At 46.4% G+C, this 71,237-nt stretch overlaps 4 protein-coding genes across 5 annotated transcripts; 3 read left to right on the top strand and 1 right to left on the bottom strand.

The window, feature by feature from the left end:
* The first annotated feature begins 30,017 nt into the window (after window positions 1-30,017).
* Window positions 30,018-33,840, top strand: LOC307091998 (uncharacterized protein). Its single transcript, XM_079758855.1, has 2 exons — window positions 30,018-30,060; window positions 31,505-33,840. Coding segments are annotated over exons 1-2 (993 nt in total). The 5' UTR covers window positions 30,018-30,059; the 3' UTR covers window positions 32,497-33,840.
* An 8,302-nt stretch (window positions 33,841-42,142) lies between these two features.
* On the top strand, window positions 42,143-49,121 carry LOC307071385 (uncharacterized protein; the record flags this gene model as incomplete). The annotated part of the gene is made up of 10 exons (XM_079730367.1): window positions 42,143-42,349; window positions 44,386-44,469; window positions 44,783-44,833; window positions 45,807-45,949; window positions 46,089-46,189; window positions 46,290-46,453; window positions 47,946-48,248; window positions 48,471-48,610; window positions 48,767-48,870; window positions 48,971-49,121. The coding sequence occupies exons 1-10, from the start codon at window positions 42,259-42,261 to the stop codon at window positions 49,119-49,121; spliced, it is 1,332 nt and encodes a 443-aa protein (XP_079586493.1). The 5' UTR covers window positions 42,143-42,258.
* A 1,434-nt stretch (window positions 49,122-50,555) lies between these two features.
* Window positions 50,556-52,219, top strand: tmem109 (transmembrane protein 109). The gene is made up of 3 exons (XM_079728948.1): window positions 50,556-50,995; window positions 51,227-51,329; window positions 51,597-52,219. Exons 1-3 carry the CDS (start codon window positions 50,816-50,818, stop codon window positions 51,962-51,964), a joined length of 651 nt encoding a protein of 216 aa, XP_079585074.1. The 5' UTR covers window positions 50,556-50,815; the 3' UTR covers window positions 51,965-52,219.
* A 3,716-nt stretch (window positions 52,220-55,935) lies between these two features.
* On the bottom strand, window positions 55,936-70,108 carry LOC307071266 (E3 ubiquitin-protein ligase DTX4-like). 2 transcript variants are annotated; one of them, XM_079730246.1, is made up of 12 exons: window positions 69,754-70,108; window positions 68,598-68,821; window positions 65,962-66,176; window positions 65,084-65,811; window positions 63,189-63,250; window positions 62,386-62,538; window positions 61,348-61,409; window positions 61,092-61,258; window positions 60,342-60,495; window positions 59,512-59,601; window positions 58,990-59,088; window positions 55,936-58,463 (listed from the first exon to the last, which is right to left on the bottom strand). In XM_079730246.1, the coding sequence occupies exons 2-12, from the start codon at window positions 68,806-68,808 to the stop codon at window positions 58,341-58,343; spliced, it is 2,064 nt and encodes a 687-aa protein (XP_079586372.1). In that variant the 5' UTR covers window positions 68,809-68,821; window positions 69,754-70,108; the 3' UTR covers window positions 55,936-58,340. The 2 variants fall into 2 exon arrangements, with proteins under 2 accessions (XP_079586372.1, XP_079586371.1); XM_079730245.1 differs by lacking the exon at window positions 69,754-70,108 and adding an exon at window positions 69,032-69,432.
* Between the last annotated feature and the right edge of the window lie 1,129 nt (window positions 70,109-71,237).

The raw sequence follows: 71,237 nt of genomic DNA, 5'->3' as shown, positions 1-71,237 counted from the left end.
CAGAAGGTCCATCCGACTGGCCACCACCACACCAGATTCATTTAGGCAGTGTATAGTTGAGAATGGCCAACATACATGTCCTGATGGGCAATATCCAAAATCAGACAAGAGTAAAAGGTGTTTTTACAAAGCATACTGCTTTCGTCCAATGTTCGTTATTGAACTCAATCTTAACTCGCTAGGCGTATGACTTACAGGCTTTATTGGTCACAACCGCAGTCAGCCCAAATATTTGTGCCTCCTACTCATCCTCTCTCCTTTCATTAAAACAAGATCTGTTTGTTCCCACGCTGCTCTGTTCCAGAGCCAGAGGGAAGGAGGAGGGGCTTGCAGGATACATTATTAGAAAGAAGTATACATATATATTCATAGTGCGATTCTGCTGTTATTACCGACCCAGAGTTTTACCTTTTTCCTTATAGTGTTTAGTGTGATGAAAAACTATTTTAGATCCTTTGTGGTATGGTCATCTTGGGCTAGGTATGACTCGGAGAGTGGTAAATGTTCAGCACGTGGTTTATTCTAACAGAGACACAAACGAACAGTTATGAAACTACTCATTACTGTTGTTAGCTTGAAATATGTCATCAGAAATAACATAGACTAAAATAATTTACATCAACTGTTTCTAGTAATCTAGTGAGGTTTTAATAACCAGAAAGTCACTCCTATATCACGGTTGCTGCGTGAAGCCAGTGGCTTTCAGATCCACTCATGGGTCCGGGACCGCCTTTTATACGGAAGTGGTTCAATGTTCCGAAGACAGACCGCTGCCATATACTGGAGCAGTCCTTCTTCTAAATATAATAAAGCAAATGGCTGGTGTGAGCATGGTGCAAAGTGGTGGTGAAGCTGCACGGCAGGACAGGGCTCTCCACCCGGAGAGGATAGCGCTCTGCTCTCTACCCGGAGAGGACAGAGCTCTGCTCTCCAACCTGAGAGGACAGCGCTCTGCCCTCCAACCTGAGAGGATAGCGCTCTGCTCTCCAACCTGAGAGGACAGCGCTCTGCTCTCCAACCGGAGAGGACAGTGCTCTGCCCTCCAACCTGAGAGGATAGCGCTCTGCTCTCCAACCTGAGAGGATAGTGCTCTGCCCTCCAACCTGAGAGGATAGCGCTCTGCTCTCCAACCTGAGAGGATAGTGCTCTGCCCTCCAACCTGAGAGGATAGCGCTCTGCTCTCCAACCTGAGAGGATAGTGCTCTCCCCTCCAACCTGAGAGGATAGCGCTCTGCTCTCCAACCTGAGAGGATAGCGCTCTGCTCTCCAACCTGAGAGGACAGCGCTCTGCTCTCCAACCTGAGAGGATAGTGCTCTGCTCTCCAACCTGAGAGGATAGCGCTCTGCTCTCCAACCTGAGAGGACAGCGCTCTGCTCTCCAACCGGAGAGGACAGCACATCCCTGCCAGTTCTATAAAAGTTTATTCACTGAAGAACCCATTATTAGTAGTAGGGCCTTATGGTGTATTTTACCCACTTGTAAACGCAGAAATAGTTAGTTTCCGCATTTACAAGTTTAAACCAACCGGTTTAAACCCGCTTTTAATGCTTGAATAATAGCAAACGTTTACACAATTATTGCACCATGATACATTCCAACTATAAAAGAAATATATTATCAAGCATAACGTAGACTAGGCCTACTGCTACAGATACAGACACAGAGAAACAAACAAACACACACACCGCCGTTCTATTGCTGAATATAGTCAGGTAAAATGAAGAAAATAAATACCAGACCAATACCAAAATACAACTCATCAATAAGAGGGGAAAAGTTTACCTAAAATGAGCAGAAGTCCTACAGAGATCATTTCCATAAAACAGAACAAAGAATGAGACCGTTTCTCTGACTCTCCACAGCCACGTGTCGGCGCTTCCGTATGATGAAAGGATTTATTTAATATATTTTTCTCTATCATTGCTACAACTTACACTTAATTTACTCAAATACCATCTACTCTATTTATATTATATATTATATTGCATAGATGATATCGATCTGACTAGTGCCAGCAGCACTTTATTTATTTATTTTAGAAAGAAAGAAAGGGGCTGCCAGCAGCAATTCACAAGGGTTATAAGGGTTAGTGATATCTGGCACCATCTGGCTGAAATAAACACATCCATAAAGGGATGGGCCATTCTTCCTGTACAGTACCCCTGGAGAGAACAGCTGAGGCTAGCCTTAGTTTGGTGTTTGATTTCTTTACAAAAAGAGATTCCAGTCACCTGCATGTCTTTAACTGGGGGACAGTGTTCAAGTCCAGTAAGTTTTTAAACAAAGACAAGAGGAGCCAACCACTGTTTTTCCCAGATATCTTAGGTTTCAATGAATGAATTGAACAGGCCTTTTTCAATGTTATTTTCTTGTGGGGCTTTCTGCTGGAGGCTCTAAGATGAGGCAGAGTCTAGAGTAGGCATCTTGTATCGGTGTTTTAGCGAATGGTTTGAGTCACCCTAGCTTGCCTTGAGTAGCTTCATTAGGGTTCTGTAGAACCATTTTCCTTTGGTTTGAGTTAGTTTGTGAAGTGGTGTTTTACTCATAATTTGACTAAATATTTGGTGACCGTATCTCTTCTGCTAGAGTCTAACCTTCCTGAAGACAGTCTAGCCCCACATTTACTTCCTTTGTTTGTCCATGTCTCATTGATTTGACTAATGTATTCATTCAGTCAATAAAGTTCAATTTTTTTGTGTAGCAGTCTCTGGTTCCAGTTTATTTTGTTTTTTTGTATTGATAGTAGCTTGGTCATATATATATAATAAATATATAAACATGGAAAAAACATTTATTATTTAGAAGCTGCACGGTAGGCCTGAATGAATCATTAGTCATTATTATTAAAATAAATACATTCATATCTTTTAACAAATTTAGACATATTATTTTGAATCTGCCCCACATAAACTGTGGCTGTTTTGTCTAAGCAATGTTCTTCTTCTCCATCTTCGGAATGTTTTAATTGTTTTTGTCTCTTTGTAGTGTGGCAACCCGTCCCCAACCCCTCAGGTTGGATGGCCCAGGGGAGAGTTTGTGGAGGGCGTGTACCGCCCATATCCAGCAGACAGAGCCAGAGGACGTCCATTTCGTCACCCTAATGGGCGAGATAGAGAACACTTGCGGCGGGGGAAGAGGAGGAAGAGGTACCCTTTAGAAGGCGCTGTCACCTGTCCCTCTGATTTCTCCCCCAGTTGGAGACGGGAGAAACCCGAGTACCCCAGAACCCCGTATGGACGAGAGGATGGAAGGAGTTAACCGAGCCGTTCCCGGCACCCCGCAAGGAGGACGCACCCCGGCCAAGGACCGACCGCCGTGGATCGGATCGCCGACGGGATCGACCTCCCTCTCCCGGAGAGAATAGAACATTGACCCCCTTTTTCCAAGGCTCACGGAGTCATAGCAGGATTTTCGTTTTCCCTGCGTTGGATCCTCATCCACGCGTCTTTTGAGTTACTTTGAATAAATGCCCTTCCGGGCTTTGTACCAGCCATGACTTGTGGTGATTCCTGTATGACCGAGACATACATGGGCCCGGGTTGCCACATATGGTGGACAATGCAGGCACTTTGACCCCAATACGGACTACGGAGAATTACCAGCCCACCCACCGATGCAGAACCCGGAAGGAGGCGAAGCCGCGGCCGCCGCCCAGTGTCAGCAACGGGACCAAGCCCTGGCCACCGCCACCCAGAGAGATACCGCCGAGAGTCTCGTTCTTCTCCGGGAGGCGGTATTAAGACTCACCCAGCAAGCGGTGTGCGAGACCCCGACTGCAGCGCGGACCAGCCGCCTCACCAAACTCGGGCCAGAAGACGACGTGGGGGCCTACTTAGAGGTGTTCGAGAGGACGGCCCGACGGGAGAGTTGTCCGATTGGTCAATACCCAACCCTGAAACAGGCAAGACTGGCCAAGACAAAGCCTCGCCGCCAGAGCCCAGCGCTTCCATGACTGGCGATTCGACATTCAAGGCGCCGTACGGACTCAGGTTTCCCAGCACGGATGGCCGATCCGAAGATGGCTCACGACAGGGGAAGGACCAAGCATTCTGGATCGTGTCCTGATAGATAACACCATCCGTCAGCTCCCGCCAGATGCCCGGAGAACCCTCGCTCACAACCACTCCGACACGGTGGATGAGCTGGTCCGGCAGCTCGAGAACTGGCAGGTGGCTCAACAGCTGAGTGTCAGCACCTGGAACCCGTCGCGGCCCGCCGAGCTGCGTAGGGACCTACGAGACCCGAAAGCCGGACAACAGTCGCCTCCACCGAGGCTGCCGACCTTCTCCTCGGAACCCCTGGAGGATCGACGGTGCTACAACTGTGGACGAACTGGGCACCTAGCCCGACAGTGCACCGGAAGCAGTGATGTGTCCAGGCTGTCGGCCTCCGCCGACGGGGGACGGTCCGGACCGTGTCTCCTGGCCACCTGTCGGTCACACCAGAAACCCGGAGCCCCAACTATCCCGGTACGGGTAGGGAATAAGGACACTGAGGCCCTCCTGGATACCGGCAGTGTAGTGACCCTCCTACGCCCAGACCTAGAGGGGGGACGGCGGGGCGAGCCGATAGAGGTCGCTTGTGTACATGGGGACACCCGCACATACGATACTTGTCACGTGGTCGTGCGGACCCCCCGAGGGGTGTATGTGACACGGGCCAGGATCGTGCCCAACCTTCCTGTACCCCTACTCATAGGCAGGGACTGCCCCATATTCAACCGCCTGTGGAACCCCGTCCCGGGCTCCCGATCCCTGCGAGAACAACCACGACGGCCCGGGCGAACGGGCCGACCCGCTTACGGGGCTCGAATGGCCCCCTCAACCCCAGCGGAATCATCAGCGGAGGACGGCGGGACCGAAGGGGACGGACCCACCCCGCCGGGCACCCCAGCCCACACAACGGGGGGACCCCACCAAGCGGAGTCGGCGGGACCACTCCTGGACACGCCGGATACCCTGACGGCGACCGAGCAGACCGGCCCACAGGGAGGATCAGAGAGCTCCCCTCTCACAGAGTGTTCGCCAGTGCCCAACTACAGGACGATGCCCTGAAGCACGCCTGGAGCCACGTCCTCGCCCATGAAGGCCAAGCAAGGGAATCTGTGAGTTGCCTACCACACCCTCACTTCAGCACCAAGGGGGGCCTGCTGTATCGGTTAGTAGAGAAGGGGGGGAAGGTGATCGAACAACTGGTAGTACCCCGGCCCTATGTTAGTAAGTTGCTGTTCATGGCCCACTCCCACCTGCTAGGGGCCCATTTAGGCATGGATAAAACCAGGGAAAGGATTCTAGCTAGGTTTTATTGGCCCGGGGTGAAAGGAGACGTGGTCCACTATTGTCAGACCTGCCTTGATTGGCAGCGTACAGCCCCGAGACCCTCGGTCCGAAACCCTCTGATCCCCATGCCGATCATTGAAATCCCGTTTGACCGGATAGCTCTGGACATGGTCGGCCCTCTCCCGAAGACCAGCAGGGGACATAGATATATCCTAGTCATCGTTGATTATGCCACCAGGTACCCCAAAGCCCTTCCCCTCCGCGCCGCCACCACCAAGCCGGTAGCTAAGGAGCTAATGCTGCTGTTCAGTAGGGTAGGAATAGCCAGCAAAGTTCTAACCGACCAGGGGTCCTGCTTTATGTCCCGAGTTATGAAAGAACTGCTCAGTCTCCTCCAGGTGACACGGCTCCGGACCTCAGTGTACCACCCCCAGACCGACGGGCTTGTGGAACGCTTCAACAAAACCCTAAAACAAATGTTGAAGAAGGTCATGGACGCAGACAGGAAGAACTGGGACCAGCTCCTGCCCCACGTACTCTTCGCCGTCCGCGAAGTACCCCAAGCCTTGGCAGGTTTTTCTCCCTTCGAGCTGCTGTGCGGAAGAAGACCAAGGGGGCTCCTCGACCTCGCCAAGGAGGCGTGGGAGAGTCGACCGTCCCCCCATTGCACCATGGTCGACCATGTGGAGCAGGTGAGGGACCGCATGGCCCAGGTCTAGCCCATCGTCCGGAACCACCTCCAGCATGCCAAGCAGGCCCAGGCCCGGGTCTACAACCGGGGGGCCCAGCTACGCGTATTTCGGCCTGGAGACCTGGTCATGGTACTCATTCCGACGGCTGAGTGCAAAATCTTGGCCAAGTGGCAGGGGCCTTAAGAGGCCGTCGACAAGGTGGGGGATGTGAACTACCAGGTAAGGCAGCCCGGGAGATGCAAACACACCCAGCTCTACCACATCAATCTGCTGAAGCAGTGGAGGTCTGGACCCTCCCCGCCGGCGCTGGCTCCCCTCGTTCTGGCCGCCCGGCGCGACATACCAGTGGTCCCCATGGGGGACGACCTCAGTCCCGCCCAGAAGCAGGACCTTAAAGAGGTTCTGCAACACCAGGATGTCTTTTCAGAAATACCAGGGAGGACCACGGTAACACAGCATGACATAAAGACGGTGCCCGGCATCACGGTGCGTGTCCCCCCCTATCGGGTCCCTGGACAAGCTGAGATATTATCTCCTGGGCCGAGAGTTCACGCTTGTTACCGACCATGCACCACTGAAGTGGATGGCCGGGGCGAAGGACACCAACGCATGGGTGACGAGGTGGTTCCTGGCACTCCAGGATTATAGGTTCCAGGTGGACCACACGCCGGGCAGGGAACATGCCAACGCCGGCGGTCGGAGACAACCCGGGGCGTAAACCAGTGGTGGAGGAGTGTGGAAACCCATCCCCAACCCCTCGGGTTGGATGGCCCAGGGGAGAGGTTGTGGAGGGAGCGAGTACCGCCCATATCCAGCAGACGGAGCCAGAGGACGTCCATTTCGTCACCCTAGTTTGCGAGATAGAGAACACCTGCGGCGGGGAAAGAGGAGAAAGAGGTACCCTTTAAAAGGCGCTGTCACCTGTCCCTAAACAGAGTTGGAGACGGGAGAAACCCGAGTCCCCCTGAACCCCGTACGGATGAGAGGACGGAAGGAGTTAACCCATTTGTGCCGGCTGCTGCGCGGCGCCCCGCTCGTAATTAAAAAACGATCATTGAAAAAACCAGCTCCCTGGTTTAATGCAGAAACGCGCACTATGAAGCGAAGCTGCAGAATCCTTGAACGCAAATGGCGCTCGACTAAACTTGAGGTCTTTCATCTTGAATGGCACAACAGTCTGCTCACCTATAAGGGTGCGCTGACTACTGCCAGGAACGCCTACTTTTCCCGTATCATCAACTTGAATAGAAACAATCCCAAGTTTCTTTTTGACACGGTGAAGAGTCTGACTCAGAATCAGACTGAGACAGTAAGTTCTTCCATCATGGCAGGTGAATTCATGGATTTCTTTGTGAATAAGATTCAATCGATAAGAGAGGAAATTGATGCTTGCCGTACAGCTTGTCCTACACATCCTGTGGGGCAGGATGGGGTCCTGCCTAGTAGGATGGGGAATTCTGACGCAACTTTCTTGGAGTTCAAGGCAATTCCTCTGGTGGAACTTGAAAAGGTGATAAAGGCATCGAAACCAACAACTTGTATGTTGGATCCTCTCCCTTCCAAGGTTCTTAAAGAACTTCTTCCAACTGTGGGGCCTACTATCCTCTCGCTTATGAATCTTTCGCTTTCAACAGGAATTGTTCCCTCCAATTTCAAGGCTGCGGTGATAAAACCGCTACTCAAAAAGCCTGGCCTAGACCCTGACTTAGTCAGGAACTATCGGCCTATATCGAACCTGACCTTCCTGTCCAAGGTACAGGAAAGGATTGTAGCAAAGCAAATCGTCGATTATCTGACGAGGAATAATCTCTTCGAACCTTTCCAGTCAGGGTTCAGGAATTTCCACTCAACTGAAACTGCTGTTACAAGAGTTGTAAATGACATCCTTCTTGCCTTGGATAAAAATACAAGCTCAATGCTTGTGCTGCTGGACCTGAGTGCTGCGTTCGACACGATCGACCATAGCATTCTTCTTCACCGTCTTGAGCACTATGTTGGTTTCGGGGGTACGGCTCTTGGTTGGCTTGAATCGTACCTCACAGATAGAACCCAATTTGTGCTCCATGAGGGTTCAGAATCAAAACACTGCAAACTACGCTTTGGCTTACCACAAGGGTCGGTCCTTGGCCCATTACTTTTTGCAATTTATATGCTTCCCTTGGGCGACGTTATCCGCAGCTTCGGAATTAGTTTCCACTGCTACGCGGATGACACCCAGCTCTTCATTCCAGTGGATTCAGGGAACTCGCCCCAGATCCAGAGGGTTGAGTCCTGTCTAGCTGCGGTGAGGGGCTGGATGTCACAAAACTTCCTCCAGCTTAACACTGGGAAGACAGAGCTGATAATTATCGGCTCGAAGCGGGACCGGAGAGAGTTTGAGGATGTCTCACTGTGGTTGGATGGACTCGCCATCCTACAGAGTGCATCAGTCAAGAATCTTGGGGTCCTGTTCGACCCTCAACTGTGCTTCAACCAACATGTTAGAAGCATAACTAGAATTGCCTTCTTTCATCTGAGAAACATTGCAAGAATCAGACCAATGTTATCTGCAGCGGATGCAGAGACACTGATTCATGCATTTGTTTCATCAAGACTGTTCTCGGGACTACCAAAATCGACCACAAAAAGTCTACAGCTTGTACAGAATGCTGCAGCTAGACTGCTGACCAGAACGAGAAGGTTTGATCATATCACACCTATTCTCGCCTCTCTGCACTGGCTACCAATAACTTTCAGATCGGACTTTAAGGTGCTACTGCTAACCTATAAAGCCGTGCATGGATCTTCTCCATCCTACCTGAAGGACCTGATCATTCCTTATAGTCCTTCTCGGTCCCTCCGGTCTTCGGGAGCTGGCCTTCTTTCACTGCCGAAGGTTAAAAAGAAATCGGCCGGACAGAGAGCGTTTGCCTATCGAGCCCCCTTCCTATGGAATAGGCTGCCACAAGTGATCAGGGAAGCTGACTCTGTGGAGCTATTCAAAGGAAAGCTCAAAACGCACCTCTACGATCTTGCATTTGGAACATAGGATTGTGAAAACGATTGTGAAAATGCGAAGTGAAGACCACTCTGGTTGTTTGTGTTGTTAATGCAGTATACATTCCCGCTATGTACTGTTCCGTTCTAATTCACTATTCTGTCTGTTCTAGCATGTTGCGGTGACTGGACTGGATGCCTGGACTCTCCTCATGGTCAACCGGCCAGCACCACATCACCATTTTTGTGCATGTATTTACCTGTATGTCAATTATTGCACCCATTGCACTCCTGACCATCCCTGGAAGAAGGATCCCCCACTATGCGTTTCTTCTCAAGATTTCTTCCTTGCTAATTTCAAGGGAGTTTTTTCTTGCCCTTGTGGGGGCTTGGGTAAAGGGGGGTGTCATAAATATTTGACTTGTTAAGCCCTTTGAGACTGTAATGGTGATTAAGGGCTATACAAATAAAATTGAATTGAATTGAATTGAATTGAATTGAATTGAATTGAATTGAACATTGTATCTAGTAGATACAATGTTGTATCTACTAGATACAATGTTGCGTCGCGCACACGGCTAAACGCTGTGTGCGCCTCGCCATACACCACTGTAAACAGAGCGCTTGGTACTGTGGCTGCAAGCTGCTCAGGGCCACACCCCCACCCTCCTCCTTGACCCGCCTCGCTCCTCCTCATTTGCATTATAGCTACAGACACCAAAACAGCGCATTTGGGGGAAGCTCAATGTGCGACTGGCTCGGCGTGGCTGAAACTCTGCACCACGGCTGAATTTCGGGAACGTCTTTGAATACTGTGTTAGTGGCCCACTAATACCTATATCAAAGCATCCATAAAATAGCATGTCATGGGACCTTTAATAAAACACATCCAATACACGAAATGTCCGCTGGTGACGCCACTGAGGCTATAGTAGGCTAACGATGCTCTTAGCATCCTAAGAGTACCCCTGGAGTCCTCGTTAGCTACGAGCGTTTTCACGACGTTCGTTACCAACAATGCTTTCGGGAAACGATGTGAAAACTGTACGATGCTCGTACGACGCACTTCACGATCCACTTAGGCTAACGATGCTTTCGGGAAACGCGGCCCAGATCTAGGTAGACACGCCCAGTAGTGATGTCATATGGGGCAGATTTTCGAAACGGCTTGTAAGGCTAATCACACTCACACCTGGTGGTATAATATGTCTCCTTTAAATGTTGGCACTGCTTCTAAGAGTCATTTGTGGTGAACGAATGTTATAACGTTGTAACATTATAGGGAAAATGTTATTATATTATGCGCTCAGAAATTTGTAACATTATCGATTGGGGTTTCAACATTATTGCTATGGGTTTAATTATACCTAGAGGCTGATTGTGCGCAACGCGTGCGCGAGAACTCTTGTTTGTATGAAAACAACACACAAGTAAATTTCGGGTTTAAAATGCATTGAAACTTACGTTACTGAGATTTGTACCGAGTAAAATATTACCTTCATTTTTTTTAATGCCTTACATTACCGCGTTACAGCAAAAAGTAATGCATTACAGTATGCATTACTTATGTAACGCGTTACTCCCAACACTACTGTTAGCAAACTATGTGCAAAATACCACTAACCACTTAGTTAACTCCTGCAAATCACTTTGTGAAGAACTACTAATCACTTAGTGGACTAATACCACAGACTCCAACTACATTCTGCTTGTACACCAGCCTTAAAAAAATCTTCCCAAATATCTGCCAGGTCAAGCCAGCAATGGAAAGCATTTGTAAAATAAGTGCACAGTTTCTGCTTAAATGTACTGTATCTCTGGGACCTGGGATAGAAAGGCTTGCATGACATGTTAATCAATGAAGTTTATCACAGAGGCAGATGGTTCCTTGTTTGCTCAGCTGTCGTGTTCAGTCACAGCTGCACGATAGGCTTCAGCAGTTATGGTGAAGGTTAGAGGTGCTCAGACAGGTTGCAGCTGGTCTGTGAAGCCCTTTGGGGATGTAGATTGAGATAGAGCTTTTAGCATCAAACCAGTGGATTTTCTTTGATGAGTCATGGCTATAGCTCAGGGGTCACCAACACAGTGCCCGCGGGCACCAGGGCGCCCGCAAGGACCATATGAGGTGCCCGAAGGCCTGTTCTAAACATAGCACAACTCATTCTTGAACAACTCTCTCACCTTTTTTAAGTCATTGTCGATAATTATTGTGAGAAATCATTATTCACATAGATGAGTATCATTAATAATAATATATAACTAAAGGCAAACTGAGCAAATTTGTTATTTCAGAAGAGTGTACCAAGATGGGTGCCCTTCGTATGACTCAGTACCCATGAAGTAGCTCTCAGGTTCAAAATGGTTGGTGACCCCTGCTAATGTTAGTTTATGTTAGTTCTTGTCACACACTCCAGTGCTCTGAATACACAAACTCCAGCAGGAGTTTCTGATTCTGAGTATGATCCAATAGCATCTGGTCAGCTCTGGTCCCAATATATATTTCCGATCTCTCAACAGGAGGCGGCTTAATTTTATTTATTTTTTACTAGCTGCAGATGTTGTGTAAAGGGTCCTCTAAAGTGTCAGATTGAAAACACTGTGTAAAGTGTGGTCTACATTGTCTGATATAGAAGACTGTGTAAAGTGTCCTCTAGTCTACAGTGTCTGATATAGAACACTGTGTAAAGTGTTTTCTACAGTGTCCGATATAGAATACTGTGTAAAGTGTCCTCTAGTCTACAGTGTCTGATATAGAACACTGTGTAAAGTGTTTTCTACAGTGTCCAATATAGAACAGTGTGTAAAGTGACACACACACACACACACACACACACACACACACACACAGCCTTGAATGTTTATACCACCAATATAGTTGGATTCTTATTGCAGGATCTAAATAATTATAACGCTGGTGCAAACAGGTGTTCGACTCAAAGGCATGACTCATAAGACAAGCAGGTAGAATCAGAGAGTGGCCTTTACTGGAGGCAATGGTTCGGTACACGGGAATACAGTAGCAATCAGGGCAGAGGTACAAAACGAACGACAAACAAAGGGGTACGGAATCAAAAGAGAGGTTTTCAGGAGATCACAAAGAAGTTAATGCTGGGATCCTAGACACAAAGGTACTAAGAGGAACAGTCCCAGATTGAGGGAAACACACTGACTAAATACACTAGCAGCACGATAATGAGGGAAAGGTAAAGACAATCAAGGTGAGGGAGGACAGTCACAGCCAACAGGAAACACAGGAACAGGAAACACAGGGCAGGAGAGACACATCTGAAACAAGAGGAGATGAGAGTAATATAAAGTAACAGCAAACAATACCATGATGCCTATGATAGTTCTACTATCTATAATAGTCCAACTATTGATAATAGCAGTGGCGGGCTGTGCATTTCACACCTAGGCCTTCACTGGTGTCCTACATGAACTAATCCACCTCTTAATGCCATCATTATGACTCCACGGCTTTAGAAACCATCAATATTAGACAGAAATGCAGTATAACAGGGCGTTGCATCACAGACAGGTATCTCATGTAGCAAGAAAGAATGCCATTACCAAAGCAAGAAACCCAATTAGGACAATTCAACAAGTATATTTTCACTGTAGCCACAGCTGCCATACATACATCATCTTTAGCAGAAACATCAAATTAACCTAATTAAATGACAAAAATATTAAAACGTTTAAATAAAATGTATTGCTCACCAAATACTACTGATTATTTGTACGCAAAGTCCATCCTCCTTTATTTCCTCAAGAAGAGTTTGATTACTCTGTTGTACAGTTTATCTGTGCAATTCAGTTCCAAGAATAGGTTCCTTTCTATCGCCATGGAGGCTAATGCTGAAAGTCGAGTCTGTCCAGTCGTGTTTATGGAGTTAGTTTTAATTCGCTTCAGGGAATCGCTTTATTTATTTATTATTCGCTATATTTTAGTTTGTGCCGGTAGCTATCGATGCTTTGCTGGCTCTGACAAGTACCTCTCTGACCATCCAATCAAAGGACGTGAAAATGCCGACGTCACTGGACACCTGTAGATGGCCTCTGTGTTGCCAACTCGAAATCTGATTGGTTAAAGCAACAGCATCATTGCCACTCACTTTAAGCTACAGACGCCAGCACTATCGATTCTGAAGGCGTCAAGGCAGATTTCTTTGACCCTGGCAACACGTGATGGCTGAAATATGATTGGATAAAGCTCTAACATAAACATACACTAGTGGAAGCAGCGCAACCAAGAGAAAAGCTATGAAATGAAGAGAATAGACTATTGGAAATAATTTAATACATATTCATGGAAAAAAAAATTAAAACATGGGTCAGTGATTCTGATAGTGTTTAGGCCAGCAGAGAAGGCCTTGCTGGCCCTGACAGCCCACCACTGGATAATAGTTTTACAACCTCAACTGTGCACACATCTCCTTGTTCGAGAGCCATAAAGCTCCCGATGTCCTACTTTAACAAAGCTCTCAACAGTATAAGAAACTCTAAACTTGTGTTCAGGGCTCATCCTACAGGAGAAGAGACTTAATGTAAGCATACATTAAATAATCCTGTATTCTCCACAACATGCTTTGGGCAAGGGATTGTAGGAAGTCTTGCGTGCGGGCGAGGTATTAGTTTGCGTTGATGGGGCGGGGAAAAAGTTGAACTTCAGTTAACTTTATGCAAATGAGCCCTTCCATCAACAGAGTGGTAAACTTCCACAAGCAGCCACTAAAGGGAGGGAGAGTCGAGCCAAGCGATGTAGATTGCGAGAAATTTGCTTGGCCCTATGTTTGGCCTGGAGTTCCTTTAAGGCATTTTTACACTACCAAGCAGCAAGCAGGTGCGGTCGCTGCTTGGCAGGTGTTACGATTACACTGTCTTGCCTGTGTTAAACCGAGGGGGGTATATTCCTCGTCGTCAAGGAGCCGGCTTTCTTGGTTTACTGGGGTTGGCTGGACTACACACATAGACCTCTTTAGAGTAATTTGCATACGCTGAACATTTTTCACCTTCTCTCCTATGATGGTCAGCAGCTCCATCTCTCCAGTAAGAACTTCTCATGTTGCTACATCAACACCTCTACCCAAGTCCTGCCCCTGGTACTGCAATGCCGTCCAATCACATTTACATGAAAATGGAACCCCTAATATGTGTAGGGTTCGAGAGGGGACATTGGGGTGCAAAATCAAGATGGTATACCTTGGTCATTGTAAATGCGCCGAACATGCTGGGAAAAAGTTTCAAATATGACCGGCATATTTGGAAGGGTAAAAAAATTTTACCCACCCTTTTTACCCTCAAGCATTTTTACTAAAAATGCTTTTAGATTGATAATGCAGAGAAAGGGTGGATTTGTTTCCTAACTCAAATTGTCAAAGCAACGCAGGAGCTCACCAGCTCCGGTAGTCTCAGTCATTCAGTGTGCTGAAACTGCTCCATTCCAGTCTGAGATGCAGTCAGGACATCTAAACTTTAAAAGCGATTGCGCGTCTACATTGCTCTTCATGCATGGAGAGATGTAGACTCGCAATCGTTTTTCTAAGTGACTGCAGTTGGCTGAGGGGCACAATGGGACACAGGATTAGGGAGGAACTTGCATAAATTTGCCCCCGCTCAAGTTGTTTTTTTAAATTATTTCAGTGGCGATTTTAGCCTGAAATTTCTGGTGGGGCAAATTTATATGACGTCATATTACGTCACAAAAATAGAGGTAGCTGATTATTATAACAGTAGGCCTATGTATATAGACCAGTCAGGTATACTATGGGCTGCATTTTGAGTGCCAGCAGGGAGCCGACATCCTATTTCAAATACATTTCACATGCTTTAGCGCTCAGTACGACACAAAGATGTTGCCTATAATAATAATAATAATAATATTGCATTATATTTTAAACGCACTATTCGTTCCAAAGAATCTCAGAGCGCCAACATGGTACGCACTATAATATAGCATTAAAGTAAAACAATTAGACAGACACATAGCTTCAATAACTTCCATAATTTATTAAACAAAAAAGACGATCTCCTTCAGCTCAAAAAAAAAAAAAAAAAGGTTTTGACTCACCAATGCCGATCACTTAAAAAGGAAGTTGGCTCGACGGTTCTTTGCTTGAGCAAACCTCTCGATTACTTTGTCGTTAAAATCCAGCACTCCATTAATGAAGGTGTTTTCAATAGAAAGCATGGAGAGGGCGTTCAGTCTCTTCTGTCCCATCGTGTTCCTAGTGAAAGTCTTTATCCTTTTCAGCGTTGAAAAGTTCCTCTCAGACTCCGCAGACGTCATGGGGGTTGTGATGATGATGCTGAGTAGAGTGCAGGTTTCAGACAAGGCCTCTTGCAGGTTGTTGTCGTCGTGAATGGCCTTGAACAGCAACAGTGCAGATTTCCCTGTGTGCAGCTCAGTGTGTCCGTAAAAAAGAGTCAGCTCAGTTTGCAGCTTCTCCTCGTTCATCAGAGCTGTGGGCCAGAGCTTGATAGCACAAGCGAGTTGGGCCTCCGGGAATGACTTAACAAACTTTGGGAACAGTGTGCAGTCCACCAGTTGTGCGGCAATAAGATGGTCACTCTGTGAGAACCGGTCCTCCACTTGCGCAATCATCGTATCACAGGCCTCCTTCATCACGGCAGGCGTATTTGTTTTCCAGCGCTTTGATGTGCCCGGCTCCTCACTGGCTTGGTTACCAATCTCATCTGCTTTCTCTCTGATTTCTTTCACGTGCACTTTGAAATTCTCCACTGCACGATTCACCCCAGATGCGTCAATCTCTCTTTTCTGTAGTATGCCATACAAAACATCCACTTCTGGCATAACTCTGGCAAAGAACTCCAGCAGCTGGAGAAACGTACGGTCCCGCAGGTGAATGGAGAGGCCGAATGCCTCGCTGATGGACACCTTGTCCCATCCTGGTTTAGTGCGAATGTTATCCAGACACTCCAGTATATCTTCGCGAGTTTCCCATACCACATTCACGGTCCTGCTTTTAAAATTCCATCGGGTGCCGGGTGGCCGCGGGATCCGCCTGTCCGATGTCTCTGCCAGAGCAGCCGTTCTTTTCGGTGAGGTGGAGAAGAACGTGGCAAATCCAGACAGATCAGCAAAGAACACCTTCAGCTCACTGATCCTGGATGCACATACTTGCTGCAGAGTTAGGTTCAGCTGGTGTGCGTAGCAATGTACAAATATTGCGTTTTTGTAGCTTTCCTTAATAAGTACTTGCACGCCGCCTAAACTGCTACGCATAACCGCTGCCCCGTCATAGGTTTGGGCTATGAGCTTGTCAGTCAGTCCCAGTGGGTCGAGGACATGTTTCATAGCAGTAGAAAGGCCAATGGCAGTTTTGTCCTTCACTTCAATGAACTCAAGAAACCGCTCTGTGACGCTGCTGTCCACCATGTATCTCAGGACTATGACCATTTGCGATTTGCATGAGGCATCAGTGGTCTCATCCGCCTGGACAGCTACAAACTGGGTGTCCCGCAATTGCTTGGCCACCTCACACCTGTAGACCTCAAACATGGAATCCAGGAGTTCCTTCTGAATGGTACTTGATGTCCCCTTGAACGTAGGCTCCGAATCGTAGTGACGTCTCGATCTTGAAATTTCGGTTCGTTTTCTCACCAGGCTGGTTCAGAATGAAGTCGTCTGGTCTGTGTGGTCCCAAACGTTTTATTTCTAATTTTTCTTCCTGCGGCAATGTGCTGAATTGCACCCTCAGCAAATAATCTACGTTATTCATTGTTATTCATTAATTAAAAAACTCTTTCAAAATTGTGTAAAATCTACCGATAGCGAACTCTTCTGTAAGTCTCCTGTAACTCCTGATCTCACTCTCACAGTATGTTTTTTTTGCTTAGTCTCGGGGTAGAGTTCTCGTGGGTTTCGCATTATCCCAGTCTACATTACGTAGAATACGTAGATTACGCAGTTAACGTCTAGGGGCAAATTTGAAATTGCCCCTAGCCTCAATGTTAACTTTGGCCGGTGTGGTTCGCGCTCATTGGTGTTTCTATGGTAACGGTGGGGCAGCGTGGGTCTTTGCCCCTCCGGAAACAGGAAGCACACAGGCAGTAGAACACACGAATCAAATTACTCCAAAACAAGGCAATAATGCTTGTGAGTCAAGTTTATTCACACAAATATCTACGCTACTTTGCATATAAAAATATATATATAGTTTGCCACGAAGTAGGAATGGATTGAGCCTTCTGATCAACAGCGCCATCTCGTGAGTCTGGTGGGGCACTGCCCCACCTGCCCCTAATGTAGAAACGCCACTGAATTATTTAGTTATTTATTTTTGTTATTTAAAAAGTTTGTCAAAGTGACATACATTCCAGTAGGTTTTGAGCTCCTCTCCTCTCGTAACAGTGCATGAATACAGCAGGTCAGTGCTACAGACTGCGTTTCCATCGTTGCCAGGTAACTTCAATTACAATTTGCAGGGCTTGTCACAATGTAAAAGCCGTCACCACAGCGCTGTTTTTCCGGCATTTCAAATAACGAAAAGAAAAAAAATCGCCTTGTTATCGGCAACGTGAGACGGACTACGATGTATGCCATTCATGGCTGATAGTCGATACGATTGACAATCGGCCAATCCCTAGCGGGCAGCTGCTGAAGGATAAGCTCCTTGAATTAAAACAACTGCTATGGTTGCCCAACAGTGCCAACATGTGGTCTGTTAATTCCGACGGCTTTGACTCACTGAGTTCTGGCAGTGACGACACATTTGGATTCAGCCAATAGAACATTTTTGATGTTCCATATTTGTTATCCTCAGGTGGATCCTCCAATAAACGTGTGATCTGAACCGCGGTGGACCTGCCCAGGGAAGCGAGGAGGTCGTAGTCAGAGATGGGACAAAGTCACTGCAAGTCCCAAGTAAGTCCCAAGTCTTAGCAGTCAAGTCCGAGTCGAGTCCCAAAGTCCAGACAGGGAAAGGCAAGTCGAGTCCAAGTCCAACAACAAGTCACCATGTATTTTTACTCAATAATGTCATTATTCGGCTATTGATCATAATTTCAACATATCACTCTAATGTAGTCATTTCTTATCAATACAGTTATAATGTGTTCATTGTTTCTGTCTTCAAATGTGTTATGATATGCGCATGATATGCGCACGCCCGAAATCTTATGTTGTTAAAAGTAGCCCAATAGGGTGGGAAAACCGCCCAATCTGGAAACACTGCCTGAACGTCCTCAAAATGTAGCCTAATAGGGCCGTAAAAAACGCCCAATCTGGCAACACTGCTGAACGTCCTCACCTCCAGCATCAACGTAAATCAATGAGACCAACTGAAACAAAGCCGATATGAAACCTAAACTGTAATTCAGAAGAAAGCATAAATTATATCGAAATTGTATTTTGTTTTGATATTATTGAAGATACAAGTGTAGATTTGCTCGCTGTTTTTATCTTCACGGAAGTGAATGCGTCTTGGGTGTCTAGCCCTCCAGTCATCAAAATCCTGACTCGAGTATGACTCGAGTCCAAGTCATGTGACTCGAGTCCACATCTCTGGTAGTAGTATTTCGTGTCCTCTACGATGATTCTTTGTAGTGCAAACTGGGCCTGGGCCTGCGCAAACCGAGTTACGGAATGCAGCTCCAAACTAAAAAAAAAACTAAACTGTGTAAGAATTTGAGAGGTCACCAGTGAACTATGTGTATACAAACAAAGTGAATGCAAAGGAGTTAGGTTAAAGCTGCAGCCAAAGCAGTTTAACCGTGTTTGTATACAAACACAAAGCATCAACACTAACGGCTGTACCTCATCATCGCCTTGAGTCGGCCCACATTTATTATTAACCATATATAATATCTGTTACCGGTAGATTTTGAATATACAGGACCTTGAACACATGTAGGACCCCGAACGCATCTAGGACCCCGAACACACAGCTGTGTGCTGTCGACCGCCCCCTGGTGGCCAAGCAGCCAAGCTGCCCAAGTTCTCCGGGACAACGCCGCTGGGGCCATACCTGGATAACGGCTGGGGTGTCGGGGGCGTGGTCCACCTTGCACTGGCGCTGGAGGGGACGGCAGTACGGGTCCTGTTCGACCTGTCCCCCATTGAGCAGAGAGACCTTCAGGCCCTGATCAGGCCACTGGAGAGGCGGTTCGGGCAGCGGACCTTCATGGCGCATTTCCACCGGAGGGTGCGGTTCGGTTCGGTTCGCCTCAGTCCGGTAGTAAGGGGGCGATATAGCCCAGCTCAGTTCCGAGGTCGCGTTTCCACCGCCGAAAGTACCCTTATGGTAGGCCGGATGTCGACCGCCGCGGCAGCTACGTAAACATCGTGACATCATAGCAGCGCGACACAGTGTAGCCTGCTCAATAAAAACAATGGAAAAGAGGAACGCGACACATTAAACCAAGAGCTACCATGGAAGTCGTCCAGCAACAGTTTCGGAAAGTCTCCTCCTCCTTGTTCGCCCAAGCTAAAGTTTTGCGCGACATGTCCATTGTCCAGAATAATACCTCGCCGGTACTATTTGTTTGTTTTTAGCCACATGTCGCCCGGAAGTGACGATTCTGTCGACCAATCAAAGGAGGGCGTGTGTAGCTCGAACTTGCCGGCACCCTTTCAGGCATCTCAGTACCCCAACGGAGGAGTACTGCGAGATGAGTACGGCTCAGTACAGGTCAGTCCGGGTCAGTCCGGGTCACTTTCTATTTGACATGCGCGATAAAGCGATAGGAGCGATAGCTTTAAAGCAGTAAAGCTGTAAATGAGAGTTGAAAACAGCTCAACTCTATGCAAATGAGCTAATAGCGTTTTGGCTGTAAATGACCGCCAGCCAATCGTAATGCAGATGTCTCTCGCCGGCATGGGTCCCAGTAAACAAACGTGCAAGAGAGATATGAGCTGTAAATATTTTTGACAGCGTTGCTTTTGGAGCTATTCTGCGACTTTGCATCTTTTACAGCTTTTGGTGTGAACGTACAGTTACATGACATGGAAGCTGTAATTACAGGGTCACATCTCTCTCTCATCAAAGGTCTGTGCTGTGGCTCTCCATATTTTAACTTTTCAAAATCCAAAATGTGAATGTAATTTCAACAGCAGCATATAACAATACTGCTATTATTTTAAGTTATCTTAACTGATGCAATCACCAGGTTGATTAAAGAATTAAGGCTGCTATAATTAACAGTGAGTTCATTCAGGTGTGAGGATGGTGGATCAGGAAAGACAGGGAAAGGCAACAGGTAGGTCTAACATTAGGTGGAAGGGCAGGGGGAGCCACTTGATGCCAACAGATTTATTTCTCAATATTATCAACATGGAAAAACGAATATCGAAAAGTTATTACATAATGTTTGTTTGACAATATGTCTTAGTGGAGAATAGCACAGGCAAGGAGTGAAAGAGACAGACATGAGGTCAATGGCATCACGTAGAGATAAGACCAGTGATGATGACGTAGGAGTTATATTAGTTAGACCACACAAAACTAAATGTACAGTTTGGTTTGAAGTTCTGTTGATGAACCTATTCACTGTGTCCTTTTTGGGGAACATAGTGCAGACAGAGATGGAGAGCCACTCACCCCTGAGGAGAGAAGAAAGTGGAACTGAGAGGGGTGAGACAAGGCCTTACTCAGAAGGTCCATCTGACTGGCCACCACCACACCAGATTGGGGACTCATTTAAGAAGTGTATATTTGGATTGGCCAACAGTGTTTTTATAAAGCATACTCTTTTCGTCCATTGAACTCAATCTTAACTCGCTAGGCGTTAGACTTACAGACTTTATTGGTCACAACCGCAGTCAGCCCTAATATTCCTGCTTCCAACTCATCCTCTCTCCTTTCATTAAAACAAGATCTGTTTGTTCCCACGCTGCTCTGTTCCAGAGCTGGGAGAGAGAGGGAAGGAGGATGGGGTTGCCAGGATGTTTATTAGAAAAAAGTATAAATATATTCGTAGTGTGTTTCTTTCTTATTACTGACCAAGAGTTTTGCCTTTTTCATTCATAGTGTCTGGTGTTTCTAATTATCTATTGTGGTTTTTAACGCAAAAAGTCAAACTCCTATATCACAGTTGCTCCGTGAAGCCAGTGGCTTTCAGATCCACTCATGGGTCCGGGACCGCCTTTGATACGGATGGGCATCAATGTTCCGAAGACAGACCGCTGCCAAATACTGGAGCAGTCCTACTTCTAAATATAATAAAGCAAATGGCTGGTGTGAGTATGGTGCAAGGTGGTGATGAAGCTCAGATAAAAAGGTTAAGTTATAAACAATTTATTTATTCTGTAACTTTGCCTTTATTTTCTATTTTATTACTAAAATGGCTTTTTAACTTTCTATTTTACTCATTTCTTTGCATATGTTTTCTTTTACTTATCTATTATTTTTATTTTATTGTATGAAAATGTTTATATGTGAAGCACTTTGAGTCTGCCTTGTGTGTGAAAAGTGCTGTATAAATAAAGTTGCCTTGCCTTGCCTTGCCTTGACTAAGAGCTAGAGACTAGCCAAAATGGGTTTAATCCTTTCCTCTGGGATGAAATACTCATTGGTATTATAAGTTTAGCTGAGGTTAAACTGTTTAAACTGTTTTCTGACAATAATCCAGCAGACTGTTCAAAAATATACAATGTGTTGATTGATTGATAAATAGATTTACCCCCCACCAGAATAAATTTAGGATCTCCACCAGGTCACCCTAAGATGCAGCAGAATGCAGGAAATCACATCTACGATATTCAAAATCCAAAGCCCCCCCAAAAGTCAGAACCTAGATCGCCCCTGACTGAGCCATGGTACACGCTTTACCCGGGCTCACCCATGCGCCCAAGAAGCAATTTATAAGGGTTACAACGAACACAAATGATATCTGGCGCCATCTAGCGGGGGAAAGCTCACTTGGGCCATTCTTCCTGTACCCCCGGAGAGATGAGCTGAGGCTAGAATTAGTTTGGTGTTTGATTTCCTTACAAAAAGAGATTCCAGTCACCTGCAGTCACCGACTTTAACTGTTGGATGGGAAGGTGTTCCAGTCCAGCAAGTTTTTAACCAAAGACAAGGGGGGCCAACCACTGCTTGTCCCAGATATCTTAGATTTCAATGGGCCTTTCATGAATCAATGAATCACACACACACACACACACACACACACACACAAACACAGAGTGACTATGTAGTTCCTTTAATGGCCTGTTTAACTGGTTGGACTTCAACAGAGAAATAAAAGGGAAGCTCGATTTCATTCTCAGAATTCAAGGCGGATATGGTTAAAAATAATTAAAAGGGGTGGTGAACCCAAAATTTATACGTTTTTCTTATATGGTCTTCAATATAGTTGTCTATGCCATTCTGTCACTGATAATAAGCCTAATTTAGAGAATTGGTCTAGAATCCTATGTTATTGCCAGTTCTTTATGTGACGTCAAAGCAAATTTCGAATATGGCGCATAAGGATGATCGAGGACGAGAGGGCTTGCAAGCAGTGCTTGTGGCCGTGTCTGAGAGAGGGTCAAGCATCTAAGACACTTAAAGTAAAACGCCACGGTGTGTCGTGTGAATTTCATAGAGAACATAAAATGTCTTGGTCAGCCTTGCTAAAAGCATTTGTGGAACTATGTGAGGATGACAAATACCTGTTGCAGCACTAGCTGCCGCCTTACACAAACTAGGTTACTGATTTCTTTATTGCAGTGTTGGCAGGTTTGTTGCATGCAGAGCCGGAGATGAATACTGACATGTCGGAGCTCTGTGTGTGTGTGTGTGTGTGTGTGTGGGTGTGTGTGTGTTTGTGCGTGTGTGTGTGCGTGTGTGTGTGTGTGTGTGTGTGTGGTGATGGCTGGTTTAACCTGCGTGCCTTAATTACTGGATGCACAGGTGTGCAGCCTCCCCTAGCCCGAGTCTAGTCCGGCCGACTCAGGCCAGGTGAGGCTGATTTAACCAGCCATCAACCGTTCCCCTATACTATTGGATGCTGTACAATTGGGCTGTATTTTATAAAAGTAAAGAGGATGGAGGAGAGATCAACCTGTTATTTAATGGTAGAAAACAATAGTTTAGAACCATAAGCCAAAGTTCCGTTCCCCCAATTCCTTCTCCACAATGGCTGAGATAACCCCCTCTACGAGTCTTTACTTGTTGTCGAAGTACCAGAGAGTGGGAGAACCAGACGCAGTCTTTAAGATTCATAATATCAGAGAATATCTCCGTCAGTTCAGCCGCGTTGCCATGAATGAATAAAGATCGTAAACACGAAGAAAAAAGTATTTATTTTGACAGATGTGCCCAAAGATACTACTTTACAAACTCACTGATGATCAACGTTTAGAAAAACTTTCAATTCAGCGTTGGGTGAAATCGAAGTGTTACACCTTTCCTGTTGTCGCCTCCCAGACCATAGTCAAGGAGCACAGGGGAGACGTTCCCTCCAGGGCCGATGTTCTCTCGGGGGAAACACCGTTCACTTTGACCGGCAGAGAGTGTGCTTACAGGTCGGAATATGGTCAGAATGAAGCGGCCACCGATTCTTGACAGGCTGGGTAGCCTACTTTATTCTAAGTTTCACTACCTTTACAGTACACGTTTGCACAGACACGACCGGACTCGTTCATTAGTTCACTTAATTGACACATGCTACTGCTTGCTCTCCATGGTCGTCCACTCACTCGCTGACATCACTCACACACACACAGTGCCATCGACCTCTGAAGATTAAGTTCTGCCTCCGAGGCTCCTGGTTCCATCGGTCAAGTCTATGGGAAATAACATGGGGTTTTTGAATGATCGTGCATAACAAACTCTGTATGGTGAAGAAGTAAAAGCTGCTCACGTTTTGAATGACACACTTTTTCCATCGAGATTCCGCTTGGGTTTTAGAAGAGCATGCGAAAAAGAAGAGCACGCAGAAAGCAAAAATCCAATTCCAGTTCGATTGACCGTAAACATCATGCACGTTTAATTAGACTAAAAATCGAATAATCTAGGGTTCTTAATTAGACTATGAGTAAGCCGATTGGATTCGTTTTTATTCAGACTAAGGTGTATACATGCATTTTAGTAATCCAATCATAGTTGGACTCAACCCAATAATTCAATTTTCTTGAGTGTCATTTAAACGCAGAGTGTGCACAGGTTAAACCAGCCATCTGCACACACACTCAAGAGTGTTCTCCTACATGGCGACATGGAGCACTCGGCCATGTATCATTATTACCTACAAACTTTACAATAAACCGGCTTTCAACAACAAAACACTGCGGCCTTTTGTCCAGAGACGTCCAATAAGTCGGCAATAGGCGTAATGTGGTGGGTAGTAACAGACACTGCTACCCTGGCACCTCTCCAGACCGCTTGGGACCCAGAAGGGCTGTCCAGAGGCGCACACCCGGAGGGGCCACGGACAGCCAGCAGGCAGCGCCCAGCACTAACCCTTCCCCTCGGTCAGGGAGGCAGCCCAGCAACCGTCTAAACTAGCTAGCCGGTAATCCAACCCGCAGTAACCATGGCCATGTATCATTATCAACACACCTTTACAGTAAACCTTTCAACCCCACCACGTTGCGACCTTGTTGTTTGTAGGGGCCCAAGAGGAGTCAGCCCGGTGGCATGTAACATGGACCTTGATACATACCGTGTTGTGAATGTTTCCCTCTAACAAGGTGTGCTGTGCGCCTGCAGCTACCCTGGGGGTATGCTTTACTGTAGCGACCCTGGTATGTGTACTAGTGAGTGTCAGCGCTGTAGTCCAATCACAAGCAGGGTTACTAGGTCCAGCAACATGGGGGCTTGTGATTGGGGGAGGTTGCGCAGTGGGTGTGGGTGTCTTCGTGTGCGAGCTCCGAGTAGGAGTGTGTGAAACGTGGGTGTAGAGCGATACATGTGTGCCTTGTTAACTGTTGTAAAGTTTGCGAAGTTCGTGGAATAAAGCCAACCGGCTGTTACACCGGATACCTGCCTCCGCTTCTGGTATGATCGCCACATTACATAACTGGGCTGTCAAACTTGCTCATACCCTGTAGGAATCATTGAGAAGTCACTCATTCATATTTATATATTAGTGATATGATATATAAATATTTGTTTTTGAACCTTCATAATTCATGTATGAACTACTTTATCTGCACTTTATTATTAATCATATATATATCTAGTAAATATAATATTCGATTATTTAAAATTAGATTTATAGTATATTGTTTTCATATAATTGTATTTTGTGAACTGCAACGGTGGACTCGTGCACCGTCATATAAAGGGAGTCAAACAGAATTCAAAGTGTAGAGTGTATTTATTGAAATGGTACAAGATAAAGTGAAGTAAATGTCTATGGATAATTGGTTTAAATGCAAGGATATGGTTTGTGGGTGGCTTGATGCGGTGAATGTGTCTGTACCTTAGATGTGAGACAATATAGAATCAAAGAGAGTACAGCAAAGTGCCCATGTGAAAGAGAGTCAATCAATAGAGCGAAAAGAGCGCCCAACTGAAGGAGTGAAAACCTTCTCATATAACCCCACCCCCAGTACTCAGGTGTGGCCAATTAGGTCATTAGGATACTGAGGCCTATAGTGATGGCAGTCCGGCACTGAAGCTTGGATACGTGCTTCATACCATTAGCTTCACTAACCATAAAACCACTGATCGAAGGTTGCTTTGGTACTGAAAAATCACGTGACATATGACGTCAGAAACAGCAAACGCTTCTTTCTCTCAATGAATCACCTGAGTGGTTCGCAGCGCCGCACACTGCCACTGCAACAGACCACCTCGTTTGGAGTCTGAATTGTAGCGCCTTCAAAGCATAAAAACTTAAATGCGCAGCATTGCGTTTGGTTCGTAGTAGCCTATCTCCGGAGGCATAGCCACATGGGGGCCGTCAGAGGTCGGTCACCCCGCTGAGTCTAAAAAAAATAAATAAAAAATCCTGAACGGAAACGGTCTAAAGTAATCTGAAATATATGCACTATTAGTTTGATCTAAATTTGACTTATTATTCCTATTCAAAGTGTTATACTTTGATTATGAATAAATATTGCAACCCCCGTTGCCGCTGATCAGAATAAAGTGTTCCCACATGTCAGAACGACCTAATGCTGATCATCAGCGGTACAAGACCGATCCACCGCTGGAAAGAGCCGAGGAGCTGTCACACCAAATTTGTACCGTGTGCCAAATTTGTACCGGGTACGTAATCCATACGTAATCCATTCCAAACCTGCCTGGCAACAGATGATCGCGGACGATCGAGTCGATTGACGTAGGAAGGTTCAAGAACATTCGCGGTTAAACACTCGGTTTACTACACATTAAACACAGAGGTTACTAGCTAAATTCGAAAGTTAGGAACGCTAATAAATGTAATTTGTAAAGTTAGGGCTATCTGTCTTGCGCTCAATGAACGACTTCGCGAATGTTCTTGAACTCAATGAACGACTTCGCGAATGTTCTTGAACCTTCCTACGTCAATCGACGCGATCGTCCGCGATCATCTGTTGCCAGGCAGGTACAAATTTGGCATCCGGTACAAATTTGGTGTGACAAATTACATTTATTAGCGTTCCTAAATTTATATTTGTATTGCATTTAATTGTTTAATCGAATTTAGCTAGTAACCTCTGTGTTTAATGTGTAGTAAACCGAGTGTTTAACCGCGAATGTTCTTGAACCTCCCTACGTCAATCGACGCGATCGTCCGCGATCATCTGTTGCCAGGCAGGTTTGGAATGGATTACGTATGGATTACGTACCCGGTACAAATTTGGCACCCGGTACAAATTTGGTGTGACAGCACCCGGTACAAATTTGGTGTGACAGAGCCACTGGTGTACTGGATCAAGCACAGAAATGTTTACCCTCATCTCTTCATACTGCCGCAACAATTTTTATGTACGCCGACCTCATCTGTTCCTTCTGACCGAGTTTTCTCCAAATGTGGAGAAGTTGTGAGCAAAAAATAGAAACAGGCTCAGTCCAAAAAATGTTGAATTTTTTTTTCCCCCTAAATCAAAATCTTTGATACCCCCTACACAAGCACACCCAACTTGTGCCATGTTTTCCAGCACATCCTAATTTCCCTCAATAACACAAAATTCATTAATCTTTATTTCTAAAAATAATGATATCAAAATCTTACGTGTGCATGAGTGTGCGTGTGTGTGCATGTGTGTGCGTGTGTGTGTGTGTATGTGTGTGTGGGGGGGGGGGGGGGGTCCGTGCGCACTAGATTTATGTCGCTGTCTTAAAGACCACCAAGGGCGTAGGAACCGGGGGGGACGTGTTCCCTCCAATATCGGAGACAGGCGCATTTGTCCCACCTAAAAATTATACCGGATCTGTCAGGTTTCCGATATGTGTCCCCCCCAATGTTAAACTCATTCCTACGCCCCTGAAGACCACTATAGCCGGGCCAATTTAGTTGAAGCCTTGGCACTTCACTAGGAGAGATCACTGTTACTGAAGCTTCAAGTAATGAACCCATTTTCGAAACAATGTGCCTAAGTGGTTCATTGCTTCGCCAAAGCTTAATTTGCCCATCACTACTGAGGCCTAGCCCTGCCCCTGTATTGGCAGCTTTGACCAAAAGGGGTTGCAGGGGGTCGTCACAGAACTTTGATCTGGCAATTGCCTTTCGAAAGAAAATACAATACCAGACCAGCGGGGAGCGATAAAACCTGCTAACAATGTAATGAAATTATTATTTATTACTATTTATTACAATTATTTACTTATTGTTCCGCCTTCCTAATGCCTAAAATTCTTCTCACTTCATATTTTGCAACATGAAGTCGGCAAAGTTAAACATTTTGTTATTGTCTAACTCTTCCCCAAACTTTGCAAATTAAAAAAACGTTTCTTTTAAATAATAATGACAATCGTTAGCCTCAACTGAAAACTTCCAAAGTCCTTGGAGAAAGGAAATGTTTGTTTCACACTTAGTCTTTCTTCCTCTAACTCTGTTGGCTGAGAGATATTTAAACATGAAAATAAATGACAATTCATAAAGGGACAAATCAGGACCAAATCATGTTCATGGTGTTTTAGCTGAGTCTATGTAGTCTTTAAATCTGTAACCCTGAGCAACTGTTCATTAATAAGGTAGTTGAACAAATGTTCTTCCAAAAATGGCTCGTAGGGTAAGGCACAGACTCATGGCCTGGCTGTAGGGAAAGGTACAGACTCATAGCTATAGAGAAAGGTACAGAGTCATAGCTATAGAGAAAGGTAAAGACTCATAGCTATAGAGAAAGGTACAGACTCATAGCTATACAGAAAGGTACAGACTCATAGCTATAGAGAAAGGTACAGACTCATAGCTATAGAGAAAGGTACAGACTCATAGCTATAGAGAAAGGTACAGAATCATAGCTATAGAGAAAGGTACAGACTCATAGCTATAGAGAAAGGTACAGACTCATATATGAGTCTGTACCTTTCTCTATAGCTATAGCTATAGAGAAAGGTACAGACTCATAACTATAGAGAAAGGTACAGAATCATAGCTATAGAGAAAGGTACAGACTCATAGCTATAGAGAAAGGTACAGAATCATAGCTATAGAGAAAGGTACAGACTCATAGCTATAGAGAAAGGTACAGACTCATAGCTACAGAGAAAGGTACAGACTCATAGCTATAGAGAAAGGTACAGACTCATAGCTATAGAGAAAGGTACAGAATCATAGCTATAGAGAAAGGTACAGACTCATAGCTATAGAGAAAGGTACAGACTCATAGCTATAGAGAAAGGTACAGAATCATAGCTATAGAGAAAGGTACAGACTCATAGCTATAGAGAAAGGTACAGAATCATAACTATAGAGAAAGGTACAGATTCATAGCTATAGAGAAAGGTACAGACTCATAGCTATAGAGAAAGGTACAGACTCATAGCTATAGAGAAAGGTACAGACTCATAGCCTGGCTATAGAGAAAGGTACAGAACGGGTTCTGCACACTGAACCCAGCGCTAGTATCTCTAATCTTAACCTTGAAATCAAATTGAATGTATTCAGTTGTATCCATTCTTTGGTATGAGGGAGTTTGCAAGAAGGGTAGGGTAGTTGCAATGTGTTTACCGATCTTATATCGAAAAAATGCCGTCTTTCCTCTTCTGCAAAGCCAAGTTCAAACCAAACATGCCACACAAGGGAGATCCCGCGACTGCTGGAGGGTTAGTTTCCTTTCCTCCAGGTGGCACAGTCGGCCTATCCTTGAAGGAAGAAAGCCTTGGTCCAAAAGCCTACCCCTCACATAATTACAAGCTAATGTAATGAATACAGACCTTAGCGTGGGTGGTAAGTACTGTACAATGTGTGTGTATATTGCTGATGTGTGATGTGTATTTTTCTTATAAATCTTTTTTAACTGTTTTGATGGTAATATTTCTGCTTTTAATCTCGTCCCCATTGAACAAGAGAGTCCCTTAATGTTTCCCAGACAGGGGGAAGGGGAAAGGATAATTTACCTTCAAACCAAGATTATTGTAGTATTTGAGTATAACTTGAAAGGCCAAAACCCTCAAGACGTTAGAGTATGTGTTGTGTACATGACGTCCATTAAACGTTTCCCTGGACCTGATATATATATTTTTTTTCTGTAAATCTACATGAAGTCTGCCAAATAAAACCTTTTGTCATTGTCTAACTCTTCCCAAAACTTCCCAAATAAATAAAACGTTTCTTTGAAATAATGACAATCGTCACCTTTAACTGCAAACTTCGAAAGTCTTTGGAGGGAAATGTATTATGTAACACTTCACTGCACCTCTTGTTTTTGAAGGAATGGGGAAAGTAACGTTTTCAGTATCGCCTTGCAACGGATCAATACCCACTTTTGACCACTAGAGGACAGCACAATTGTACCTTGTTAAAAACAAATAAGTACCATCACATATTTTCCTTTATTTCGTATTAGGTATAGATAAATACTACAATACTATTCCACTATAGTACCACAGAATTTTTTTTTTTTTTTTTTCTCTGTCACGCAACATCAGAATCAGGATTGGGGCAGTTTGCTTCTCTGTCTCTCTGTCTTTCTCTCTCTCTCTCGCTCTGAAACCACAGCCCGACCTCCCTCTTTTTCTTGTCCTCTCGAAGAACACGGTTTCCACATCTCCAGCACCTGAACAGGCAAGTGGGTCTAACATACTTATCGTTATTTACTGGTCCATATATTCACCTCTCATAAATGTATCTCTCTCACAAAGACAATCAGGTTCAAACTATAATTATATATAACTATAACTATAATGCTTCTTCGTAATGTCGATATTTTCCCTTCTATTTCCTCTTGCATGCAAATCTGCTCTCTCTGTCTGCCTCTGTCTCGGTCTCTAATTCAATTCGATTCAAAAAAGTTTAATGGGCATGAGAAACAAACTTTAACATGGCAAAAGCAGGTGAACAAGCAGAAGGTAAAAGTTCAACTATAAAACGTTTAAAACAATATATATATATATATATATATATATATATATATATATATATATATATATATATATGAAATATTAGAATATTAAATACTAAATATATAGAAAGTAAAATGTGGAATACTTTAACAAGTCCAGAATCTCCTATAAACAGATAAATTAAAGATAAACTGGACATACACAGTATTTACAATGTGGAGGATGTGGACAATAGTGCAATCATTGTGAACAGACAGAAAAAGTAAAGTTGAAGTCCAGTGGGATGAGGCTGTTTATGGGAAGTTTGAGGTTGTTGTATTGTTTTATTTCTCTCAACAGAGATGTCTTTCAGGCAGGCTGTGTTTGTTAAGTCTGTACCTGGTCAAAGATTTTCTTAGTTTGGTTTTAAGTCATGGTGGTCAGGTATTCTCTCTTTCTCTCTCTCTCTCTCTATCTATCTATCTATCTATCTATCTATCTATCTATCTATCTATCTATCTATCTATCTATCTATCTATCTATCTATCTATCTATCTATCTATCTATCTATCTATCTATCTATCTATCTTTCTTTCTCTCTGTGGTTACATAAGAGAGAAAATGATCCAGCACCATCAAAATGTTTCTTTAAACGTCACCGTCCCCCACTCAAAGTTTAAATTGGCTTCTTCTAAACACAACTCTGGCTCAGTTTCAATTTCCTTTACGGAATAGGTGCCTTTATAATGTGCGTACCTTGACGATAGAGTCAGCTGTGCTGTGTTAGTACGCCACCTCTAGCTGGCGCTAGTGAGCACACGTCAGGGAGCGTTGCTGTTCTGTGTGATCAGCCCGTTGATTTGAGTTCATTTGATTCTTGTGTTGCCCGTAAGAGGCTTGCAACTAATCACTGATTAGCTGAGCTGGGAGATGGTGTCATGTTTAGGTTTCTAGCCACCATCTTTTTCACAGGGATGTAATTATTTTTCTTTTACCTATTTTCAATGGACCAGACTCGGTCTCAGGATTCCATTTCATGATTCTATGACTATACTGCCCCCTTCACGTGGCGTAGAAGTACCAATGCAGGCATTGAGAACGCGCTGTACACAGTACTCTAAGGCCAGCTCTGGTAGACAGCTCTTATATGACCGTTGTTCTCATGCATCCACTGCTGTTCTCTTTCCACAGTGGTGATGAAGATGGCTCTGCTCCACCTCCTCGTAGCCTTCAGCCTGGTTCCTCTGGTGGCTCCTGCTCCATCCTCCCCAACAACCAGCTCCCCTCTACCTAAGAACTCCCCAACAACCAGCTCCCCTCCACCCAACTTCTCCCCAACAACCAGCTCCCCTCCACCCAACTCCTCCCCAACAACCAGCTCCCCTCCACCCAACTCCTCCCCAACAACCAGCTCCCCTCCACCCAACTCCTCCCCAACAACCAGCTCCCCTCCACCCAACTCCTCCCCAACAACCAGCTCCCCTCCACCCAACTCCTCCCTAACAACCAGCTCCCCTCCACCCAACTCCTCCCCAACAACCAGCTCCCCTCCACCCAACTCCTCCCCAACAACCAGCTCCCCTCCACCCAACTCCTCCCCAACAACCAGCTCCCCTCCACCCAACTCCTCCCCAACAACCAGCTCCCCTCCACCCAACTCCTCCCTAACCCCAAACTCCACCAGCATGCCTTCCACTAACACCCTCTCCTCCACCACCTCCTCCACCCGCACTGTCCCCTCCTCCTCATCCTCAACCACCAACAACTCCTCCACAAACAGCGGGAAGTCCGGGTTAACGCGGTCGAAGGCTGTACTACTGCCGATCCTGGTCGGTATCATCGTGCTAGCGCTGTTGCTCTGCATCTTCCACGAGCTCTACACTAGCCACCCATCAGACAGGTGCAGCTCCGCCCCCACACTCCTATTTAGGGTGAGGGAGCGGATGAGGGGCAGAGTCAGCAACAAGGAGGAGTATTTGGAGCTCCACCTACCTGGAGACGATAAGGAGGAGCGAGAAGGTGGAGGACACGTTGGGGGGAGTAAGCAGGAGGAGGTGGGCGAGAAGGAGCCAGCCCAGGCTGGAGAAGAGGAGCAGAAGGACCCCAGGGGAGGAGGTCCAGGAGGACCAGCAGGACCTCCTCACGCTGCAGAGGAGCATCTGTTTGATGTCACCATATTGTAAAGGAGACGGTCGTAGCCTAGGGGCAAGGCAGTAGTAGTCATCATGTCGAGTGGTTTCATTCACAAACAACAGTAGGTGTTCAGAACACACCAACAGGTTCAGATCCCTCTGGAGACACCGTACAGGTGACCCCTGAACCAGGAAGTGAACCCAGCACATGTTGTTTTATTGAATATACTATGAATGCATTTATAAATTACATCTGTAGTAATCGCCCTGTCTACACTGATCTCTCGTCATTTCACTGGAATGGTTTGGGGAAAGGGGAAAGTCAAATCGGTTAATGAACCAGGACAAGTTTAGTTATTAGTGATTCGACACATTGCATTGCATTGTGTGCATTGTCCTCCATAAGAAGAAGCCCAAATATTCATAGCTGTCTTGATCATGGGTCTCAAACCTGCGGCCTGTCAAAGGTTTCATATCATTCTTAACTAACCCTGTGGTTTTGGGGAGACTGCCAAAAGCCCCACTAGGGTGAAAGGGATTATTCTGGGTTTGATGTCCTCATGAACATCAAACCCAGTACTAATCTATAGGTCGAGGCGGGCCGGCGCTTCAGGGCTCGTCCAGATCCTCTAACATTATGAGCTGCTTCGCCAAACAAGGTAAACACCAGAGCAAACTTATTCAAAAATTTAAAAAATATATATAAAATAAAAAGCCTTGGTAGGTTTTGGCACGGCAATTGGAACGTGTTGGGGATTTTACAGCACACATGAATGTGTGGGGGCTTGGTCTCGGCATGAAGGTGTTTGGGAACCCCAGCACCACTTTCTATTTCTATTTATATTACTCAGTCACCACGAAAGAACTTTGACCTTTGTTTCTGGGGAATAGGTAAGTGTCTGTATGAACTGACGTGCGCAGTATGTCCGCCCACGATCACCACAGGACTAGATAACCAGGTGAAGCCTTTCCAACCGCCTGGTTGGAAAGGTGTTTCCAGCCAGCATGTGAGAGGACAGGTAGTGACAGCCCTCTCCCCTGGTATTACAGGGAAACCACCCACCAGTAGAACAGCCAGAGTTAAAGGAAGTGGTATAAATTGAAAGTAACTAACCAGTGTTTCCCCTCATCCAGAGCAGGTAGTGAAAACGCCCTCATCCTGTTTCAGTGCTGGCCCGGATATATGTGAGTCACTCAGTGTAGGGCTAGAGGCCCTCTTTCTTTCATATGAAACAGGGCCTCTGATAATGGAGGCCCTCATTCCTATAAAATAGAACCCAGGTCTTAAGCTCCCCCCAAGTGTTCTTGACCCTAGGTCCCCTCCTAATTGCGTCACTCCCTGTAGAGCTACAGCGTCCAAATGGACAGGACGGATGGACTTTAGCAGACCTTAATACCTAGATTCAATTAGAAGAATTTTGTTTCGTATATATCTTCCTGGAGTTCTACGACAGCCATGTGACAATTTCTGAAATAAAATCGTTATGTCTTCCTTCAACTTTATTGGTTCAATTTTCGCTTAGAAAAACGGCAAATGGGTATTTTGATATTGACAAACAACCCATTCTCTCATTAAAGATCCCAGGGCATGCTACTTTATGGATGCTTATATATAGGTGTTAGTGGGCCCTTAATAAAGTATTTGAAGACTTTCACGAAATTCAGCCTTGGTGCAGAATTACAGCCACTATGAGCCAGTCCCACAATGAGCTTTCCACAAACGTGCCGTTTTTTTAGAGGCGGGTCAAGGTGGGGGGTGGGGGTGTGGCCCTGAGCAGCTTGCGGCCACAGTACCATGCGCTAGTGTTTACAGCGAATGTATCGCAATGGATCGGATTCATAATATCATCTGGAGGCGCAAACAGCTTTTGGCTGTGTTTTGGCCGGCGGGAGTCCTGGAGCTCTATATCTAAATAATATAATATAATATAATATATAGATATCTATATAATATGTTATCACGGCCAAAAGCTGTGTGTGCCTGCGGATGATATTATGAATCTCAAACGACTGCGTCGGGTCCTCCAATGTCTCTGGTTCTTCCACTTCCACATCAATCTGAGGCACAGACTGAACAGCAACATCAAAATCAGAATCAGAATCAGAACCAGAATCTCTTTATTGTCATTGCACAAAGTGCAACGAAATTGGGGTAGAGGCTCTCAAAATAAGTGCTTTTAAAAGAAAAAAAAGTTTTTTTTTAAAACAAAAACAAAATGAGAAAAGGGTTATTTAAAAAAAAAAAATAGAATGTTAAAGAATTCAAAAACAAATATATATATTTTAAAATGTCAGCCAATTTTAAAGGTCAGATTGGTATGTCTGTTTTTGATCTGATTGCCCAGTAGCGCCTCCCAACAGTTCAAACAGGTTAAGGCCTCGGTGGGATGAGTGTCTCAGGATGCTATGAGCTCTCCTGAGGCAGTGTCTATTGTAGACATCCTCAAGAGAGAGAAGAGGACATCTAATAACTTTTTGGGCTGTTTTTATGACCCTCTGGAGCGTTTTCCTCTCAGCTGCAGTACAACTGGCAAACCACAGCGAGATGCCGTAGCTTAGGACAGTCTCAATGGTGCAGCCATAAAAGGTCAACAGCATTTTTTCCTGAAGATTGTTCTTCCTGAGGATCCTTAGGAAATACAGTCTCTCTTGGGCCTTTTTCAGAAGCGCCTTGGTGTTAATTGTCCAGGTACATCCTGAATGTATGTATGCCGTGGAACCTGAAGTCCGAGACTCTCTCCACGCTCTCCCCGTTTGTGTAGATGAGCTGAATGTCCGGCTTATTCCTCCTATAATCAATGATCAGCCCTTTGGTCTTTGAGGTGTTGAGGATGAGGTTGTTCACCGCACACCAGTCTTTGGACCTCCTCCCTATACGCAGTCTCATCCCCACCTAAGATTAGCCCCACCGCTGTTGTATCATCCGCAGAGTTAATGACGGTATTGCTGGGGTGGCTGGGGATGCAGTCATTGGTGTAGAGAGTGTAGAGTAGGGTGCTCAGCACGCAGCCCTGAGCACCCTAGTGCTCAGGGCTGCCCAGTGGGGGGCCCAGTGGGGGGCCGGTGCTGATGCTAAGTGCAGAGAGAAAGACCCAAGTCCATTAGTTTGGTGAGCAGTCTGTTTGGTATGATGGTATTGAAAGCAGAACTGAAGTCTATGAATGGCAGCCTGGCGTAGCTCCCCTGATATTCCACGTGTTGCAGCGTGGTGTGGAGCGCGGTGGCTATGGCGTCCTCTGTAGACCTGTTTGCTCTGTCTGCGAACTGGTGGGGGTCAGAAGTGGTTGGCAGGCTTGTTGTGATGTGGCTCAAGACTAGTTTCTCGAAACACTTCATGATGACTGGTGTAAGGGCCACCGGCCGGTAGTCGTTGAGGCTGCTGACAGTAGTCTTTTTTGGTAGAGGAATGATTGTGGAGGACTTCAGGCAGGGTGGGATCATGCACTGGGACAGGGACTGGTTGAATATATCAGTGAAGATATCAGCCAGTTGGTCAGCGCAGTCTCTCAGCACTCTCCCCGTCACACCATCCGGTCCAGCAGCTTTCCTAGGATTCACTGCCCGTAGTGTGCGCCTCACCTCATGTGCCTGCACTGCGAAGATGTCGTTGCTGGGGGCTCCTGTCCACAGTGACAGTGTCAACACAATGCTTGATGTAGCAGTTGGAGGGGTACTCTTCTAAGTCCTGATTTTTGAAAATGTCCCAGTTGGTATTTCCAAAACAGTCCTGCAGCTGCTGTGCGGCATCATCAGGCCAGGTTTTAACAGTCCTTGTTACTGGGAGGGCTTTTTTCCTAATTGTGGTGTATGCTGGTATCAGAAGCAGGGACTTGTGATCAGATGTTCCCAGGTGAGGTAGCTGTTTAGTCTTGTAACCATGCTTGATATTTGAGTAGGCTTTGTCCAGAGTGTTTCCTCCCCTGGTAGCACAGTTTATGTGCTGATGGAATTTGGGAGGCACTACTTTCAGATCGGCATGATTTAAGTTGCCTGCTATGAGATGCACTGCCTCTGGATGAGTGTTTTGCTGAAGGCTCATGGCGTTGTACAGCTGACTGAGGGCGGAGTTAGCGTTTGCATTCGGTGCTCCCGTGGAAGATACTTGGGCCTGAGCACCACGGCGTCTTTCCTAAGTCCTTAGGAAAAAAAAAACGAATTCTCCTTCTCATCTTTCCTTGTACTCATGACCCCTTCCATCGAGGTCAAGGAAAAGTGGTTAATAGTGGTGTGTGTGTGTGTTTGTAACACACAAACACGCACGCACGCACACACACACACACGCACACACCTACACACCCACACACCAGCACACACACACAGAGGACAAGTTGTTCCATTACTTATAAATAGCATGACTAACCCTGAAGCAACCTGTAACCCAACATATCTGGTTCAGATGATGAAATGCATGACCAGAAGATAAATAGAGCTCCTGGCTGACAGGAAACATCCTGTGAGATCCACACGATACACAAGAAGCACCGGAGACCAAGCTGCTGCTGACAGGAAACGCTACAACCCCGCTTGCTGCAGATGTCAACTCAGTCGGTCTTCCTCTCTCACTCTGTCGGTCGAGGGATATTTAAACATGAAAATAAATGATGAGTTCATAAAGGGACAAATCAGGACAAAATCATTGTTCATGGTGTTTTAGCTGACTCTATGTAGTCTTTTAAATCTGTAACCCTGAGCAACCGTTGTGATGATGATGATCAAGTTAGCGGTGTCCATGAGCGGTCCTGGTCCTATAGAAAGTTGGTCTCGGTCTCAAAGCTGAGTCTTATTAATGTGACCCAGGGCGTCATTGTTGGGACTCACCCGGTACAGCGGGGGGGGGGGGGGGGGGGGGGGGGGGGGGCTCTGTGATGTCACAGCCATGTTCAGGCTGTTGGAAGCAGTCCACAGCAGCCACCAAGTTCCCCCACTGCTCCTCTGGTGCTCACATTCTTAGATCCTCGGTCGACAGGTTCAGAAAGAAGGATCTGAAGGATCAGATGAACCCTGGTCAGAGACCCCCCAGAGACACTCTGCAGATACCTCTATATGATGTGGAAAATAATGTGATAATTGTGTGCGTGTGTGCGTATTTGTTTGTGTGTGTGTGTGTGTGTGTGTGTGTGTGTCAGGGATGGAAATTAACACCCGCCACATGCCATTTGCGGGTGGATTTGCATAGTGGCGGGTGAATTGTGTCACTTCACCCGCCACTGTGTCGGGTAATACTTTCCAGTCAGGTCCGTTCAAATTTGCTTATTTAATACATTCGTCATACGGCGCTGCACAGTTTCACAACCATTACTGTCAACATCCGGCCCCCTTCTTCTTCTACGCCTCTTTTGCTGAACTGCGACTGTCAACATCCGGGATAATATACCGGTAACCATAGAGATAATATGCCGTTATCAACATTCGGTATAGTATGCTAGGCTAACTATTGACATACAGTGGGGCAAAAAAGTATTTAGTCAGCCACCAATTGTGCAAGTTCTCCCACTTAAAAAGATGAGAGAGGCCTGTAATTTTCATCATAGGTATACCTCAGATATGAGAGACAAAATGAAAAAAAAAATCTAGAAAATCACATTGCCTGATTTTTAAAGAATTTATTTGCAAATGATGGTGGAAAATAAGTATTTGGTCAATAACAAAAGGTCATCTCAATACTTTGTTACAATTCAATTCAATTCAATTTTATTTGTATAGCCCTTAATCACCATTACAGTCTCAAAGGGCTTAACAAGTCAAATATTTATGACACCCCCCTTTACCCAAGCCCCCACAAGGGCAAGAAAAAACTCCCTTGAAATTAGCAAGGAAGAAATCTTGAGAAGAAACGCATAGTGGGGGATCCTTCTTCCAGGGATGGTCAGGAGTGCAATGGGTGCCATAATTGACATACAGGTAAATACATGCACAAAAATGGTGATGTGGTGCTGGCCGGTTGACCATGAGGAGAGTCCAGGCATCCAGTCCAGTCACCGCAACATGCTAGAACAGACAGAATAGTGAATTAGAACGGAACAGTACATAGCGGGAATGTATACTGCATTAACAAAACACAAACAACCAGAGTGGTCTTCACTTCGCATTTTCACAATCGTTTTCACAATCCTATGTTCCAAATGCAAGATCGTAGAGGTGCGTTTTGAGCTTTCCTTTGAATAGCTCCACAGAGTCAGCTTCCCTGATCACTTGTGGCAGCCTATTCCATAGGAAGGGGGCTCGATAGGCAAACGCTCTCTGTCCGGCCGATTTCTTTTTAACCTTCGGCAGTGAAAGAAGGCCAGCTCCCGAAGACCGGAGGGACCGAGAAGGACTATAAGGAATGATCAGGTCCTTCAGGTAGGATGGAGAAGATCCATGCACGGCTTTATAGGTTAGCAGTAGCACCTTAAAGTCCGATCTGAAAGTTATTGGTAGCCAGTGCAGAGAGGCGAGAATAGGTGTGATATGATCAAACCTTCTCGTTCTGGTCAGCAGTCTAGCTGCAGCATTCTGTACAAGCTGTAGACTTTTTGTGGTCGATTTTGGTAGTCCCGAGAACAGTGCATTGCAATAATCCAGTCTTGATGAAACAAATGCATGAATCAGTGTCTCTGCATCCGCTGCAGATAACATTGGTCTGATTCTTGCAATGTTTCTCAGATGGAAAAAGGCAATTCTAATTATGCTTCTAACATGTTGGTTGAAGCACAGTTGAGGGTCGAACAGGACCCCAAGATTCTTGACTGATGCACTCTGTAGGATGGCGAGTCCATCCAACCACAGTGAGACATCCTCAAACTCTCTCCGGTCCCGCTTCGAGCCGATAATTATCAACTCTGTCTTCCCAGTGTTAAGCTGGAGGAAGTTTTGTGACATCCAGCCCCTCACCGCAGCTAGACAGGACTCAACCCTCTGGATCTGGGGCGAGTTCCCTGAATCCACTGGAATGAAGAGCTGGGTGTCATCCGCGTAGCAGTGGAAACTAATTCCGAAGCTGCGGATAACGTCGCCCAAGGGAAGCATATAGATTGCAAAAAGTAATGGGCCAAGGACCGACCCTTGTGGTAAGCCAAAGCGTAGTTTGCAGTGTTTTGATTCTGAACCCTCGTGGAGCACAAATTGGGTTCTATCTGTGAGGTACGATTCAAGCCAACCAAGAGCCGTACCCCCGAAACCAACATAGTGCTCAAGACGGTGAAGAAGAATGCTATGGTCGATCGTGTCGAACGCAGCACTCAGGTCCAGCAGCACAAGCATTGAGCTTGTATTTTTATCCAAGGCAAGAAGGATGTCATTTACAACTCTTGTAACAGCAGTTTCAGCTGAGTGGAAATTCCTGAACCCTGACTGGAAAGGTTCGAAGAGATTGTTCCTCGTCAGATAATCGACGATTTGCTTTGCTACAATCCTTTCCGGTACCTTGGACAGGAAGGGCAGGTTCGATATAGGCCGATAGTTCCTGACTAAGTCAGGGTCTAGGCCAGGCTTTTTGAGTAGCGGTTTTATCACCGCAGCCTTGAAATTGGAGGGAACAATTCCTGTTGAAAGCGAAAGATTCATAAGCGAGAGGATAGTAGGCCCCACAGTTGGAAGAAGTTCTTTAAGAACCTTGGAAGGGAGAGGATCCAACATACAAGTTGTTGTTTTCGATGCCTTTATCACCTTTTCAAGTTCCACCAGAGGAATTGCCTTGAACTCCAAGAACGTTGCGTCAGAATTCCCCATCCTACTAGGCAGGACCCCATCCTGCCCCACAAGATGTGTAGGACAAGCTGCACGGCAAGCATCAATTTCCTCTCTAATCGATTGAATCTTATTCACATGCCCTTTGTTGGCAATGACAGAGGTCAAACGTTTTCTGTAAGTCTTAACAAGGTTTTCACACACTGCTGCTGGTATTTTGGCCCATTCCTCCATGCAGATCTCCTCTAGAGCAGTGATGTTTTTGGGCCACACAGACTTTCAACTCCCTCCAAAGATTTTCTATGGGGTTGAGATCTGGAGACTGGCTATGCCACTCCAGGACCTTGAAATGCTTCTTACGAAGTCACTCCTTCGTTGCCAAGGCGGTGTGTTTGTGGTCATTGTCATGCTGAAAGACCCAGCCACGTTTCATCTTCAGTGCCCTTGCTGATGGAAGGAGGTTTTCACTCAAAATCTCACGATACATGGCCCCATTCATTCTTTCCGTCATACGGATCAGACGTCCTGGTCCCTTGGCAGAAAAACAGCCCTAAGCATGATGTTTCCACCCCCATGCTTCACTGTAGGTATGGTGTTCTTTGGATGCAACTCAGCATTCTTTCTCCTCCAAACACGACGAGTTGAGTTTTTACCAAAAAGTTATATTTTGGTTTCATCTGACCATATAACATTCTCCCAATCCTGTTCTGGATCATCCAAATGCTCTCTAGCAAACTTCAAACGGGCCCGGACATGCACTGGCTTTAGCAGGGGGACACGTCTGGCACTGCAGGATTTGAGTCCCTGGCGGCGTAGTGTGTTAGTGATGGTAGCCTTTGTTACTTTGGTCCCAGCTCTCTGGAGGTCATTCACTAGGTCCCCCCGTGTGGTTCTGGGATTTTTGTTCACCGTTCTTGTGATCATTTTGACCCCACAGGGTGAGATCTTGCGTGGAGCCCCAGATCGAGGGAGATTATCAGTGGTCTTGTATGTATTCCATTTCCTAATAATTGCTCCCACAGTTGATTTCTTCACACCAAGCTGCTTACCTATTGCAGATTCAGACTTCCCAGCCTGGTGCAGGTCTACAATTGTGTTTCTGGTGTCCTTCGACAGCTCTTTGGTCTTGGCCATAGTGGAGTTTGGAGTGTGACTGTTTGAGGTTGTGGACAGGTGTCTTTTATAGTGATAAGGAGTTCAAACAGGTGCCATTAATACAGGTAACAAGTGGAGGACAGAGGAGCCTCTTAAAGAAGAAGTTATAGGTCTGTGACAGCCAGAAATCTTGCTGGTTTGTAGGTGACCAAATACTTATTTTCCACAATAATTTGCAAATAAATTCTTAAAAAATCAGATTTTTTTTTTCATTTTGTCTCTCATAGCTGAGGTTTACCTATGATGAAAATTACAGGCCTGTTGCGTTTCCTCACCGGAGGAAAGAGAACAGCTGAGGAGAGTGTAGGCCAGGTACAGGTGGCGGATGATAGTACGGCTGTCATCCCCAAAAAGAAGCGTTGTTTTAACAAGACATGGCGAACATCGGACAGTGGGCAACACCGTGACTGGCTGGTGTTTAACGGGACGAGCCATCAGCGCCTGAAACCACGACAGCGATGAGGACGCTCGTTAGCCTCAAAACAGCCCAGCTTGATAGAATTAGCTCTAGTATTTCGAAATGCACACGCAATTTCCAAAAAGGGAAGACTTTTGATGGAAAAAATGATGTGTATGAAAAACACTTTTCTTATCTATTGTTACTATTATATTGTTTAAAATGTCTGCGTATATTAAAAAAATATATAGCGTATAAAAAGTGTCTGGTAAAAAGATGAGTGGCTGGTAGATTTTTAAATCTACCTGCCACAGTGGCTGGTGGGCAAAAAAGTTAATTTCCATCTCTGGTGTGTGTGTGTGTTTGTGTGTGTGCGTGTGTGTGTGTGTGTGTGTGTGTGTGTGTGCATGTGTGTGTGTGTGTTAAATAATGGCGTCTGATAAGAGTAGAAGAAAAATATCTACTGACAGTGATGGTTCAGAATGAAAGCAGATGATTGGTCAGAATTAAAACATGTGACGTGGTTCCTCCAGATAATAAAGCCGGGCTGAAGCCTGAGAGCTGAAGCAGTGGAGGCCGTCCAGAGAGGAACCATGGAGCCCGTCCTTGAGCTGGACCCTGGACCCCCTGAGGAACCTGAGGACACGTCTCTGGAAAGGAGGTGGACTAGGAAGGGGAGATCTGGTAGGAGCCTTTTTAGAGGATTTAGAGTGAATAAACAATCAGTAATAAAATAAGTTTTACATTTAATAAATCTCAAGAATTAGATTTGGCCAACGTTTGAGGCCAAAGTGCCCAACCTGCTGCGCCAAGGAAACGATCTATAGTATTATGTGTTCAAGGCAAAGGATAAACATTTATGTTTCCAGACCAAACAACCTGTTGTACGTCCATGAGTTACGTTCTATAACAGGTCTTTTGGTCTGAAAACATACATTTATATGATCGGTCAATATTGAGTAGCTACGACAAATGACAGAGTGCAGCTTTAGGAAGCACAAGTTTAGTATTTTCATTAATTCAACAGTTAATAAACAGTTGACAAATGGTCTGGTAATACTTATGCTGTCATGTTTGCTAATTGTATTCCTGTTAACTAAGGTTATGGTGTTCATATCAACTAAATGTATACATTATTAATAGGGTTAGTATAGGGGTCTATGGTTAAGGTTAACCCAAACCCACTAACTCCAACCCCTATTCACTTTGCACGCGAAGTCACGACGACTGGCTGGCGGGAAAGAACAACGTTCTCTAGCAACTTAGTAACCTAATCAAGGATCTGCCAGGGCGTCGCCAGTTTTACCATACGAACGAAAGTTGGTATTTTGAGGTGGAAACGATATGCCAGATAGTTGCTGTGCGATTGGACGTACTAACCGCCGAGGAGTGAAGCCGGGGTTATGTTTTCACCCCATCCGAAAAGGAGAAAAACTCTATTATTGTCTATAAGATTAGAATTGGCCATAAGTAATATATATTGTTTAATTACACATTATAATTACGATTATTACAAAATGAAAATAACCCTCCTTCTTGCAAGGCCGGCGCTCGGCATAGGCGAACTAGGCGACCGCCTAGGCCGGCAAATGCGTTGGGGCCGCCCTCTGGTGGCGTCCTTAATTAGTCAATTAAAATATACGAAACAAACGGAGAAGGGAGGGGGCGCGGGAGCAATCGCCAGGGCATCAAATATGTGCATAAAAGTGCATAAAATGTTATTTATTTAATTACAGAATACCTTTAAGAGTGAATTTCTTTGCATCCCTCCGGATCTGCCGTTTCTCCGTGAGAGAGCAACCTGCTTCATACATCTGAGACGACAGATACAACAAAATAGAATTAAATGACACCATTTTCAATCAACAACAACAAAACCTATACACCTAAAATCTACCTACCTACCTACCTACCTACCTACCTACCTACCTACCTACCTACCTACCTACCTACCTACCTACCTACCTACCTACCTACCTACCTATCTATCTATCTATCTATCTATCTATCTATCTATCTATCTATCTATCTATCTATATTAAATGAACACAAGATAGCTAGCTAGACTATGAGAACGTTAAACACTCGGTTTACTACACATTAAACACAGAGGTTACTAGCTAAATTCGATTAAACAATTAAATGCAATACAAATATAAAGTTAGGAACGCTAATAAATTTAATTTGTAAAGTTAGGGCTATCTGTCTTGTCACGCTCAATGAACGACTTCGCGAATGTTCTTGAACTCAATGAACGGCTTCGCGAATGTTCTTGAACCTTCCTACGTCAATCGACGCGATCGTCCGCGATCATCTGTTGCCAGGCAGGTTTGGAATGGATTACGTATGGATTACGTACCCGGTACAAATTTGGCACCCGGTACAAATTTGGTGTGACAGCGTCACTAAACGATCCTAAGCAGTTTTATTTCAGAGTGCAGCAAAGTGTGAGTGTGTGTGTGTGTGTGTGTGTGTGTGTGTGTGTGTGTGTGTGTGTGTGTCGGTGTGTTTGTGTCAATGTGTGCGCGTGTGTGTGTGTTTGTGCGTGTGTGTGTCGGTGTGTATGTGTTTGTGTCAATGTGTGTGTGTGTGTGTGTGTGTGTGTGTGTGCGTGTATGTGTGTACGTGTGTGTTTCTGTGTGTGTGTGTGTGTGTGTGTGTGTGTGTGTGTGTGTGTGTGTGTGTGTGTGTGTGTGTGTGTGTGTCCTATCCCTCAACAGGTCTGAAGCTGTACGCCTGTGTCGCTCTGAGCATAGCACTGCTGTGTTTGCTACAAGCCACTCTCAACATCTCCCTGCGCCTGCGTGAGTAATAATTCATCCTGAATACAAGCACAATAAGAACACTAGTATTAATAGTAATAACCATGATAATGATGATGTATTTATAATTATAGTAATAATGATAGTAATAATAATTATTATTATTATAATAGTGATAATAATTGTCATGGTATTATTAGTTGTATTATTATTATTATTAATAATAATAATGCTATTCATGATAAGACATAATATTAATAGATCCTATTATGATAATGATTGGCCTGTTCTGTTTAGAGACAATGTCGTTCTGGTTTAGAGCTGTTTTCTTCTGTACTCCTCTCCCCTGTCCTAGACTCAGTGACATCTTGGACGAAGGGGAGAGACCACATAATGGATACACTTGGTGAGTGTTTTCTAATAGTTATTAAAGTTACAAAATGAATCATGTTATTAAACTCTGATTCAAAAATACTTTCTGCTTGTGTGATTAATGTTTGAACATCCTCTCTTCCTTATAACTTACCATTTTATGTTGTCAGGCTACCATAGCATAATAGACAGTGTTATAATTACTAATAACTAAATCAAATAATTACGGAAGAAAAAGTGAGGCAGGCGTGTAGTATTTAACCTTGGAGGACTGCGTGTCTTCGCAGACGTGATGGTCCACCACTAGCAAACGGATCTCCACTTACTACGTTCTGTGCTGAAGTGTAATTAGGGCTCAACAGCAGTAACTCTGTCTCTTCAAGTTTCTCTTGTGGTCTACTACACGTGGTCAGGTCTCTATTGTGGTCTTTACTTAGGTCAGGTCTCTATTGTTGTCTATACACAAGGTCAGGCCTCTATTTTGGAGAATACTCAAGGTCAGGTCTCTATTGTGGTCTATACACAAGGTCAGGACTCTATATGGGGAGAATACTCAAGGTCATGTCTCTATTGTTGTCTATAAGGTCAGGTCTCTATTGTGGTCTATACACAAGGTCAGGTCTCTATATGGGGAGAATACTCAAGGTCATGTCTCTATTGTTGGCTATAAGGTCAGGTCTCTATTGTGGTCTATACACAAGGTCAGGACTCTATATGGGGAGAATACTCAAGGTCATGTCTCTATTGTTGTCTATAAGGTCAGGTCTCTATTGTGGTCTATACACAAGGTCAGGTCTCTATATGGGGAGAATACTCAAGGTCATGTCTCTATTATTGTCTATAAGGTTAGGTCTCTATTGTGGTCTATACACAAGGTCAGGACTCTATATGGGGAGAATACTCAAGGTCAGGTCTCTATCCTGTAGAGGTATTTGTGGGTCCCATGTAATAAAAACAGTAACATTAAAAGTTATATGATTATGAATGTTTTCCTTTGCATTCAACAGATGGTTTGACACGACTGGGCTGGCTGTATTTCAACCAGAGTCTCTACTTTATTTCTACTACTAAGAAGGACTGGAAGGCCAGCAGAGACTTCTGTCTGAACAGAGACGCAGACCTGCTAGTTATCAACAGCAAAGAAGAACAGGTAACAGAGGCTGTGTGTGTGTTTGTGTGCGTGTGTGTGTGTGAGTTGGGGGCGGGGGTTCAGTCAGCTGAGTTATCATGACAATCGAAACTTACTAGTAAAATTAAGATAAAAATAGTCAAATTACTATTTGAAACAGGACTTTGTCATGAGATTTCGGGATGATTCCTGGATTGGACTGAGTGACGGAGACACAGAGGGAACCTGGAAGTGGGTGGATGGTACCAACTTGACTTCAAGGTAATGCTGATGACTCCATTCAGCAGCCTCTCTTCTCTGAGAGGGACAGAGTGATATCACCTCAACACTGGGCTCAACTTTATATTCTTTCTGGTTTCAGTTTCTGGCTGTCCGGTGAACCAAACGACTTCTTTGGAGCAGAAGACTGTGCTTTAGCTATGGAGGGCGGGTGGAATGATGACACGTGTGCCAAGCTTTACTCCTGGATCTGCGAGAAGAAGGTCGTAGTTCTGGATCATCTGGATGCTGAACTGATGAAACAGGGTCTGTAGACTCTGTTTGTGTTCATGTGTTAGAACTGCTGATCCTTTCTATTCTCTCTGCGGTCTCACAGTACGTATACTCTTTATGAATGGAAAGGGGCTTTGGATGTGTTTACCTTTGATCAGTAATATAAAGTTTCTCCCATCACATAACCTTCTGTTCTGTGTAGCATGTATAAAACGGTAGTGCTAACGCGTCAGTGTTGACCACTGCACACACGCTGGCCATTTGACGACATTGTGTTTCCCAGGCATGGTGCGACTGCTGACCCGGTGCTTCACCTTGGTGGTTTGATGGTTGGTTTGTCTATCCTTACCTTGTCTCGCGTGTCGATGTAACATCTTGAGCATAGCAGAGCAATCCGTTTCTGACAATGAGTATCTGACTATCCTCATGGTTGGATGGCGATTGACATCGCGCTGCTGTGTCCTGTTGAGATGTGTCTCCACCAGTTGGCATGACGCCACACTTACCAGAGACCGGAGATTGATGGTTCAAGCTCAGGCCTGGAGGGTCAAACAACACGTTCCAATTGATTGTATGGAGGTCTCGACACACAAATGGAGAACAACAACAACAACAAACATAAGGAGAGAGGTTCAAGAGCAGGTGTCTCCTCTCCTTCCATCACACCGTCACCTCTGATCGTTATCCTGGAAACAGGAGCACCACAGAGAGGTGAATCCGTGTCACCTCTGATCATTATCCAGCTTTCTGCTGTGATGGGTGCTAAACAGACCTGAGCGGACCCGGATCAGGACATGGAGAGCGACTGCTACGATATTCAGTTGTGTAGGAAACAGGGGGGAAACCATCCAGTTTAAACCTCTGTGCACACAGGGTGGATTGATGAAGTATCCTTGAGGGACCAGGCTATCTCCTGGGTGAAGTATCTTCTGGGTGGAGTGGTGAGGTGTCATTAAGGGACCAGGCTATCTCCTGGGTGGAGTATCTTCTGGGTGGAGTGGTGAGGTGTCATTAAGGGACCAGGCTATATCCTGGGTGGAGTATCTTCTGGGTGGAGTGATGAGGTGTCATTAAGGGACAAGGCTATCTCCTGGGTGGAGTATCTTCTGGGTGGAGTGATGAGGTGTCATTAAGGGACCAGCCTATCTCCTGGGTGGAGTATCTTCTGGGTGGAGTGGTGAGGTGTCATTAAGGGACCAGGCTATCTCCTGGGTGGAGTATCTTCTGGGTGGAGTGATAAGGTGTCATTAAGGGACCAGGCTATCTCCTGGGTGGAGTATCTTCTGGGTGGAGTGATAAGGTGTCATTAAGGGACAAGGCTATCTCCTGGGTGGAGTATCTTCTGGGTGGAGTGATGAGGTGTCATTAAGGGACAAGGCTATCTCCTGGGTGGAGTATCTTCTGGGTGGAGTAATGGGGTGTCATTAAGGGACCAGGCTATCTTCCGGTGTCCGCCCAGGGGTGGGGTTTGTGTGTTCTGACGTTGCATCTCTAGACTCATCTCGTCTTCCTTTCTTCTGTTAAGTGACGCACAAGGATCAAGAGGAGGCCCCCCACATCATAAGCCCCCCCTCCACCAAGATTGTGTCCGTGGGCAACACAGCCCAATTCTCCTGCCATGCCAGGGGCCAGCCAAAGCCCACCATCGAGTGGCTATACAACGGCCGGCCCCTGAAGAGGGACAGGGAAGACCAATCAGAGGCTGCTGTCTTGGGGGACGGGGGGGATCTCGTCGTCAAAGGTGTGAGGCCTGGTGTGGACACGGTGAGCTGCGTAGCGAACAACAGCGCTGGCACGGCCAATCACACCACTGAGCTGCTTGTCTTTGGTAAGATCTGGTGGTTGACTTGATATATTCATAACATTGTTGATATATTCATAACAATGTTGTTGATATATTCATAACAATGTTGTTGATATATTCATAAAATTGTTGTTGATGAATCCTTACTGGGCAGATTGGCGGAAGATTCTCTTGTAGCAACTCTTTATAGTTTTGAGAGCAATATTTCATAAATGTTTCATATTTTACTTCCTTTAAATTCATCAGGAGTGACACCAGACGGCTGGAGGTTTTTCAACCGGAGTCTCTACTTCATCTCTACTACTAAGAGGAACTGGACGGCCAGCAGAGAGGACTGCCTGCAAAGAAACGCAGACCTGGTGGTTATCAACAGCAAAGGAGAACAGGTAACAGAGGCTGTGTGCATGTGTGTGTGTGTGTGTGTGTGTGTGTGTGTGTGTGTGTGTGTGTGTGTGTGTGTGTGTGTACGTTTTTCAGGGGCACATTTTTCATTCAGCCAGCTGTGTTGTCGTGACCACAGATACAATTAAAACTTGAAACAGGAGTTTGCTACCAAATGGCAGACTAGTTTCTGGATTGGGCTGAGACTGGACCGAGACACAGACAGGACCTGGAAGTGGGTGGATGGTACCAACGTGACTTTAAGGTAATTCTGATGACTCCATTCAGTAGCCTCTCCATTCTTAGAGTGACAGAGTGATATCTCCTCAACACTGGGCTCAACTTTCTATTATTTCTGGTTTCAGTTCCTGGCTGTCCGGAGAACCAAACAATTACCATGGAGCAGAAGACTGTGTGGTAGCTTGGAACAGCGGCTGGTATGATGGATTTTGTTCCGCGCTTTACTTCTGGATATGCGAGAAGGCTGTAGCCTTGGACAACTTGGAAATGAAATAAACAGTGGCATGCTAGACAATTCTTGCACATTCAGTTCACCCAGAAATGGGCGAGTAGTATTTGCACACTTAACTTCTGCTGCTTGGCTTAAAGGAGTAAGGATCCTTGTCAAATTAACATTAGCCACAGTAGGGGTGCAGATTTTGCAATCAATACTGGCCCACAGACTTTAGGGTGAGATGACTATACAACTATGCATTTTGAGTGAACTATTCCTTATTCCTTAGTCCATACACACATGAAAATAAGACAACTATTCTCTTACCTGGTACCTAGTCTATGGGCCATTCATTTCTTTTGTACATTTTCTCTTGCAACAGATAGTTTAGTTCATAATTGTCAAGGGGCAGTTTGTAAATATTACTTGTCCTACACAGGCCTAATGCATTCATATAAGATATTAAAATATCATCATCACTCAAAATATATTCAAAAAATATTTTAAATATTACAATATTCAGTCAACAATTAACCAAAATATCTACATTTTGTAACATATTCATGAAAACTGATATACTCTCTCGGTTGAGTTTACGGACACCATTGGAAAACAGCGGTTGGAGTTGCTTTATGCCATGCTGCAACTCTATTAGACTTTAGCACATGAGAAGGCTATAAAATGATTATAACTATAACGTAACTTCACAGTCAAATGTGAAAAGATATACATTACAATCTATACGCTACTTAATTAATTTTAAAAATAAACTTAATTTAACTGGTGTTTCCTGTTATCTGGAGAAGTTGAGGCATCCAGCGTCTGAGATTCATCATCTGCTCACAGTATATTCCCTGCATGTCACCTGACAGTCATTGGAAATTATTGTTTAAATGATAGAAATGACAATATAATAAGACATTATAATTAGATACTAGAAGAGGTTAGTACAACTCGTTGGTGTTAGACAGTATAATACGATATTATAAATATATACTAGAAGTGGACAAATGGATGGTGTTTGACAGAATAATAAGTCATTATAATTAGAAAACTAGTAGAGGTGAGTACAACTCGTTGGTGTTAGACAGTATAATACAACATTATAAATAGATACTAGAGGAGGATAGTCCAACTGGATGGTGTTAGACAGCATAATACAACATTATAAATAGATAGAAGAAGAGGATAGTACAACGAGATGGTGTTAAGACAGTATAATACGAGATAGATACTAGAAGAGAATAGTATAACTGGATGGCGCAAGACAGTATTTTATAACCTTTGAAGAATCAGGTTTTCCACCACGTGTTCTTTTTCAAATATTTTCTAAACTCTGCCCAACTTCCTGCCTATTTCTGTCCTGTTACATGTTAGTCTGTAATTTTATTTAAAAAGTATTCCAATTTGAAAGAAGATAATATAATATTATAATTAATATTGAAAGCGACCTTAATTTTTTAACTGGGTAAGCACAGCTAATTTAGGAAATATAGGTATGGATTCGGTGAAACCTTACGTTGTCTACACAGTAGGTGGCAGGCGTCTTTTATTTATGACAATTCAAATCCTCAAGTTTACATACAGGATACGGAAAAAAATTCGCCTCCGTGGTGATTTCATTAACTTCCTTACAACATCGTGAAACCTGTGTTAATAAGCCACACAACGCCCTGTTTATTTTGTGAATTAAACTTCTCCTCCGGTGACTGAGAACAACATTGTGAGCGGCGAGCAATTTGTAAGAGATTCGAGCATGGACTACTTCCGAGCCGTCCCCTGTCTGGTGTGGGTTCTACTCACCTCTGTAGCGGCAGAGAGTCGGTTTGATAAGAGCTCCGGGTCTCCGTACGGGATGGTCGGTGACCTGGCCGAACAAGTGGGCACTTACCTTCGCCAACTTGCCCAGGAGAAGGCGGTGGTTTCTGCACAAAAGGTGAGCTTAATGGGTTTGTTAAGAACGGTGTTTGTTTACACTATAGTAATAGTAAACTATACTTCTACTAGCCTACTTCAATTGTAGATTCAGATACAGTCAAAATTAAACGACAAGGCTAGTTTTAATTTGATTATGTTTAGCACTGTTAATAATAAACAGTTAGGTGGTGGTTGGTTTCAAAACCGAAAGCTTGTTGACCGAGCTGTTCCATTACCCTCCCTCGGCCAGACTATCTCCGAGGCGGTGGCGGTAGCGGGAGAGGCGCTGGCGGCTGGACTCAACGTCTGTTCCCGGTACCTGTCTCAGCTCCTGGCGGCGATAGGAGTAAACGGTTGGATAACTGGAAGCTAGAGGAATTTTGTGTCATCTTCAGAAAAGCTCGTTATAGCTGTCTGTTTAACCAATTTAATAATATTCCAAACAGATCTATTAGCATGGAAAATAAGTACTACTAAAAACTAAACCATCCTCTCTCTCTCACACTACCTCTCCCTGTCTTTGTCCGTACTTGTCTGTGCCTCCACCTGTCTGTGTCTCTACCTGTCTGTACTTATCTGTGCCTCTACCTGTCTGTGCCTCTACCTGTCTGTGCCTCCAGATGTCCTCCCCTCGTCCCAGGCGAGTGCGGAGGGTGTGGTCTTTGTCAGCCAGTGGCTCCTCTTCACTCTGATTGGCTACTGGTTGATCTGGCTGCTGGTGCGCTCCCTTGCCTCCACTCTGCGCTTCGGCTTCTGGCTGCTGAAGGTGGGCGGGGCCCTCACCGCCTTTGGACTTATCCTGAGTGACCACACCGCCGCCATGGGGACCACCGCCATCCGATTGGCTGTGCTGGTGCTGCTCTGTGTGCTATTGGGCGTCGGGCCGTGGAGTGGCGGGGCTAAAGACGATACGAGCATACAGATGGAGAAACAGGTGAAGACCCTTGAGAGGAGGGTGAGGGAGATGGAGAGAATGATCGAGCGATGAGTGACGAGAGGAAAGCAGGAGGAGACGGTGGTGGAGGAGATGGTGGTGGAGGAGACGGTGGTGGAGTAGGGAGTGATGGAGGAGAGCCAGATGGGACATGCGTGACGGAGACAGTGATGAAAAAGAGAGAGAAGAAAGCCTTCCATATATTTTAGGAAGAGCATCCTGACGGTTCAAACTAAAGCCAGAACAGCTTGTTGTTTTTTTTACGTTGCATTGACCCACGTGCTTTCAGCTTTTCCAATAAAAACAAGAACATTGCAACGATGTTGCTTCCAAAATTAATATGCTGTCTAACATTCTCTCTCTCTCTCTCTCTCTCTCTCTCTCTCTCTCTCTACTTATTAAGTTATTAACAACATGTTAAAGTGTCGGGGTAGACGGCCCCCCTGGTGAAATGCATTTTGGCCACGCTGCAACAAGGTCCGGGTCGGGGACCTTTCTGTGTGTATTCTGTACGTTCCCTTGTGGTCACATGGGTCCTCCCACACCAGCTGGGTTACAACTCCTTCTTAGCCCTTCACTGTCACAGGTGACCCCTACTGTCTCAGGTGACCCTTGACCTCTACTGTCTCAGGTGACCCCTACTGTCTCAGGTGACCCTTGACACCTACTGTCTCAGGTGACCCTTGACCATTACTGTCTCAGGTGACCCCTACTGTCTCAGGTGAACCTTGACACCTACTGTCTCAGGTGACCCTTGACCATTACTGTCTCAGGTGACCCTTGACCCCTACTGTCTCTGGTGACCCCTACTGTCTCAGGTGAACCTTGACCCCTACTGTCTCAGGTGACCCCTACTGTTTCAGGTGGCCCTTGACACCTACTGTCTCAGGTGACCCTTGACCATTACTGTCTCAGGTGACCCCTACTGTCTCAGGTGAACCTTGACACCTACTGTCTCAGGTGACCCTTGACCATTACTGTCTCAGGTGACCCTTGGCCCCATACTGTCTGAGGTGCCCCCTTTGCCCCCTACTGGCGTTACAGAAATTGCAAGCAAAGAAAATACAGAATGAATATCGGTTGATATAAGGGCAAATTAAGTCTGAAAAGAACACAGAAGTTTTTAAAGAGTAATTGTTAAAAAAAAAATATTACTCACTCTTTTAATACCTGTGAAACTAATAGCACAATATCGTTTATCGTCTGAAAAGAACATCTGTGTTAATCATCCCCTGCTACCGGTTATGTTTAAACCTGGCATCAGAGTCCCTGCTATATTCAGCTTTTTCAAGTTTCTTAACCGCTCGTGAAAGTAACCTACTATAAAATAACTACTGAAGCTAAACATAGAAATCATGAGTATAGTTTCCCTGGTGGTCTAGTGGTTAGGATTCGGCGCTCTCACCGCCGCGGCCCGGGTTCGATTCCCGGTCAGGGAACTCACTTTTTGAATACCAGTGAAACCATTAGCACAATATCGTTCATTGTCTGAAAAGAACACCTGTGTTTATCATCCACTGCTACCTGTTATGTGTAAACCAGGCACCATAGTCCGTGCTCTATTCTGCTGTTTCTTAACCGCTATTGAAAGTAACCTACAGAAAAATAGCTGTACTCAAGTAAAAACAGGTTTTAAACACTACTAATTGTAAGGAAAGGTGTCTTTGGGGTCGCGATCTCGGTCAGTTTCCCTGGTGGTCTAGTGGTTAGGATTCGGCGCTCTCACCGCCGCGGCCCGGGTTCGATTCCCGGTCAGGGAACTCGCGTTTTGAATACCTGTGAAACTATTAGCCCGACATCGTTTATTGTCTGAAAAGAACACCTGTGTTTATCACCCCCTGCTACCTGTTATGTGTAAGCCTGGCACCAGAGTCCGTGCTCTATTCTGCTGTTTCTTAACCGCTATTGAAAGTAAACTACTGAAAAATAGCTGTACTCAAGTAAACGCAAGTAAACGTACTCAACGTACTAGCTGTACTCAAGTAAACCCCAGCTCGATCCCTCCGCTCAACTACCTCAGCTGGACGTCTGGTACCGCCATCTCTAAGAGCAAGCAAAGGTCGATCAGCAAAGTCACAACTTTTCTCTGTTTTGGGACCTCAGTGGTGGAACGAGCTCCCTACCGATGTCAGGACCGCAGAGTCGCTCACCAGCTTCCGCAAAAGACTCAAAACTAAACTGTTCAGAGTTCATCTCGACTCTGCATAGAAACCAATGCACAGCCACCATTGAATGTTGTACGTCCTGGCACTTGTACATTGCACTTATTCAAGGTACTTAATTGTGTAGCGTCTACAGTAGCTGCTATCGCTGCTTTACACGGGAATGGGTTAGCCTAGCGATTGTAATACTTGCACCTGGTTCTATGAACGTCTTTACTGTACCGACAGCGATATATTGTTTCACTTCTTATGACAAATGTACTTATTGTAACAAATGCACTTATTGTTTTTTTTTTTTGGGATCGACGTATTAATCAGTTTCCCTGGTGGTCTAGTGGTTAGGATTCGGCGCTCTCACCGCCGCGGCCCGGGTTCGATTCCCGGTCAGGGAACTCACTTCTTGAATACCTGTGAAATATCGTTTATCGTCCGAAAACAACACTTGTGTTTATCATCCCCATACCGGTTATGTGTAAACCTGACACCAGAGTCCATGCTCTCCTCTGCTGTCTATTTACCGCTCTAGAACCTGCAGAAAAATAGCTGTACTGAAGTAAACACAGCTGTTTTTATAAACTACTAATTCATTCATTAACTAATTAGTTGACCTCAATGAATACTTTCCCTGGTCGTTTAGTGGTTAGGATTCGGTGCTCTCACCGCCGCGGCCCGGGTTCGATTCCCGGTCAGGGAACTCATTCTTTTAATACCTGTGAAACTAATAGCACAATATCGTTTATCGTCTGAAAAGTAAAAACCTGTGTTCATCACCCCCTGTTCACAGTTATGTGTGCTTCTGGCAGCACAGTCCCTGCTTTATTCATCAATTTATTTACCTCTCTTGAAAGTAACCGACAGAAAATAAGTTGTACTCACTAAGAATAAAAGTTTTCAAACACTGCTAATTGTAAGGAAAAAAAATATTGTTGATTGATGCTTGTTTCAGTTTCCCTGGTGGTCTAGTGGTTAGGATTCGGCGCTCTCACCGCCGCGGCCCGGGTTCGATTCCCGGTCAGGGAACTCATCATTTTAATCTTGTTAACTATTAACACAATATCGTGTCAAGTTTCAATTGACCGTTATAGCAATTTTCACATTGTCTAGACCAGAGCGGAAGAAGGAAATCATATATCACTCTTAATTCGCGCTCCGTGTAATTTGGGATGTCTTGTATCAATCAACTCACTGCCTGCTCGGCTCCTCTATGTTGAACCTTGGAGCGCCGACGGGTGTTTCCTATATACGTCAGCTTTCTTTCGCCTTTTCTGAAGATATGGAAGAAAGTCAAGTAAAATGCAAGGAACTAGTGGAAATACTCCAGTTGATTGATTCCAGTATAGAAGTGGCTACATTATGTAAGTAGTTAATCAACAAATTAAAATAGCAGTGGTTTGAGGATAATTGCCCCTTCGATAGCTCAGTTGGTAGAGCGGAGGACTGTAGAGGCTACTTGCTGGAATCCTTAGGTCGCTGGTTCAAATCCGGCTCGAAGGAATTTTTAGCTTTTCAAACGGTCACACACCACTTTTCCCGATTGGGACGTTATCGCTTTTTGAACCGCCTCTCAAAGCTTTGAAATTGCAGCATGAAATTGTAACACGTTCGTTTTCGAATTTTAGCGTCATAGGCATTTTCGCAAAATGAACGTGTTTATGTGCCATGCATGGAACAACGCCATTCCAGATAATTTCGAACGTATTAAGATATGGAGAACATTTACTAACATTGAATATATGTTTTCCAGTTTTAGCCAACTTGAAAAAGCGGAGCACAATATAAGCAAGACTCTGACTCTGACACACACACACGCACACAAACGCACACACAAACAAAAAGTTTTTTGTTTTTTTTTAACAATGTTTATATGGTTTTGTATTATCAATCATACTTCTGTTATTTAACATGTCAGCCATTGGGAAACTCCAACCATGGAAGCAGACCGCGTGACTGAGGATTCGGCGGCGCGACTACGGCCACACGTTTAAGTCCATCACGATCACGTACAAAATTCATGACATAAATTCATTTATTACTGATAAAAAAAAAAACGTCCAGAAATAGCATTTTTCGTCTTGAAAAGAGAACCAGATACAGCTTATAAAAACAGACCAAAATATCTTGAAATCAAAATCAAGAATACAGGTACCAAGTGAGAAAAACAATGCATTTCTACAAAACTAAAATAAATGATACGAATGATGTCCCACTACGGCATCAGTCGAGAGTTGAAGATTAAACCACTGTCATCGTCTAGTTGTTTTTGAAAGCTTTACAGAAGCTCAAGAATACAGTTACGCTTAAAAATGTTTACTAGTAAACAAACCACACACATAAACAGGTACATATACCTGCTTACACAGACACACAGACACACACATAAAAGTAAGCAGAAATCGTATTTTCACATTATGTGACAGGAAGTACCTCAATATCTCTCCCAGAAGTATAAATGACTGACTCTTAACAAGAACTTGCAGCAAAGTATTATTCTAACAGGAAGTGCATGTACCCCGGTACCTCTTTTACAGGAAGTAAATGTACCTCAATACCTCTCTAACAGGAGATGCATGCAGCTCATTATTCTAACAGGAACTACATGCACATCGTATTATTATTCGAACAGGAAGTAAACAGACCTCAGTACCTCTCTAAAGGGAAGTACATGTAGGTCCCCCTACATGTTTTGTAGCACCTTTGAAGCAGCCTGGCGACGGTAGCTAGGCGACAGTGGCCAGGCGACGGTGGCCAGGCGACAGTAGCCAGGTGACAGTAGCTAGGCGACAGTAGCCAGGCGACAGTAGCAAGGAGACCAGTCTTACGACGGTAGCCAGGCGACTGTAGCCTGTCGACAGTGGCCAGGCGACGGTAGCTAGGCGACGGTGGCCAGGCGATGGTGGACAGGCGACGGTGGCCAGGCGACGGTGGCCAGGCGACGGTAGCCAGGCGACAGTAGCAAAGAGACCAGTCTTACGAGGGTAGCCAGGCGACTGTAGCCTGTCGACAGAGGCCAGGCGACGGTAGCCAGGCGACAGTAGCAAGGAGACCAGTCTTACGACGGTAGCCAGGCGACTGTAGCCTGTCGACAGTGGCCAGGCGACGGTAGCCAGGCGACGGTGGCCAGGCGACGGTAGCCAGGCGACCAGTCTTACGACGGTAGCCAGGTGACTGTAGCCTGTCGACTGTAGCCAGGCGACGGTAGCCAGGCGACCGTAGCCAGGCGACGGTAATCAGGCGACGGTAACCAGGCGACTGTAGCCTGTCGACAGTAACCAGGCGACGGTAGCCAGGCGACGGTAGCCAGGCAACGCAGCCTGGCAAAGGTAGCCTGGCGACGTTAGCCAGGCGGCGTTGGCCAGGCGACAGTGGCCAGGCGACGGTAGCCAGCGGACGGTAGCGAGGCGACCGTTGCCTGGCGACGGTAGCCAGGCGACGGTAACCAGGCAACTGCAGTGTGGCTAGCTTGTATCGATATATCAAGAGGGTTCTTTAACACTGAAAATCTCTCGCCACACGTTCTGCTAGAGCTAAACAACTGTTATTTCTCTCTACAGCTATTATAATCTACATTCTCAAACCTTCTTTCTTCCTGCTGTACATCCATCTTCCTCTCCCTCCCTCCCTCTCCTCCACCTCACTCTCTTCCCTCCTTTTACCTTTGTTTCAATATTCTCTCTCACCCGGTTAATCTCCCACTCTCTCAGTAAAGAAAAGTTAGTGTTAGCCTACTAGCTTTAGTCCGTTATTGTTAGCCTTTTAGCATTAGTCCATTATCATTGGCCTGCTAGGATTAGTCAGTTAGTATTAGCCTAGTGGTTGTTAGTCCTGGTAGCTCTGCTCTTTATTTTTTTTATCTCTCTGCAAATGTTCAGCTGAACTTTGACCCAACTGGAACAGGAAGTGATCGACGGAGTCCTGGTTACTTTAACCAACCCATCGAAAATGTTCAAGGGGTCGCAGCCTAGTCCTGTTGAAGTAAAGACACCCGTCTTTCTGCTCGCCCTCCTGTAGCTTCCTCCTTTCTCTCTCTCTCTTTCTTCTTGGCGTTGTCTGGGCGTGTCGTCGGTGGCGTATCTTCTGGGCGAGTCGTCAGGGGCGTGTTGTCAAAGGCGTGTCATCAGGGGCGTGGTCAGGGCTTGTCACCAGGAGCGTGGTCAGGGCGTGTCGTCAGTGTGCGTGGTCAGGGCGTGTCGTCAGTGGGTGTGGTCAGGGTGTATCGTCAGGGGCGTGTCGTCTGGGGACGAGGTCAGAGCATGTCGTCGGGGGCGTGGTCAGAGCATGTCGTCGGGGCCGATGCCAAGGGCCCTGAGCTGGTCCACCATGGAGTCAAGGTGTCGAGGGTCAGGGTAGCCGTGACCCGTCAGGTTGGAGCCAAACTCTGTCTTATGGTGCACCTGGAACACACACACAACGATTATGCGTGCGTGCGTGCGTGCGTGCGTGCGTGCGTGCGTGCGTGCGTGCGTGCGTGCGTGCGTGCGTGCGTGCGTGCGTGCGTGCGTGCGTGCGTGCGTGCGTGCGTGCGTGCGTGCGTGCGTGCGTGCGTGCGTGCGTGCGTGCGTGCGTGCGTGCGTGCGTGCGTGCGTGCGTGCGTGCGTGCGTGCGTGCGTGCGTGCGTGCGTGCGTGCGTGCGTGCGTGCGTGCGTGCGTGCGTGCGTGCGTGCGTGCGTGCGTGCGTGCGTGCGTGCGTGCGTGCGTGCGTGCGTGCGTGCGTGCGTGCGTGCGTGCGTGCGTGCGTGCGTGCGTGCGTGCGTGCGTGCGTGCGTGCGTGCGTGCGTGCGTGCGTGCGTGCGTGCGTGCGTGCGTGCGTGCGTGCGTGCGTGCGTGCGTGCGTGCGTGCGTGCGTGCGTGCGTGCGTGCGTGCGTGCGTGCGTGCGTGCGTGCGTGCGTGCGTGCGTGCGTGCGTGCGTGCGTGCGTACCTGGTTCCACACCACCGTGTCTTCCTCTCCCGAGGTGCAGGACCTTCCCACAGTGAAGATGAGTCTGCGCTCCCAGGCGACCACCAGCAGACCCAACACCTGAACAGATGCACAGTTATATGACCTCGCTTCTTAACCTCGGATCTGTTGACATGGGTTCCTGTTAGGGCTGCTCGATGATGGAAAAAAATCATAATCACGATTATTTTGGTCAATATTGAGATCACGATTATTCAAACGATTATTCTTTTGAGTTTGAAAACATGATATATTTATTCAGCATGTCTCTCTCAAAAACACTTTGTAACTGAGAACTTTGAAATTTCGATTTAAAAAAAATACACAAAATGGTCCAAAAGAAAATGTTCAAATCTAAAATAATTTACAGATATGTATCCAGCTGCACTTTCTATAAAACATAAAATAAAATAAATAAAAATCGATGTTAATTTTGTGATCGCGAATTCGATTAATCGACCAGCCCTAGTTCCTGTGACGACCGGGTGGATGTGTGCGCCGTACCTGTCGTCCCTTCGGCGTGTCGGGGAGGTAGCAGTGTCTGGGGAACCCCCGCGCTGTGAAGGGCTTGCCCGGGTTCACGTCCTCCGGACCCTGGACACACACACGTAGCCTTACAGTCGAGCACAACCTGGTACCAGCTGGGATAGTGAGGGTTTAGGGCGGTGGTGTACCCGGGAACCAGCTGGGATAGTGAGGGTTAGGGGCGGTGGTGTACCCGGGTACCAGCTGGGATAGTGAGGGTAAGGGATGGTGGTGTACCCTGGTACCAGCTAGGATAGTGAGGGTTTAGGTTGGTGGTGTACCTGGGTACCAGCTGGGCTAGTGAGGGTTTAGGGTGGTGGTGTACCCTGGTACCAGCTGGGATAGTGAGGGTTTAGGTTGGTGGTGTACCTGGGTACCAGCTGGGCTAGTGAGGGTTTAGGGTGGTGGTGTACCCTGGTACCAGTTGGGCTAGTGAGGGTTTAGGGTGGTGGTGTACCCTGGTACCAGTTGGGATAGTGAGGGTTAGGGGTGGTGGTGTACCCTGGTACCAGCTGTGATAGTGAGGGTAAGGGATGGTGGTGTACCCTGGTACCAGCTGGGATAGTGAGGGTTTAGGTTGGTGGTGTACCTGGGTACCAGTTGGGCTAGTGAGGGTTTAGGGTGGTGGTGTACCCTGGTACCAGTTGGGCTAGTGAGGGTTTAGGGTGGTGGTGTACCCTGGTACCAGTTGGGATAGTGAGGGTTAGGGGTGGTGGTGTACCCTGGTACCAGCTGTGATAGTGAGGGTTAGGGGTGGTGGGGTACCCTGGTACCAGCTGTGATAGTGAGGGTTAGGGGTGGTGGTGTACCTGGGTACCAGCTTGGATGGTGTAGACGATGCGGATGGTTTTGCAGTCGGGGTAACCAGGGAGGGAGGGGGGGATGACGTGGAACTGCATCTTCCCTGCTGGCTGGTTCCCGGTCCTCACCCCGTAGACCGTCTTACAGATCGCACACTGAAGGCTACAGATAGACAGGTTAAAGGGAGGGACAGACAGTTTAGAAAGCAGAGAGAGAGGCAGACAGACAATTGAGAGAGAGAGATGGGTTAGAAAGGAGAGATGGTTTAGAGAGAGACAGGTGAGTAGAGAGATACTGGTAAGAGAGAGAGACAGGTAAGAGGGGAGAGAGATAGATGGGTTAGGAGGATAGAGGGAGCCAGGTTAGAGGAGAGAGAGACGGGTAAAAGAGAAACATGCAGTGTTTCTCACAGATAGAAAGCAATGTATGGTGCCAGGGCCGGAGTGGGGGAGGCAAGGAGTCCTGAGGGGGATGACGAGCAGCCCAGACAGGAGGTAGGGGGGGGGGGGCGGGTTCGTGTGTGTATGCGTGTGTGAACGAGAATGTCAGGGAGAAAGAGTGCTATGAGGAGATGAATGAACGGAACCATATTTATATTTAAAAATCGCAAGAAAAAGAAAAAAGAAGCGGAATCAATTTGTGGCGCTTGGTGTTGATTCTGTGGCGCTGTGCCACCCATTGGTCTATGTATGGGAAACACTGAAAGACGGGTCAGAGGGGGTTAGCGTGGCTAGAAATGGGAGGAGCTCAGCGTCTACCTGCCGTCCCGGTAGCTGGCGTTGTAGTGGGCCAGCAGGCAGCCTAGGTGCTGGACGTGTCCGCACTCGGCCAGCCTGACCACCATGTCAGCCCGGGCGGAGGACCCCGTCTGGGGGCCCACATACCCTGCTGGCCCGGCGAGGGGGTCCATGCAGATGGGACAGTCCTGCAGGAGGAGAGCCAGAGGTCAGGGCGGAGTCCAGGGAGGAGGAGGAGGAGGAGGAGGAAGGTGATGTGAGCAAGTGCTCCTCCTACCTGGTCCTGTGGGGTCTTGACCTTCAGCACGTACCTCCTCACCACCTCCTCTGGGCTGCGGCCTGCGGGAGGAGGAAGAGGAGCTCAGTGAGTGAGTGAGTGAGTGACTGTGAGAGCGAGTGACTGAGAGTGAGTGACTGAGAGTGAGTGACTGTGGGAGCGAGTGACTGAGAGTGAGTGACTGAGAGTGAGTGACTGTGGGAGCGAGTGACTGAGAGTGAGTGACTGAGAGTGAGTGACTGTGGGAGCGAGTGACTGTGAGAGCGAGTGACTGAGAGTGAGTGACTGTGAGAGCGAGTGACTGAGAGTGAGTGACTGAGAGTGAGTGACTGAGAGTGAGTGACTGTGGGAGCGAGTGACTGAGAGTGAGTGACTGTGGGAGCGAGTGACTGAGAGTGAGTGACTGAGAGTGAGTGACTGAGAGTGAGTGACTGTGAGAGTGAGTGACTGTGAGAGTGAGTGACTGTGAGAGTGAGTGACTGTGAGAGTGAGTGACCGAGAGTGAGTGACTGTGAGAGTGAGTGACTGTGAGAGTGAGTGACCGAGAGTGAGTGACTGTGAGAGTGAGTGACTGAGAGTGAGTGACTGAGAGTGAGTGACTGTGAGAGTGAGTGACTGTGAGAGTGAGTGACTGTGAGAGTGAGTGACTGAGAGTGAGTGACTGTGAGAGTGAGTGACTGTGAGAGTGAGTGACTGAGAGTGAGTGACTGTGAGAGTGAGTGACTGAGAGTGAGTGACTGTGAGAGTGAGTGACTGTGAGAGTGAGTGACTGAGAGTGAGTGACTGTGAGAGTGAGTGACTGTGAGAGTGAGTGACTGTGAGAGTGAGTGACTGAGAGTGAGTGACTGTGAGAGTGAGTGACTGTGAGAGTGAGTGACTGAGAGTGAGTGACTGTGAGAGTGAGTGACTGAGAGTGAGTGACTGTGAGAGTGAGTGACTGTGAGAGTGAGTGACTGAGAGTGAGTGACTGTGAGAGTGAGTGACTGTGAGAGTGAGTGACTGAGAGTGAGTGACTGTGGGAGCGAGTGCGTCTCTCACCCTTGCGCGTTTGTTTCTTGCTGGTCTTGCGGCAGCAGCGTGTGAACCCCGGGACCGGTCTGAGCAGGTTTTTGGGGACGTGGGGGTGGTCCTCCGGAGGGCGGGTCAGACACACAGGAAGTCCTGCTGCACTCATCAGGGTCCCGGTGATGCCTGCACAGACATGTATATAGATATATATTAGTTATATATAGCCATGAGAGGGAATCGGTGACTGTGTGTTAGCGAGTGAGTGATAGTGAGCGCGTGATAGTGAGATTGATACTGAATGAGAGAGTGATACTGGGAGAGTGATACATGAGTGAGAGAATGATACTGAGTAAGTGAGTGATATTGAGTGAGTGATAGGGTGAGTCATAGTAAGTGAGTGAGTCATAGTAAGTGAGTGAGTGAGTGATAGTGAGTGAGTGAGTGATCCTGTGTTAGTGATAGATAGTGAATGAGTCATAGTAAGTGAGTGAGTGATATTGAGTGAATGAGATAGAGAGGGAGTGAGTGATAGTGAGTGAGTGAGTGATCCTGTGTTAGTGATAGATAGTGAATGAGTCATAGTGAGTGAGTGAGTGATAGTGAGTGAATGAGATAGAGAGGGAGTGAGTGAGTGATCCTGGGTGAGTGATCCTGTGTTAGTGACAGATAGTGAATGAGTCATAGTAAGTGAGTGAGTGATAGTGAGTGATTGAGTGAGTGAGTGACAGTGTGTTAGTGATCGTGTGTTAATGATAGTGAGTGACAGTGTGTGAGTGATCGTGTGTTAATGATAGTGAGTGATAGTGTGTTAGTGATTGCCTATGAGTGCTGACCTGCTAGGGCGGGCTGTATCAGACTGGAGGGCTTGATGTTCTTTACCGGCACCATCGGAATGCTGCAACAAAACACAAACTGGTCACACAACACACACACACAAACACACACTCCAGGGAGCAAGACTGCAACCATTTATCATGTGGATGCAAGTTTATTTTTTCCCAGGTCGCATTGGTGCCATTAAAATAAAAAGAATATAAACAGACATGATAGTTGTCCCAACGAGGGGATAGTGGCTGCCCCATGCTGCTTTATATTTCCACACAGGGCTGTTGCCACGCCGACATTAGTTGACATCCTAATTTTTTCCCATTTAAATTTTGAAACAGTTAGATTTGTGAGAACGAATGTTTGATTAGAGAAACCATAAGCAGAACTACACCATGACGTGGCGTGCTGAGGAAGTCTGTGGCTGTGGTTACGCAGAGTTTTGATGTGAAAAGGGTCATACACAAGTGCTGAACGATTCTGGGAAATAATCTAATTGCGAATATTTAGCCCAGTTCCTCTTTTAAGGTTCTTTATGTTCAGCATTATTCACTAAACAAACAAAATCATTTATAGTATGACCAACACAACATTAGAAGCAGACAAAATATAAACTGCTCTCTCCTTTACTCAAGGCTTATGTATGGAGATGAATTGATGCATGAATTGATATTATTTAACCATTGAAAATCTAAAGAAAAATAAATCGTGTTCTATTACATCGCTATGTCTGTTTGAATTTGATTCATCTTTCAGCCCTAGTACACCTGACGTTAGCGCTGCGTGGTAGAAAGACAAAGAACGTCTGATGATATGATTTGAGCTCTTGTTTTTCTTATGAGCGCGAATGGTGGTTTTGAGCGGTGGCGCTGGTCTGGGCGGCGTCATTGGAACCACGACCCACTTAAAATCCAGCTGAGACCAACGGCTAAAAGGCGGTTTGTCGATGTGCTGAAGTTCAAATTGTGGATCAGCTGGAATGCACACAGATGGATGGTACGTGATAAAGGACATGCCAATACGGCCACAAAGAGCCAAAAAGGAGTGCGGACAAATTTGTATGGATGTCCCCAAATGAAAAAGTTGGTGGCACCATTGCCCCAAGTAGAAAATGTTACTCTTGAGCCCTACCTTACCACATATGCACACACACAAACTTTACCCCACACACACACACACACACACACACACACACACACACACACACACACACACACACACACACACACACACACACACACACACTATAACTCTTTTGTTTGCCTTGCCCTCTCTCTCGCTCTCTCTTTGTGTCTCCCTCTCTCCTTTGTGTATGTGTCTCTCTCTCCGTCTCTCTCTCTCTCTACCAGATGGTGATCAGCTGGCCTCATTTGGAAACCAGACAATCAGAAATTCCCACACTCTTCCCTGTGCGTGCGCACACTTGGACCCACAGACACACACACCCACCAAATTCCAACAGTAACCATTCATCTAGAATAGGCTTCTGTTTAATCTGTTCTGAACATACGGAGCCGATACGGATCACTCTCTACTACCAAGGGTTCTGGAGGTTTGGACTTTCGATTAAAGACTTTAAGTTCTCCACAACCCACATGAAGCCATCTGGAGGGAGTGGAGGAGAGAGTTGGGGAGTAGAAGGAGAGAGTTGGGGAGTAGGAGGAGAGAGGAAGGAAGAGGAGGGGAAAGAGAGCAGCGGAGAAGGAGGAGAGAGGAGGAGAGACGAAGTAGGAGGAGAGAGAGGAGGGAGGAGGAGGAGCCAGCATTGTGTTGCTAATGAGAAACAGGCTCCTGTGAACCAACAAAAGTTACCATGGAAACCAACAAAGAAACGGAGGGGCCCCTAGACCAGGGGGAGGGGAGGGGAAGATTTTGAGTGTGAGTGTGAGAGCGTGTGTTTTACCCAGCAGCCAGCAGGGTTCTGTTCTGGGCCCGGGCGATTCTCTGGAGCGCCGGTCGGCTCAGCCCGGCTAGACTGGATCGCCGCGGCAACGGGACAAGGCTGACATCGCTGTTGGGCTTCATCACCACGGGAGAGGGAGACGGCACGGGGGAGGGGGGCGTGGTCACGGCAGTCGCCGGGGTAACCAGCGTGGCGATGGGCACCGGTCGGTCGGAGTGCTGGGCATCCCGATTGGCCGATCGGGAAGGCTTGTCGGCGGAGCCTGAGGTGAGGGCGGAGCTTGCGCTGAGGGCGGCGAGCGATTGGGCGAAGAGCTGGGCGTTCTTGCGCGGCGAGGCGGTGTTGCGGGAAATGGCCAGGCCATGCGGCAGCTGCCAATCACAGCTCTGCCGGGGGGCGTGGCCCAGTGTGGCGGAGCGGGGCAGGGCTTCAGGGGGCGGGGCGGGGAGCTTCTTGGTGCGTCGGCCCAGCGTCTGAACCCCCCCACACTTCACACTCCGGACCAGCATGCACTGCTGGCAGTCACAGGAGGGGGTTGGGCCAGCGGGGCCGGCGGCTGGGCCGTTGGGGAAGGGGACGTTCCCGGCATTGGACCCGGTCACGCCCACCCCCAACAGGGCCCCTCCCCCAAACCTGGGCGCTCCGCGGGGGAGGGGCCCCGACACCAGGGGGTAGGCCATGTCTACACGCCGCCGCACCCTCTGACACCGCCCGCTCTGCCGGTTCACCTGATGACATCGCACAGGTCAGAGGTGACATCACACTCGTCAAACGTCGGGTGGCGTCACACGACAGAAAACGACACGGACGCCACCCCCCCCCCCCCCCCCCCCCCCCCCCGTGGGGAATCAGAACGTTATCGCGCTGACGTCTCGTACCTGGGTCATGGTGCTGAAGTCGACGAGCTGGGCCAGTCCGAGGGGCTCCAGGTCCAGCCCGGCCTGCTGCCGGCTGTGGGCCTTGTGGATGGCGATGGCCGCCTCCATGTCATAGGTGGTCCAGGCGCCCGTGGAGCTCTCCCACTCCCACTGCACGCCCTGCGCCGGGGCGGTCCCCGGCTCGTAGAAACACCTCCTCACCGGACGGATGGTGCCTGCCGGAATAGGATCATATGAAGGGGGTAATTTAATAAGATGAAAAATCTTATCCTATCTTTCTTTGTTGTACAAGGGGAATGGGTTAACCTAGCGTTTCTCGGTGCCTTACACTTGGTTCTATAAACATCCTTATTGTACCGACTGCGATATATTGTTTCACTTTCTTATGACAAATGTACTTATTGTAGGTCGTTTTGGATGAATGCGTCTGCTAAATGCCCTAAATGTAAACCAATCAGGACGCATTAAAAAAAAAAACCTGTGCAGGTCTGCCCCCTGGCACCTCAGATGAACCCCAGGTCTGTTCGGCCTCCGCTCCAAACCAAACACAGCAGGAGATGCTACCATCGCTGCGACACCAGAGAGCTAGCGGATACACGCTAGCTCTGCCCCCCCCCCCCCCGCCCTCCTTCCCCCCTCAACAGATGGTTCAGCACCCTTTCATCCGGCAGTCAGACACACAACATGACGATGGGGGAACAGAAAGCGATAGGGAGGGAGACCAGTCCATATGCCTTCTGTGGTTCTCAGGGTTGCTGTTTCAAGGCACTACCAAGTGCTGTAGAACAAGGCATCAGACCCACACTGGTGTGTGTGTGTGTGTGTGTGTGTGTGTGTGTGTGTGTGTGTGTGTGTGTGTGTGTGTGTGTGTGTGTGTGTGTGTGTGTGTGTGTGTGTGTGTGTGTGTGTGTGTGTGTGTGTGTGTGTGTGTGGAGTCGTGGTACAACCCTTCACAGCTACTACACATGTTGTCACGGGTACTGCTAGCGTGAGCTGTGGAGCTAGTGTATTGGAAATTTCCATAAGACATGTTTGGAAGACATTAGGACCCCTTAGTTATAATATATAGTCACCATTTTACTGTTTGAACCCCGCTCATCTCCCGTGAGGGGGATGGAGACAGACTCGGCTGACTCAGAGACCACGAGCTACATTCCTGAGATGGCCGAAGGAGTAGTGGCATCCCTATCTGCAGCTGTTCCCTCAAGGACGTTTCCCTGCATCAACACTGGAACTTTCCCACTGTTAACAATAAACTCTTAAGTTTGTTCTGAGTTACGTTATCAATAAAGTTCAAAGAATTTCCACTACACTAGCATCAACCATGATGCCCAACACTTTGCGTTTTCATTTCCTCCACGCGATCACATATTCCGAAAACACTATTTCCTGTTGAGGGCTCCCTTTGTTGTTATCGGCCAGGCTTTCCCAGCATGCACTGCTGTGTTGTGGTCATGTTAGATAAAAAAAAAAAAAAAAAACCGCCAGGCAGGTGGATCCCGACTCAAAGGCTGAATAACAACATTCAGATCAGGAGAAGTCCTCTTGTTTCATTTATGTCTTTATCTCACGACCTGCCTTCATCTGAAACACAAGATCGACAAGCAGTTCCTGTCTCAGAAGCTCCACCCAATGTTTATGGTCTCGCTCTGTGATTGCTCCCATACGCTCCCAGCCAAGGTTGTTATCAAACAATGCCCATACATGGCTTCAACATCACCCGACTCCTGTTGTTTCCGTTCTGTTCTTCAAGCACAACTTGGTTTGCCACGTATTGGTGGCAAAGCTTCACCCAGTTTCCCTTATCCTTCAACCTCCCCTCCCTTATCCTTCAAGGAACACCCAGTCCCCCTGATCTTTCGACTTGGCCTCCCTTACCCTTTCAAGTTGATGGAAACCTGTGTCCATTTGTTTCACAAAATTCTCTAACCAGGAGGTTCTCTCGACCTTGACAGAAGAATTCCATTGTTCACAGAATATTAGTCCATCCTGGTGGCCGCTTTTCACGTTTGGACTGGCTTGTAGGAGAACAGCTGAACAATTTCCTGCTACATTCTGATTGATTAGTGGTGGGTGGGATCTCCTTGTCATCGTGGGAACACCATATGTTAGAGCCTCAAGAATATGGTGATCAGATGAGACCATCAGTGTCACATCACACGAGCAAGATGATCGGACGTGCAAATATCCAGTCTATGCTCTGGGGTAGCAACACACAGGCTAACGGCATTACCCTGAGATTGTTGGTAATGTGTCGCAGACGACGCATTTAAAAATAAGCACTGTTTGTATGGTAAGGGCAGCCGCCATGGAAGAGCCACAAACTCATCTCTTCTCGGGGAATCCACCAATTTCTGCCACATGTGAACACAACACCAGCCCCCTGGAGACGCCAGACTAGGCCGTTAGACAGGGTCTAGTGCAGGGGCTGGTCCACCAAAGCCCCGGAGAGCCGGGGCATACAGACAGGGCTCCATGAAGACAGAAGTATGTTCAAAATAAAAGTCATGGAGGGGCTCCAACACAAACCATTGAGCTAACAAGAAACTAGTGCACACACAATACGCAATGCCACCAGACCAATACTCTCCACTGGAGACTCCAATCAAGTAATTCACTGTATGTAGCACTCGTACCCGTGTCTTGTCTGAACTGGTGCATGGACTGGAGGTCGATGATGTATGGCGAGAGCCGGCTGTCCACCTGGCCGAGCACCACGCTTCCTCCTCTGGGGTCGCTGTTCCGTATGGCCGCTTCGATGTGATGGGACACGGCGGGGCCATAGGGCCGCCAGCGGCCGTGCTCGTTCAGCCATTCCCATACGACCACGGCGGGGGCCAGCAGCATGTTGTTATAGGCCCTGGAGAAAAGGAAGTTTTAATAAGATGAGATGTAGGCTACTGTTCGACTGTTACGAAAGAACTTCCTATAAGTAGACGGACACAATAATAAATAAGGTTAAACTCTCCCAACAATGGGAAATAAGAGATTACATTTGTTGCGGGATTCGTGATAAAATGGCCTATTTATACTCAGTACAAGCACGCCGTGTCTACCAACAGGGTCTTACATTTAACCAGCAAGAGCTATGGAGCGGAGAAGAGGGCGATACATTTGAAAAAAAAATCCGTATATCCTGCATTGGTCGGGAGGTAAATCTCAGTCGTCGACATTGTTGTTATGGGTCGGCTCGAGAACAATCCTCTATGTACCGCGATCGGGACTTCGTCCCACAGAAAACGTGTATCCTTTAGTTCAAATGTAGATCTGCCTTTTCACCTTCCCTCCGATCTTTGGTGCCTTGTCCCGCTTTGGGTTAAATGCTTTAAACCCCTTTCTAACCTCCCAGCGCCCGCCGCAACACACTAGAAGCCACAGAGACTCGGGCTGTGTTGGTTAGTTGGGGCGTAGCAAGCAGGGAAAAGTTGAAAAAGTAGTGAGATACAGCAGTAGGTTTACACACTCCCAGAAGTCCCGATGACAGCCAAGACGAGAGTTCACTGGAGGAACAGGTCGACCAAGTTATGAAAAACATCACATATAACGACTCTCCGTTGCCCTTGAGCCCTATCGAGAAAAAAAAGCGGTGACCCGTAAACATGTGTGTCGTGTTCGTGACCAACGGAGAAGCTAGCAGTCTTGTAATCATTGCTATGATAATATCCTCTATTTAAGTTTTCGAAGTTTGTTTTTTGTCGTGTTGACTATTCCAACGAACTACAACGGGAGTTTCCGTGGAGAACTTGAAAAGGGCAATGTGAATTTAACCAAACTATAAATGATAACACTTACCCGATGATAGGGGTCCAGTCGTGTAATGTCGAGATACCCTTCCTCGTAAAAAACGTCTTTTATTGTGAATTATATCCCATCGTGGCTGTTCTCCGACGGGTCCCACGATCAGCGCTAGCACCGATTTCTTTGTCCGCGCGGCACTAGACCAGACACCGCATACGGGACAGAAACCCGGACCCGACGCTAAGTGTGGACGCTAGGGAGACGGTTCATATGACTCTCCAACCAGAACCTACTTTTCCAAAATATCATTTTTTTGCTCTTTTCGACTCAACTTGTGGCGTCCGTCTCGACCAGGCAGCGCTCAGTGTATTTTGTGTTGAAGTAGTCCTCATCGAGCACTAACCATGGCCATCCCCCACCCGCATTCACACTAGGGGACAATACACCTAAAACCATTCTGTCGTGGGCGGAATGGTAGGCCTGCAGGACCAACGAGGGCGATAATTAAACGATTGTATATAATTTAAGACTGTGAAGAAATCAGTACGTTTCTTTTATTGAACGTCCCAGTAGTACGAACTTTCTGTGTCCATATCTACTTGTTATAAGTCACTATAAAATGCTTTCAACAGACTGAAACTGTTCCGGGAGTTTTGAGGAGCTATTCTGCCGCCTCGTGTTTCATCGTGGATGTGTTCAGCGTACGAATGCATGCTTCATAATAGTGTCGCCAGGTGGCGGTGTCGCTCTATATTCCCATGTCGAATTTTCTAAACAGAGGATTATGCATTATGGAAGCTCCGGGTATTGAGCATTTTTGTGTGTGTTGGATGTATGGCTGCGCACAATAATTGATTATAATATGCAAAAACAGTAATAGACAACGATCTATAGTGATTCAAACTGATACGTACAAGAAGATATTTCGGGATGATGCCAACATCCAAAGGCTCCATAGCTCAGGGGTTAGAGCACTGGTCTTGTAAACCAGGGGTCGCGAGTTCAAATCTCGCTGGGGCCTAGACAAAATTTTTGATTTTGTAGTTCATCGCCCAAAGAAAGACGCTCAGAAAGAACCAAGAAAGTATCTCCTTTTCATCGTGTTATTGCTATCCTAATAAGGCCGTTTTCTGTCGTTTCTGGCTGAAACATTATCACTGCCTTAAAATTTGTTAACGTTCCAGTTATGTTATGTTATATTTAACATTGGAGTGATTTAGGGCAGCATGTTATCAAATGAGCTGGGTCTCCATAGCGAAGTAACACGTATACTAGGCCAAGACAAACACAAGAATATCGCTTTTATTTACCAATTGTTCTTAGCTGTGAATCAAACATATGTCATACCGTAAACGATGGACTATACGTCTGTACCAATAAGTAAACTATGAAGCGTTTACTTAACTAAACTATGGATTTCTATATCTGGTACCTATAACGCAGAGCATTAGGAGTTAGACAGAGCCCGGATAGCTCAGTCGGTAGAGCATCAGACTTTTAATCTGAGGGTCCAGGGTTCAAGTCCCTGTTCGGGCGAT

This window comes from Pollachius pollachius, assembly GCF_949987615.1.
Source record: "Pollachius pollachius genome assembly, chromosome: 2".
Lineage (NCBI taxonomy): Eukaryota > Metazoa > Chordata > Actinopteri > Gadiformes > Gadidae > Pollachius > Pollachius pollachius.
Note: the sequence above shows the minus strand (reverse complement) of the source record. Positions and strands in the feature narration are given on the sequence as shown.

Excerpts from the sequence above, each read along its gene's own strand:
- tmem109 (XM_079728948.1), top strand. The coding sequence starts at position 50,816 with ATGGACTACTTCCGAGCCGTCCCCTGTCTGGTGTGGGTTCTACTCACC. Across the intron at positions 50,996-51,226 it reads CGGTGGTTTCTGCACAAAAG|ACTATCTCCGAGGCGGTGGC; the intron begins GTGAGCTTAATG and ends TCCCTCGGCCAG. Across the intron at positions 51,330-51,596 it reads GGCGGCGATAGGAGTAAACG|ATGTCCTCCCCTCGTCCCAG; the intron begins GTTGGATAACTG and ends CTGTGCCTCCAG.
- LOC307071266 (XM_079730245.1), bottom strand. Across the intron at positions 61,410-62,385 it reads CAAGAAACAAACGCGCAAGG|GCCGCAGCCCAGAGGAGGTG; the intron begins GTGAGAGACGCA and ends CTCCTCCCGCAG. Across the intron at positions 61,259-61,347 it reads TCAAGACCCCACAGGACCAG|GACTGTCCCATCTGCATGGA; the intron begins GTAGGAGGAGCA and ends CTCCTCCTGCAG.